The sequence below is a fragment of the Hyperolius riggenbachi genome, chromosome 12 (genome assembly GCF_040937935.1).
Source record: "Hyperolius riggenbachi isolate aHypRig1 chromosome 12, aHypRig1.pri, whole genome shotgun sequence".
Lineage (NCBI taxonomy): Eukaryota > Metazoa > Chordata > Amphibia > Anura > Hyperoliidae > Hyperolius > Hyperolius riggenbachi.
Genome location: NC_090657.1, coordinates 164,139,211 through 164,211,299, shown reverse-complemented (window position 1 = coordinate 164,211,299; position 72,089 = coordinate 164,139,211). Strand labels below are relative to the sequence as shown.

General features: G+C 46.4%; 1 protein-coding gene across 3 annotated transcripts; it reads left to right on the top strand.

Moving 5' to 3' along the window:
* Positions 1-15,613: 15,613 nt before the first annotated feature.
* Positions 15,614-54,024, top strand: LSM14B (LSM family member 14B). Of its 3 annotated transcripts, XM_068263618.1 has the most exons (9): positions 15,614-15,795; positions 23,287-23,450; positions 26,058-26,193; positions 30,629-30,748; positions 40,114-40,311; positions 42,462-42,533; positions 47,659-47,820; positions 50,096-50,252; positions 51,053-54,024. In XM_068263618.1, exons 1-9 carry the CDS (start codon positions 15,675-15,677, stop codon positions 51,216-51,218), a joined length of 1,296 nt encoding a protein of 431 aa, XP_068119719.1. In that variant the 5' UTR covers positions 15,614-15,674; the 3' UTR covers positions 51,219-54,024. The 3 variants fall into 3 exon arrangements, with proteins under 3 accessions (XP_068119719.1, XP_068119721.1, XP_068119720.1); XM_068263620.1 differs by lacking the exon at positions 30,629-30,748; XM_068263619.1 differs by lacking the exon at positions 42,462-42,533.
* The last annotated feature ends 18,065 nt before the right edge of the window (positions 54,025-72,089 follow it).

Genomic DNA, 72,089 nt, shown 5'->3' with positions numbered 1-72,089 from the left:
TAAACTCTATGCGAAGTGCAACAGACTTTGCTAGCGCAAAACTTTTGATCAGCTCTGCGGTACTAACCCAGTTGGTGCTTAAACTTATCACGCCTAAACTTATCACGCCTAAACTTATCACTCCTAAACTTATCACACCTAAACTTATCAATCCTAAACTTATCATGCCTAAACTGAGTTTAGGCATGATAAAGGGCTTTTCACCAGCGTGCTAACTGTTAGCACCGCTTTGTGAATCAGGCCCATAAAGTATGAAGCCCCCTCCTCCTGAACATACATTAATTACTGATGAGAACGGTCTATGGGAGTATCACGAGGGAGAAAGTTGTATTTAATCTTTGAAAGAAAGGTCACATGCCACCATAATTATAAAACCTTTGTTTTTATTAAAAAAAAAATAACTTTATTAAAAAATACGTGACGTAAGATATATGTGAACCCAAAACTTGGTTCACCTTAAAAGGAAATACAAATATGACAACACTATATATCCATAACCACACGCATTCATGGGATACATTAGCAGTCTAAATTATTTAGATTATTATCCATTATTCATTAGAGCTCTTACATAATTTTCATATCACAAGTATTCTCAAGGCGAGGCATAAGCTCAAACGCATTTCATGTAGGAGACTCCACTTCTTCAGGAAGTAATCGGCTCTTGAGTAGAATTACATATATAATAACCCATCAAAAGAACCCTAATTGTGATTGAGTATTCATCGAGGCATAAATCGATGTTATATCTTGAGAGAGTATCCCCAGGATAATAACAGCCACTTAAGCTGCACACATTCACCATTACATAGTCATAGAGGACCAAAATGTCAGTCTATATTTGGTCTTGGTGGACTGTATTAAAGTAAGGGAGGAGGGACAAAGGAAACCCTCCTACAACTCAGTGTATAATGGGCTATGGCAGATAGAGATGCCTCGAACATCCGATTTTCGGTTCGCTAACCTCGAACGCGAACTTCCACAAAAAGTTTGGTTCGCGCAAACTTTTCGAACCGCAATAGACTTCAATGGGGAGGCGAACTTTGAAAACTACAAACATTTATGCTGGCCACAAAAGTGATGGAAAAGATGTTTCAAGGGTTCTAACACCTGATTTTCTGCATGGCGGAGTGGGATACACGCCAAAAGTCCCTGGGGAAAATCCGGATTTGACGCACAGCAGTGTTTTAAGGGCAGAAATCACATTGCATGCTAAATTGGAGGCCTAAAGTGCTAAAACATCTTGCATGTGTATACATCACTCAGGTAGTGTAATTAGAGTACTGCTTCACACTGACAGACCAAGCTCACTGTGTAACGCACCGCAAACAGCTGTTTGTGTAGTGACGGCCATGCTGGACTGGTGCGCACCATGGCCAGAGTGCAGGCGATATCGGTTTTCAAGCCCATATGGTCGCCAGGCTGAAGTAGCTCAATGACAGAACAACAGTGACTGTCCAGCTGATCGAATTTGGTCTGTCCACAATGAAGCAACGACCTTATTATCTTGGGCGTGCCCCCCCCCCCCCCCCCCGAGACACTCATTTAGCGGGCGGTCATTGCTTCATTGTAATATGCAAGCCCATTCTCCACGGAAAGGTAATGATCACGAAGGGGAATAGACACATGTACATGCCTTTTGTTTTGTTGTTGCAGCTGCAGTGCAGCCAGAAAAATTAGGCAGGCATATACACGCACCAGAAAAATTATTATAGCTAGCAGTGGCTTTAAAAATTCAGGAATCCACCTGGAGTCCGGGACCCTGTTGGTGGTGGCGGAGAAGGCAGTCAAGCGGCCTGCAGGCAGAGATGCTGTGTGGGGAGCGACTTAGTCTTGGGGCAGGCAGTCACACGGCATGCAGGCAGAGATGCTGTGTGTGGGGACTGACTTAGTCTTTGGGCGTGCAGTAGCCCTCTGGGATCCATGCCTCATTAATTTTGATAAAGGTGAGGTACTGAACACTTTTGTGACCTAGATGACATCTCTTCTCAGTGACAATGCCTCCAGCTGCACTGAAGGTCCTTTCTGACAGGACGCTTGAGACAGGGCAAGACAGAAGTTGGATGGCAAATTCTGACAGCTCTGGCCACAGGTCAAGCCTGCACACCCAGTAGTCCAGGGGTTCATCGCTGCTCACAGTGTCTACATCCACACTTAAGGCTAGGTAGTCAGCTACCTGCCGGTCGAGGCGTTGGTGGAGGGTGGATCCGGAAGGGCTAAGGCGAGGCGTTGGACTAAAGAATATCCGCATGTCCAACATCACCATGAGATCGCTAGAGCGTTCTGTCCTTGCCTGCGTGGACATGAGAGGAGGAGGATTACTGGCAGTGGCACCTTTATTCCGTTGTGCTGTGACATCACCCTTAAGGAGAAACTCCAACCATGAATTGAACTTTTTCCCAATCAGTAGCTGATACCCCATTTTACATGAGAAAGACAATGATTTTCACAAACAGACCATCAGGGGGCGCTGTGTGACTGATTTTGTGCTGAAACCCCTCCCACAAGAGGCTCTGAATACCGCGGTACTGCTGGCAAACTGCCACAATGTAACAATGTTCAGAGACAGGAAATAGCTGTTATTAGCTGTCTGTAACAGACAGAGCAGCTAGAAACAGCTAAATAACCTGCCCACAGTAACAATGTCACCATGTAATAAATGTCAGAATGTGAATCTGGGAGAGGAAAGATTTTACAATGAGCAAACACTGACTAAATCATTTATACATAATTATGGTAAAAAATGAAGCACTTTTTTTACTACATTATTTTCACTGGAGTTCCTCTTTAAACGCACTGTAAAGCACAGTTGCCAGCTTATTCTGCAAGTGCTGCATCCTTTCTGCCTTCTGGTGTTTTAGGCACATCTCCGCCACTTTGTGCCTATACCGAGGGTCTAGTAGCGTGGCCTCCCAGTACAGTTCATTCCCCTTGAGTTTTTTTATACGGGGGTCCCTCAACAGGCTGGACAGCATGAAAGATGCCATCTGCACAAATTTGGATGCAGACGTACTATCCATCTCCTCTTGCTCTTCCTCAGTGATGTCAGGTAAGTTCTCCTCCCCCAGCCACGAACAATACCACGGGAAAGTTGAGCAGCACAAGCCCCCTGTGACACCTGTTGCGGTTCTTCTTCTGCCTCCTCCTCCAAAAAACACCTTCCTCATCATCGGACTCCTCCCCACATGACTCTTCCTCCTCCTCCTCCCCCCTCCTCTGTGCTGCCGCAGGTGTTGAGGAAACATCTGATTCTGAGAATTGATCCCACAACTCTTCCTCCTGTTCCTTTTTACGCGCCTCTACAGCTTGATCCACCACTCTACGCACGGCACGCTCCAGGAAGAAAGCATATGGGATCAAGTCGCTGATGGCTCCTTCGCTACAACTCACCAGGTTGTCTGCATGAGCCTGCAGGCATTTCGCATGCATGTCCAGTACTTCGGCCAAAACATCCCCATCTCCCTAGAGAGTGTCCTTCTACTGTAGTTGTAGAGATACTGGTTGACGGCTTTCTCCTGTTGTAGCAGGCAGTTAAACATAAGGAGGGTTGAATTCCAGGGAGTCAAGCATCTCACCGGCAAATTCTTTCTCAGCTGAATATCGACCAAGCATGCCATGGCCGTGTAAGACCGCCTGAAATGCCCACACAACTTCCTGGACTGCTTCAGGACGTCCTGTTGAGATTGCTGACGTTGTCACACACCACATTGCCGATCTCCAGTTGGTGGGGGGTCAGCCACTGATCCACCTGTTAAGAGCAGCCAGGAGAGCTGCTCCAGTGTGACTCTCCGCTTTGAGGCAAGACATGTCTAAGATGGCGTGACACCGTCGTACCTGGCATGCAGCATAGGCCCTGGGGAGCTGGGGCTGTGTAGCTGGAGAGGAGATTGCAGCACCAGTAGAGTTGCACTGCCACTCAGCCAAGGAGGAGGAGGATGACAGCGAACAGGATGTAGCAGGAGGAGTAGGAGGAGAAGGAGAGGAGGTGGCAGCAGGCCTGCCTGCAAGCTGTGGAGGTGTCACAACTAGGTCTGCTGCACAGTCACGTACTCCCTGCTTGCCAGTGGTCACCAGGTTGACCCAATGGACTGTGTAAGTTATGTACGTGCCATGACCATGCTTGGCAGACCAGGCATCCGTGGTCAGATGGACCCTTGACCCAACGCTGTGTGCCAGAGATGACACCACTTGCCTTTCAACTTCACTGTACAGTTTGGGTATCGCCTTTTTTGAGAAATAATTGCAGCCTGGTATCTTCCACTGCGGTGTTCCAATGGCCACAAATTTTCGGAAGGCCTCAGAGTCCACCAGCTGATATGGTAACAGCTGGCGAGCTAACAGTTCCGCCAAGCCAGCTGTCAGACGCCGGGCAAGAGGTTGACTGGCAGACATTGGCTTCTTCCGCTCAAAGATTTCCCTCACGGACACCTGGCTGCTGCTGTGGGCAGAGGAGCAGGAACCGCTCAAGGTGAGAGGCGAAGTGGAGGAGGGTGGCTGTGATTGTGAAGGTGCAAGGGAGAAAGCGGCTGAAGATGATGCACCTGAAAGAGGAAGAGGAGAAGGAGGGTGGCTTTGCTGTTGTGTACTGCTTTTCCTCAGGTGGTCTTGCCATTGCAGTTTGTGCCTTTTCTCCATGTGTCTTCATAAGGCATTGCTCTGATCTGAGGCAGACACACAAAAAAATGTCCACACCGCTGAGCCCAGGGGTGTGGGCACTATGGTGGGCATGTTGGCTGGCTGTCCATAGGTGGCGATACATGGCACCAGACACTCTGATGATGAGCTCCCCCTGCTTCTTTCAGCAACTCGTCTCCTCCTACTCCTCTCTGACTCCCCCTCTGAACTGTCCCCTTGGTCATCTTGTCTATTAGGATCCCACGTGGCATCCATGGCAGTATCATCATCATCATCATAATCATCCTCCCCAGCTTCGCTTGCATCAGACACCTCCAAAACTGCACCAACAGGAGGTACTTCATCATCCTCCTCCTCACACCTTACGTCCATAGTGTCACCTAACTCAGACATATGAGGTGGTGTAACTTGCTTAGCGCCTTCATCTTGTTGTAACAATAATGGCTGTGAATCAGTGAATTCCCCACCAAATAACTCCTGTGAAGTGTCAAATGCAGCGGATGTGGTGCTTGTAGTAGCGCTGGTGGCTGCGGAAGATGAGGTGTTCTGTGTTAAATAGACAACCACGTCCTGACAATCTTGGGAGTTGATGGGACGTGCCTTCTTCTGAGCACTGTACTTTGGTCTAGGCCAGCACAACCTCAAACAGACCTGCCGGGTGGCCTGCCTCTGCCTGTCGTTTTGTCCATATCGGGGGGGGGGGGGAGGGGGTGAAGTGAAAGGTATGCACTGACTTGACTAATAGAATGTGCAGTGAAAGGTATGCAGTGACTGGTATTACAATACAATGTGCAGCTGTCACACAGGTGCAGTTAAGTCAGCACGACCTCGAACAGACCTGCCGGGTGGCCTGCCTCTGGGTCTGCCTGTAGGTGCACTGAACAGGTAGGTATGCAGTGATAGGTATTACAAATGTGCAGCTGTCACACACACAGGTAGTCACTGAATGCGCTGGGCCTGGCAGTTGCACAGTAGGAATTACCAAGGGGCCAAGGGCCAGCTACGACTGACTGGCAGGTCTGTATATGCAACACAAGTGTCTGTGGGTCGCACACACACACACACACACACACAAAAAAATGGATCACAAGAACAACATTAGCTCTCAAAAGAGCTGTTGAGGGGTGCTTTTTAACAATAAGTATCAGCAAGGAGCAAGCTAACAAGCCTAACACAAGAGCCTAACTAAGCTATCCCTATGTCAGCATTTGCTCTCCCTTCTCTAATTACTGCAGCCACACAAGTGAGTGAAACGGCTGACGCTGCCTGCCTTTTATAAGGGGGGGGGGGGGGCTCCAGGAGGGAGTGTAGCCTGATTGGCTACCCTCTGTGTGCTGCCTGTGATGTAGAGGGTCAAAATTGACCCTAATTATGTAGTATAGGGGGCGGGTCGAACTCGCGTATAGTTTGCGGTTCACCACCAACCACCGAAGTTCGCGCAAATCGGTTCACATCGAACCAATCGGGCAATCTCGAATGGCAGAGAGATCACAGTGCTGATCCCCAGATGTTCAAAAGATAGGCTGTACAAGGTCTGTAGATGGTTTCTAATGGCACAGGTAGCAGTAGAGCAGAGAGTCCTATCCCAGTACAGTGTACTGCAATCTCTCTGCCATTGTTTAATATTCCGGTTTCTGTAATCCAGTTTTACCCCCATTTTTTTTTTATTTTTAAGTTACAACTTTGAGCTACTACACTTGTGCACAAGCAAGGTGTACTTACAAATTCCTTTCAGGCACTACTCTACATTACCAGAACCTTTCTTTTTTTTAATAAAGTGAAAATTAAACTAAAAAGAAACACGTAGGGCAAAAATGAGGACACATGGAAAAATGAGGACACAGGGATAACTGAGGACACACTGAGGACACACAAGGACAAAAAAAAAGAGGACACAGGGAAAAGTGAGGACACGGGACAAAAACAAGGACACGGGGACAAACGAGAACACAGGGGCACAAAGTAGTACATAAGAGACAAACAAGGACATGGGGACAAAAAAGGTGCACAGAGGAGGACACAAGGGAGAAAATAGATTACACAGAAGGACACAAAGGGGCATGGAGAAGGACACAAGGGGGGGGGGTCAATAGAGGACACAGGAGGAAACAAGGAAGACAGAGGCGGACATGAGGTATAAGGGGAACACAATAATTAGGGGGGGGGGGGGCACATACACGAGATGCCCCTGCACCATGGATTCACCAGGTTTGGTATACAGTGGCTGGATAGTGTAATGGTTAAGGACTCTGCCTCTGACACGGGAGACCAGGGTTCGAATCTCAGCTCTGCCTGTTCAGTAAGCCAGCACCAGGGCAGTTTCTAGGCTAAATTGCACCCAGGGCGAGGGTGTATAAATTGCGCCCCCGCCCCCCCCCCCCACCCCTGTGGACTCGGGAACCCTTACTCTTTAGGAACAGAAACACAGCCACAGGTCACAAGTAGATCTGTCTACTTTCTAGTGACCAGCTGCTCATCCAGGAGGATGAAAGAAAACACCCAGGTGAGGAGAGCCCGGAAAGCTGACTCCTCCATGGGCACCGTGTATGGCACTGCTGAGGGGTTATGGAAGCCCAGATGCTTTTATAGCAGCCTTCAGCTTGTCTACAGTTTTGGGTTTGGTGTATCTGATCGGCGTACGTAAAGTCTGGCCGATGTCGATTTGGGCGCAGGGTGAATGGCAGCTCAAATTCCTGGCGTCGTTGAAAACTATTCCCCCTTCTGAGTCATAGCAACTCGGGGGGCGAAGACATTCAGGGTTTCGGGATTGCTGGAATCCCATATTACCCTTGTGTGGGGTGCGCACTATAGCATTAGTGCTATAGTAGCGCCCAGCTTCAGCGACACCACCTGCTTCTCCTGATCTTACTCTTGACAACACCCCAGAGAGTCTCTATGGGATTTAGGTCAGGTGAGTTTGCTGGCCAATCAAACACAATGACTACGGTCATTAAACCAGGTACTGGTGATTTTGGCAGTGTGGGCAGGAGGTACTGGTGCTTTTGGCAGTGTGGGCAGGTGCCAAGTCCTGCTGAACAAAATGGAATCAGCACACATACACACACACACAGCAGATGACATGGCTCCCCAAATCATCACTGAGGGCTCTTTTCCACTATGAAATGCGATCGCGATCGCGTTTCAATTTCCACCATGCGATTGCGATTGAGCTACTATACTCATTATAGTCCAGCTCAATCGCATACAAAACGCGGCAGGACGACGATTGCGCTTTGACCAAAATCGCATCGCAATCGGATCGCACTATTGGAAATTGCTGCTGCAGTTTCCATTCGTTTAATGTACCTTGCTATTTGCGATCACAAGCAAATCGCAAATCGCAGGCTAGTGGAAAAAGGCCCTGACTGTGGGAACTTCACATTAAGACACCGAAGGCTTGATTCATTAATGTGCGCTGTTGTAGCAGCGCAAGTTAAATTGAACAGCGTGAGTCAAAATTCTGTGCCCGCGCTACAGGTGGTAGTGCTGTGTAGCGTTCGTTCCTAAGTTACGCACGCTCCTAAAGCTCCGGGCTTCTTTTCAACTACCACGAGATGTGAAGTAGTGTGACCATGCTAGTGCACTAGCGCAACCACTACTACATTCATTAACATAGTAGCGGCTGCGCTAGTGAAGTAACGCATCACGCTATTTCACATCTCGCGGTAGGAAAGGAATGCCTGGAGCTAGGAGCGCACACTACCGCACGTAGCATATGCGCTCAGATTTTTAACTTGTGCTGCTCAATTTAACTTGTGCTGCTTCAGCAGCGCACATTAATGAATCAAGCGCCATGACCCATATACAATTAAATTTTCTCCTTAGATTTCTTCGAGGTGATATTTTCAAACTTGTCAAAAAAATAAATAAAATAAATACTTTTTAACCACTTGACCACTGAGGGATTTTTCCCCTTTAGGACCAGAGCAATTTTCACCTGTCAGCGCTCCTCCCTTTCTTTCGCCAATAACTTAAAGGAAACCAGAGAGGAATAATTAAGTTATTTATACATACCTGGGGCTTCCCGCAGCTGCAGACACCCTAATCGCTCCCACGCCGAGGTCCTCAGCTTCCTCCGTTCGCTGGTGCGGGTCCCGTCCTTCTAGGGGGCGTGGCTAGCCACGCCAGTGAAGTGCGCTGTGAGGAATAATTAAAAGTTATTTATACATACCTAGGGCTTCTCGCAGCTGCAGAAACCCTAATCGCTCCCACGCTGAGGTCCTCAGCTTCCTCCGTTCGCCGGTGCGGGTCCCGTCCTTCCAGGGGGCGTGGCCAGCCTACGCCAGTGAAGTGCGCTGTTTGCGTATCTCTCCAGCAGCCGCTGGAGAGGTACGCAAGGAGCGCACTTCAGCTACGATCGACTGGTCAGTTGGGCTGAAGTGACGGGACCCGCACCGGCGAATGGAGGAAGCTGAGGACCGCAGCGTGGGAGCGATTAAGGTTTCTGCAGCTGCGGGAAGCCCCAGGTATGTATAAATAACTTTTAACTATTCCTCTCTGGTTCTCTTTAATCACAACTAATCACAATGACATGCTCTATACAGATATCTTGTTTTTTTCACCACCAATTAGGCTTTCTTCAGGAGATACATTCATGCTAAGAATTATTTTTTCCCTGGTGCTTCCATGGCAGCATACTATGGGTTCCGGCCCCGCCCCTTACCCCATTGGACACCATAAGGTTTTTGAATGCACTATGACCCACCATTCTTTTTCCTTTATCCTGGACACTATTTATTGCGATCCCTTTTTCTCTTAAAAATACCTCCAGGGTTTATCCCTTTCCCTGGGGAAGTCTCTTATAGGGGCTAAATGCTTCTCGTGAGATCCTGGTTAATAGTCCCGATGTGTTATGACTTGTTAAATACAGGTCTATTATGCTGCCTTCTTACCTCTGTCTTCATGCTTTCTGTCAGTCTTTTCATGGCGTGGTGTGCGGTGCTATTTAAGAACAAGTCTTGTCCATGCCATGCCTTTTATCTTTGTTTTTCCCCTCTCCATGCGGTACTATGTCGGCGTGGGTTAGGGAAGCGGCGGAGGGTAATCTTTTCCTCCGTTTGTGGCGTCTCTGCACGCAGCGGCGGGTCTGGAGTGGAAGTCTTACTCCCTGCTTGTCCGGCCGAGTTCTCGCATGGGCGCGAGAGACTAGGTGAATATTTATTCATTGGCCAAGGATCCGCCTCTCTTCCGCTCTCTCTTTAGCAGCGACCATCTTGGATGTGGGCAGCTCGTTCTGAGCATGCCCACACCATCTGGTAGCTATTTAAGCGGCGCTTTCGGGGCTGGAGGCTGCTTCTAGTGTAGCTCTTCAGCCCTGGAGTCTGAGAGCGCCGACAAGAACATTTATACTATAGGTGACATTTTATATATATATATATATATATATATATATATATATATATATATATATGTATATATATAAAATTTACATTAAAAAAAAATACATAAACAGTTGCCTTAGGGACTGAACTTTTTAGTAGTTATGTCAAGAGGGTATAATACTGTTATTTTTTAATTTGCTGGTTTATAAATAGTGATGGAGGCAAAACTGAAAACAAAATGCACCATTATTACATTATACAGTGGCTGGATAGTGTACTGGTTAAGGGCTCTGCCTTTGACATGGGAGACCAGGGTTTGAATCCTGGCTAGGTCAAGTACCTATTCAGTAAGGAGTTCAAGGCAAGACTCCCTAACACTGCAGGGTGGCCTTTTGAGCGCGTCCCTGTGGCTGCAGCTCTTGAGCGCTTTGAGTCTGACAGGAGAAAAGCGCTATACAAATGTTTGGATTATTATTATTATTATTATTATTTCCAAATAAAATATTGGCGTCATACATTGTACTAGGGAAAAATTTTAAACGTTGCAATAACCGGGACAAATGGGCAAATAAAATGTGTGAGTTTTATCTACAGTAGAACATTTTATTTTAACACTATAATGGCCGAAAACTGAGAAATAATTAATTTTTTCCATTTTTTTCTCTCATTATTCCAATTAAATTGTGTTGCAAAGATGTATACCTACATATATATATATATGTATAGGTATATATATATATACACACACATAAATGTTTGGGTACTATGGGGGAGTGTGGGAGGGAAATAGTTAATTTTAGATGTTAGTTAGGTATTTTTATTAAATAAAATGTGTTGTGATGTAGTTTTACTATTTGGCCACAAGATGTTCTCAGTCATAATTTCCGATTCGCGTACGAAAGGACGTGTATCGGAAATAATGCGTAGCAGTGTAACACCTGTAACACCCGGAAGATAAAATGACACAGGCATCTAATAGATGCCAGCGTTCACTGACTCGGGGACTTAGATTAATTAATTAGATTCATCTACGTGATTATACTGCACCTTGTACAGTAAGTACCAACAGCGAGCAAGAAAATACTTAAAATAATTTTGATAGTGCTTTCCCACCAACGTTTTGATACTTTTTCAGTTGCAAAGTGCTGAAGAGTTATTCTAAACAGAAGATGAAAAATTATCTCCTAAGTGAAAACTCAGGAGAAACTGTGAATTGCATATGGGCCCATGAGTCTTCAATATTGAACTGTTTCAGAATATTCTAATTTTCTGAGATACTGAGTTTGGGATTTCCATTACTTGGGCTCCCGAAGACTTCCAAAGCCTCCCGCAGCGGCACAGAGCAGTCTCCGACTGATCGGCCAAATACTGATAACGAGGGTGATAGCGCAGGAACGAGGGGACCGTGAGAGGAACAGCAAGGCTCTATAGGAACCAGAGCCTTCCCTCTCCATAGTTAAATTTATGTTTTTATTTTCAGTTGACATTGACTTCAACCTTTTATTCTAATTAATTTAGATTCCTCTGTATGTAGCTTAAAGGGTATCTAAAGTGACATGTGACATGATGAGAAAGACATGTATATATACAGTGCATAGCTCACAAATAAATATGCTGTGCTGCTTTTCTTCTTTCTCTGCCTGAAAGAGTTAATACTCAGCTATGTAAGTGACACTTTTTTCTGCAGTCTGGACTAAAGCCTCCTTAAAGGACTCATCTGGCATTTGTAATATATAACCCATTTACTTACCTGAGACCTTCTCTAGCCCCTCGCATCTAGCTGTCCCACGCCAACCACTCCGTTCACAGCTGCCGGCCTGCCCACAGTTCAACTGCTCATGGAAAAGAGTCCTTACTGATAAGGAATTATTTACAGCAGAGAACTGGGCTTCTGAGTGCAGGGGATGGATTAAAAGGTCAATAGTTCATATATTTTAACACTCAGAGATAACTTCTGTCCCCCTTTGTGCCTTTCTCTGTCCCCCTGTGCCACTATCTGTCCCTGTCCCCCTCCTGAAATCCCCTAGCCCAGTGTGTAAATGCAGTGCTCTCACCTCCCTGCCAGAGTCCAGCCCTGTGCCTGTGTGACCATCCTATCTGTCTTCTGCTTCCTCTAGTGCTGGCACCTCACTCTATTCATGTCGCATGTAATTGTGCTACATGTGGTAGGAAAAGCTGGTCACTAGGCCCGAGCAGACAGGCAGAAGCACAGCACTAGACTCAAGCAGAGAGGTTAGAGCACAGCTTCTGCTGCGATATACTCTGCATTTACACACTAACCTGGGGTAGTCCAGGAAGGGGGTGTGCACTGCAATGAAATGTGACAGGATCAGCAAGTTGTTTGTATCTGGGGGGCTACCTGTATTAAGCATTGACCTTATACACCACATGGTCCTTATTAATAATAATAATCCTTTTTTTGTATAGCGCTTTTCTCCTGTCGGACTCAAAGCGCTTGCGAGGCAGCCACTAGAGCGCACTCAGTAGGCAATAGCAGTGTTAGGGAGTCTCGCCCAAAGAACTCCTTACTGAATAGGTGCTGGCTTACTGAACAGGCAGAGCCGATGTTCGAACCCAGGTCTCCTGTGTCAGAGGCGAGCCCTTAACCATTACACTATCCAGCCACTGCCCTATATTGTTAGGTGTTTTGTTTTGCTTTTTTTTGGGGGGGGGGGGGGGGGAGGGGGAGAGAGGTTGCCACAGGACTTCTTGTCTGGAGTGACAAAAAACGCCCCTGCATACATGGATAGAAATAAAGCACAACTAAATTCTGCTCAGGTATACATTTAATTTCTATCTTGTGCAAAGTAAATTTAAGGGGTGGGCCGTGGCAACACAGGTGGGGGTGGTCCACGAGCTAATGTCTCCTTCAGACAGGCTTCACACCGCAACAGTTTTGCCAGAGGGGCGGGGGGGTTCAGAATGCTAGCTTTTACGTACGAGCGGGTGAGTTATTACACTTTTTAATTGCCTATTCTACATTTACTTAGCACAAGATACAAATGACATTTATGCTTGAGCACGCTTTAGGTGCACTTTAATGTGATTGTTTTATTCGACTGATTAAAAAGTGCTCCAAAGAACTGAAAAAGACAAGTAATTTCATTTGGAGCTATTCATTCTATAATCTGATCAAATGACTGCATTTAATCGGTTGCTTCTTAGAATTTGTTTTGGTCTCTGCTGTAGACAATTATATAGATTAAAGGTGGCCATACATCAGGCAATTGGTGACTGATCGACCATCCTATTTGATTATTATAATCAAATCGGATGAAAATCGGTACCAAGTGTATGCCTGGTCGACTATGCCACCAATTTCGGGCCATAATCAGTCACATGAATTGGTCCGACATGCTGCTAGATGTAGGGCCGAATTGCTATATCGGGCGATATTGGGACAAGCAACGAAACCCCCTGACATAGTGTAAAGTGCCCCCCAAGGCCCCCCCCCCCCATGCACTATACATTAACTGTCTGTGTCCGCTGCTGGCTTCAGGCGCAGTCCATACACTCAGGAGTAACAATGACGCATGTATGACGTCACACTCGCGCCCGCCTGTACGCCAGCAACCACAAGGTGCATGTGTATGGGCAAAGGACGGAGCCATCAGCAGACAAGTGGATGCGGCATCACAAATCCGATTCTGGATCGATTTCAACGTGAAATCAATCGGGATTTGGCCTGCAGTGTATGGGCAGCAGATAGATCTCTCTCTATTCAGATTTGATTAGAGAGATTTGTGTCTTGGTCGAATCTGCCTGTCATTGCTAGATCTGTGGCTACCTTAACTCCTTAGCAGGCACTTTATTTAGAGTCTTGCAAGTGCTCCAGGCCAATTTATTTCAGCACTTTTTTAATTTCTCATTTGTTACCTTTCCTTGTTACTAATTAGTACAGTGCTGCTGCAATGTGTACTTATGGCCACTTGTCACTAGGGGCCGTGTAAGACAATAACAGAGGACTTCTGCGTTAAATTTCAGAAATACCCGACCCCAATTGGGTTCATTATTCATGCCCGCACAATAGACTGGACCCAATCAGGCTCAGCTATTTCCGCCAGAGCCCATCGGAAAGCAGCTACTGCGCCTGCGTGAATCTCCCGACAAGCTTCCCCCTCCCGAAGTCAGTACCCCAAGGGGCACTTTTTTCACTATAGGTACTCTTTGCATACCCAAACTGTAAAAAAAAAAAAATGTTTTCAAGCACTTCACAACAATCCCTCAGGTGCATATAAAGCAGGCATGGGCAAACTTGGCCCTCCAGCTGTTAAGGAACTACAAGTCCCACAATGCATTGCAGGAGTCTGACAGCCACAGTCATGACTCTTAAAGGCAAATGCATTGTGGGACTTGTAGTTCTGTAAAGTGATGATAACAAAGGTAGAAGAGTTATACAAAGTATGCCAAATATTCCTGTTGTGTACAGTGTTTAAGTATACCCGAGGCGGAGTTGGCAGAGCAGTTGGGACACAGAGGCATGTTAGATTGAAATGACATACCTCTCTTCCCCCCGCCGCACTGCTCCCCAAAATTGCCGTCATGGAAATTGTTGGCAGCTGACCCAAAAGAAGGGGCATTATTTGCAGGACAGGGACACCCTCTTCAGCATGAAAAACACTGCTTCCTGCCTCTCCCTGCCCATTTACTGCTTCTCACCCACACCTCCTCTGTGATCCCCAGGATGCTGGGTATGTGCTGCACCAGCATCGCATCACTTACCTGCTCTCAGCAGATTAGCAATGGGATCACTAGCCACACATGAAATCCAGCTTCCTCTCTGACTACAGTGGCCCCTCATGTGAACCAGCTGCACGTAACAGGTCACATAAGGCACTGCTGTAGCCATGGTTACAGGACAGCCACTGGACAGATGGAGATCCCATTGCTGGAATGCTGAGAGCAGGTGAGTTTAGCGGCCCCGCACATCTAGGGAGGGGGACATTTGGGCAGCGAAGCCGCCCTTGTCATCACCCTGAAGCACATGATTCACTTTGCTTCATGGAAGAACCATCCCTGATATTTACTCCTGAAACCAACTGGGAATTATAGAGATGTCAATAATTCTGGCTTGCAAATTGTATGCAGCCAATTCCAAATTTCCTAGTTTCCATTAAATCAGAATGCATGCCAGAATTCTTCCCATAAATGATTAGTAGTAGAAGTGTGACTGCCAGGTGTACTCCAGAGCAATGTTGCCATAGTAGCAAGGAAGAGCGACTGTATCCTCCTATCGGTGTAAATCATTCTCATCCCTGGAAAGCAGCATATACAGTAACAGCCATTGGATGAGGACAGCGGGATCCCCCTTTATCCCGCATGACCCTCTGACACAAGCCAGCAGCACATAATGAATCCCACCTACAACATGGCCGCCGCCCCTCGCATGTCGTCACCCCGTAAGCAGCTGCGGCGCCCGTCACTAGTTGCCAGGCTATGGCTACACTTGACAGCCAATCAGCGCCTGTGACGTCACCCACAGGGGGAAACCAGCGCGAGCAATGCGCAATCAAGAAAACGCGAAGGCGTCCCGCCCTCCCGGCGTGCGTGTGGGCGGGGCTGTGCGGCTGCTGTATAAAGGCTGTCAGTGGGCGGCGCCCCGCCCTCCCGGCGTGCGTGTGGGCGGGACCTTGCTTCTGCTTTATAAGGGCGGTCGGTGGGCGGCGCCCCGCAGTCCGGGGGGTTCCTCAGGTGGAGAGTTCCAGGCAAGGTGGCATCATGAGCTCGGGAACGCCGTACATCGGGAGTAAGATCAGCTTGATCTCCAAGGCGCAGATCCGCTATGAGGGGATCCTCTACACCATCGACACCGAGAATTCCACTGTGGCCCTGGCCAAAGGTGCTGGCGGGGGGGACGGGACCTGCGGGGGGGTGGATGTGCGTCATTTCTGCAGCTCTCCCTGCAGAGGGGTGACGTCATGCTGGTGCCCGGTGGGGGGCGGGGCTCATTGAAAGCCCGAGTCCTTGTTGCTCCCCTCAGGCCTGCATTCATCGGTGCTGCCAGCCACAAGCCTGTTTCCATTTCCTATCTGCAGCCTGATTGGCCAACTCCTGAGCTGCTCCAGTGTTCCTGGCACTGAGCTCAGTAATTCTGCCCCTCTGGGTCCAATGGTAGGAGGTGCTGTGGTAAGTGGCAGGGGTTGCTGGGGCTTGTGGTGGGTGGCAGGGGTTGCTGGGGCTTGTGGTGGGTGGCAGGGGTTGCTGGGGCTTGTGGTGGGTGGTAGGGGCTTGTTGCTGGTGCTTGTAGAGGGTGGTAGGGGCTTGTTGCTGGGGCATGTGGTGGAGGCAGGGAATGCTGAGGCTTGCAGCAAGGGATGCTTGTGTTGTGTGGCAGGAGGTGCAGGGGCTTGTGATATATAGTAAGGGGTTTGTAGGTTAGCTGGGAATGCTGGGGCTTGTGGTGGGTGGTAGGGGATGCTGGAGATTGTAGAGGGTTGCAGTGGAAGCTGGGGCTTGTAGCAGTAGTTACTGGGTCTTGTGAGAGGTGCTGAGGTTGTATTGTTTACATTGTATTGTTATACCCCGTATGCTATATAAATTACTGTAGAGGGTTGCCGGGGGTGCTGGAGCCTGTAGAGGGTTGCCGGGGGTGCATGGAGCCTGCAGTGTTCCCCAACCCTGTCTTCAAGGCCCACCAACAGTGCATGTTTTGTGGAAATCCAGAGGTAAATCAGCTCTGCTGAGACACAAATTACTTCACCTGTGCATGTTTGAGGTTTTCTGCAAAACATGCACTGTTGGTGGGCCTTGAAGGCACGTTTGTGGATCTCTGCGGTAGATAGGTGCCGGAGCCTGGAGGGTTGCTGGGTGTGCATGGAGCCTAGAGAGCAGTGTCCCCAACCCTGTCCTCAAGGCTCACCAACAGTGCATGTTTTGTGGAAATCCAGAGGTAGATTAGCTCTGTTGAGACACTAATTACTTCACCTGTGCATGTTTGTGGTTTTCTGCAAAACATGTACTGTTGGTGGGCCTTGAAGGCAGGGTTGGGGAACTCTGCTGTAGAGGGTTGCAGGGGTTGCTGGGGGCTTGAAGAGTTGTAGGTGATGCTGGTGCTTACAGCAGGAGATTCTGGCACTTGTAGAGGGTTGCTGAGAATGTTGGGCTTGGGTGTGGATGTCAGGCCTTGTGGTGGGTTGCAAGGCGATACCACCAAAATAAAGCTAGAGATATCCAGGCACCAAACCACTCAGAATTGCAGAAACTCCATTAATACAAGTAAGAAAAGTGCAGTGGGCTCTTCATAATCACGGCAGATTTTTTTTTACCGCTGTATTACTGGCAGTGATAACTTCCGCATTTCTTACACATTCACCAAAAATTTTTTTCCTGCGGGAGCAATGCGTAAAAAAAGGGGAAACATGCAATAAATGTAGTAAACCTGTGGAAACCATGCGGAAAAAGGGGCATAAAAAATAGTCCAACAAATACAACGCTCAAGGCTGAAGACTCTATTTAATTTAGGGTACCACCAGTTTGCAAACTAACAGGATATAAGCCAGACGAAGGCTGCAAGACCAAAAGCTTGCTTATTTTTATTCATTTTTAGTTAGCCAATAAATGGTATCATCCTGATATAAAACTTCTTAATTTAGGGAAGTGATATATATCACCAAGTACTTGTAGGTGATATAAAATCGGTAGTTGAGTCAAATGTGCCCCTTTTTTTGATTTTCAAATTATTTTTTTTGTGGGAAACACGACTCTTGCTGACTTCTACTGCACTTTTTACGTATGCGGTAAAACATTGCATACAATTTTACGCATGCGGTGAATTAACATGCGTAAAATTTTGTGAATGTCAAGATGGTCTTATTTCAGTCAGGAATTTACCGCAAGTGCATTTCCGCATTCGTAAAATGATTGAGAATAGAGCCCATTGTGTACGGCGTGGTAGCTTTCTGGGCTATAGTGGCTTCTCTCTAAGCGGGTGTAGCCTGCAAAATAGCCTTATGTCTAGTACTGGCTGATCATGCAATTCTAAGTTGTTTGGTGCCCGGATCTCTCTGCTTTATTTTAGTGGGATCAGTGTTCTCGATGCCTGCACACACTCATCTGTTTCCTTTATAGCCTGACCAACTAGACTGTTTGCTGATCCTTAAGGTCGCTATACATCAGACGACTTGGTGGCCGATTGACCATTCAATTTGATTAATATTATCAAATTGCATCCAATTTGTGCAATTTTGCATCCAATTTGTCCAAAAACTGTGCCACCCAGTGCATGCCCACCCAACCAAGCGACCAATTTCGGGAAACACATGCTGCAAGATGTCGGGCTGAAAAGGGTTGGTAGAATGCACGGCGGGAACGGCGTGCAATTTCCCGGCGTTTGACAATTATCTGCCGCCTCGCCGCTGTGCTGCCCTATTGTAAATTTCTTCCCCGGTGCTCTGTTTGAAGTACACATTACCTGTCCACAGCCTTTGCTAGTCCCCGCTGCTCCGGGCGCATTCTCCTTTCCATACTCGCACGCACCACGTGGTTTGCTAGTAAGAGCATGTGTGTGACGTCGCACACACGTCCTTAATAGGAAACCATGTGGGGCGTGTATCAAGTAAAGGAATCCCGAAAGCCAGAAGGGGACAAGCGGAGGCCACCGACTGGTAATGTATACACTTTACACGGGGGACATTACATTGGGGGGGCACAGCGACACACAGGGCAGATTCCGAATCTATTTCATGGCCTGTGGTGTATGGGCAGCTTTCATATTTCTCATCAGATTCGATAAGAGATTTCTCTTGGTTGAATCTACCCATACAGTGCTAGATGTATGCGCACCTTTACTGTATTGGGTTGCAGGAGGTACTGGGACTTGTGGATGGAATGTGGGTGGGCTGCCGCGTTGTGGTGGATGTTAGGGGACATTAAGGCGTGTGATGTTGGGGCTTGTACTGGGGTACTGGGGAAAATCTGTCATTTTCCAGTCTTCTCAATCATTGGAATTTGGCGATCTGCCTGAATCAGTTTTCGTTGATCAGGTATGATGAAAAATATTGTACAATTGTAAGTGGATCTGTGGTTTTCAGGATTTTGATCAACAGAATTGATATTTGTTAGACGATGGATGCACGATGGGCGCTAGTTTAGTTTAAGGGACCCAGCAGGAATACTCATAATTCTCCAATCACAGTATCCTTTTGTGGCACAAAGCATTGATTGGCCGAATAGTGTGGGCATAGTTTACTACAACCTATAGCAAACCTAGCAGTCCGAGAGTGTGCTGTCGTCCCAATCACTTTAGCTTAACTTCCCCAGGGCTGTGGAGTAGGTACAAAAATCCACCTACTCCTCGACTTACTCACTAATAAGCATATTAAAATCTTGTTGATTGAAAGTATGTAACAGGAAATTCGTCTTTTAACTGCCAACGCTTAGGAATTTTAAGACAACAAGTGAGGATATGTAGACTGCCATATTTATTACCTTTAGTCAGACTAAAACTAGTCCTTGAAAAAGGTACAGACCGGAACAAAGAACATCCATCAGGCCCTAGGCAATGTAACTGTGGGTGCATGTAAGAATGATGTGCAGGTACTCTGCAGGGGAATGAATATTCCTCCTCTATTACACATTCTTCATGCACAATCTGAACCAGGTTTATGGGTGATAAACTGTGTTCGATGTCCACAACATTCTCAGTGGATTCCCTGCATCTCTGTGGGAAGTGCATATGTAGAGTACTACTGTGTAACAAAGGAAACCTGAGACAGATGAAATTAGTTTTATACATACTTGGGGATTCCTCCAGCCCCCTTCAGGCTAAACAGTCCCTTGCTGGCCTCATCTGCCACCTGGATCTTCTGCTATGAGTCCAGACACTTGAGCCAGTCTGGCGTAGTGCGCATGCACACACTCCGCTGCCGGGAGCGTACTACACCTGCGCAGCAATATTGCACAGGTGCAGAATGTTCCTGGCTGTAGGAGCGGCACGTGGCCGGGCTGTGCTGACTGGCTGAATTACTGGGACTCATAGCAGAAGATCCAGGTGGTGGACAGCGAGGGACTGATTGGCCTGAAGGGGGCTGGAAGAAGCCCCAGGTATGTATAAAACTTTTTCTTTTCATCCGTCTCAGGTACCCTTTAATTCGTAGTCACCAAACCAAATTTTAACATATCAAATTATTTGATTTCATGAGCAGAGTGCATACATTTGCATAAACCAGCATCAACGCAGAATTATTTCCATCTCATTGTGACACTGCTATACATCAGGCTTTATTCTTGCAGCATAGATGTTTAGTATGATTCTTGTGTACACATATATATACTGTACAGTCAGTCACAATCAGATATGGATATCTGACTTGAAAAATACGGGGACTGCTTTATTGAAGCAGCACAAGTAACTCATTTCGATTGGTTTATTTCATTTTTGTGGACTAAGCACAGCTAATACTATATATAAATTATTTGATTATTGTCTGAGAAATAGAACATTTTCACATTTTCTACTTTTAATTATAGATTAAAGTCATTAGGAAGTCGGTGCATTTTTTTCCGACTCCAGGCACCCAAAATTGCTCCGACTCCACAGCCCTGAATTTCCCTATGCGGTTTCCTGCTGGGTGTCCTAAAGTAGACTAGGACCCAACATTGTACAGATCAATTAGTGAAGAATCGCCCAGATCTTGCTTGCAGTGTGGCCAATAGTCGATTGATGTTTGATTAGTTTATGATTGGCAACCATGATCCACCAGTCTAGAGCAAGTTCATGGAAGACTGTGGTTCCAGCAGCATTTTGTATGCAGGTTTCCCTCCACACATTAGACTCCATGTCAATATTCTACTGGCTGGTGGTGAGATCAGGGACTGTAGTTCTGTGGTGTGGAATTTTGGTCTGCCTGGCTACATCATATAGAATAGGTATATGTAGTTTTTTCTTTATGCTTTTAGATGTTCTGGCTGCTGTCCCAGTACTAATTGTACTAGGATGTGGAAGCACTTTCACTGCAGCCAGGTGAATTCTGTGATTGTTTTTTGTGTAGAGAAGGTATGGCTTGTGGGAGCTAGGAGAAAGCTTTTCACCTAGGTGCAATGTTCTGTAATTAAAAAAACTCAATGATTGCTAGTAGAGCAAGGGAGGAAGGAAACAAGGTTGAATTAAAAATATCATTTTGGTATTTGCAGTAGAATGTGTGCTTGTGTCTCAAATTATGCATTCAGATTTCTCGGACTGCGTAGGCGTCATGTTTCCTATTTAAGAACATGGGGGGGGAGAAGGGTCAACCATAGCAGTCTCCTGCCAGAGCACTCACTGGTCAGATCTTCCTGTGTAAAATTCAACTTCAGGACCATGAAGTTGTATTGGGACTTAAGGTGGCCATACTTAAAGCAACTTGGTGGCCGATTGATCATCCAATTTGATTATCATAATCTAATTGGATGGAAGTCTATGCCGCCAAGTGCATGCCTGACAGTGACATATTTCAGGTTGGAAATTGGTTGGATTGTCGATAGTGCATGCTGCAAGATGTCCATCCAAAGTTGGATGCGTGATGTGAACGGAGTGCAATTTGCTGACTGATGAAACAATCTGCCGCCTCGCTGCTGTGCCCCCCTAATGCCTGCCATGCCAAAGTGTATACATTACCGGTCTGCGGCCTGCGCTTGTCCCCTGCTGCTCCGGGCACATACTCCTCTCCATACATGCACACATCACGTGGTTTCCTGGTAAGGGCATGTGTGTGACGTCACATGTGTGCCCTTACTTGAAAACCAAATGGGGCGCATGTATGTGGATGAGAATGCGCCCGGAGCAGCAGGGGGCAAGCGGAGGCTGCGGACAGGTAATGTATACACTTTGGCATGGCTGGCATTTTTAATGGCCAATCATTGACCCTACCACCTCCATGTAGTATGAGGGTCAACAGACTGGGAGTTTAAGGTAATTCTCATAATAATCCTAACATTTGTATAGTGCTTTTCTTCTGTTGGGCTCAAAGCACTCAAACTGCAGCCACTGGGATGCATTCAGAGGCCACCCTGTAGTTAGGAAGTTTTTCTTAAAGTGAATAGAAACTGCATTTAAAAAAATGAGACCGATACTTGCCCAAGGAGAGGAAGGCTCTGGGTCCCTTGAGCCTTCCCTCTCCTCTCCTGGTACGCTCGTTCCAGTGCTGGCTCGCCCGGTAGCAGTATTTGACTAAATTAGTCAAATACTGCTTTACCCGGCCGAAGGAGGCTTCAGAAGTATTCAGGGAGCCCGAGTGCTCCTGAAGGACGGCCCTGTACTGCGCAAGCACGCTCTCACACGCTCACGCCTGTGCAGTATGGAGCCGCACGTCTTTGGGAGGACTCCTGAAGACTTCCAAATATCCTTTCGGCGGGTGATTGAAACGGGGGGAGCCAGCACAGGATAGAGCACCAAGAGAGGAGACTGAAGGCTCTATACGACCCAGAGCCTTCTTTCTCCTTAGGTAAGTATTTGCTTCATTTTTTTTTTTAAATGCGGTTCCCATTCACTTTAAGGACTCTTTACTGAATAGGTATTGACCCTAGCCAGTATTCAATCCCTGGTCTCCCATGTCGAAGGCAGAGCCCTTGACAAAGGTGTGTTCCAGGTGTAAGTCTTTTGACCCTCATACTACATGAAGTTGGTAAACTTGGCAAATCACAATTGAAGGTGTGGACCAGGCTTTAGAGGTGGTGATCCTTAGAAGCTGGGCAGGGCTGCCTCCGGCAGAAGGTGAGGTTTGTTGTGGGAGGTGTTTGACAATTGAAGGCAGGCTTGATGCACTAGTCTTCCTGTGCTGGTTTGTAGATCTGGTCAGCTTGGACGTAGGCTTGATGCACTAGACTTTCTGTGTTGTAGATCTAGTCAGCTTGGAGGCATGCTTTGATGCACTAGTCTTGTGCTGTTATGTAGATCTGTTCAGCTTGGAGGCAGGCTTGATGCACAAGTCTTCCTGTGCTGTTGTGTAGATCTGGGCTGTGAGATGCTATATCTGGTCTTTAAGAAGATAAAGTACAACTGTGTTGCAATTGGGTCATTCCAAAATATCAGGAAATCAATTTAATTGAGCCAGTTTCAAGACACACAAAACTAGCATCCACTCTGAGTGATCTCGTTGACCATTCCTACTAGTAGCCAATCTCCTCCTTCGCGTCCACTGTAAACCTAAAATCTAGTTTATGGGATTAATGGAGGTTTGTGATACTTTGGTCGTAAATGGACTACAACTAGTGTCCATATGACAGGCTGACACATTCTCCATATTGTGCTAGAAGAGGAATCTTCTGCCTGTGGGCTTCAGTTTTCTTTCCAGAAGATATTTTGGGGCTAGTTGGGTATATAACAGCTTTTTGAGATTTTTGTTATCTTGTCTAGTGCGTTCGTTTGGAACTGAAGATCGTCCGACTGACCGCCCCGCACCTCCCCGTGAAGAGGTGTATGAGTACATCATCTTTAGAGGCAGCGACATCAAGGATATTACCGTGTGTGAACCCCCGAAGGCCCAGCATGCCTTGCCCCAGGATCCAGCCATTGTCCAGGTATGAGTTTTGCTCAGTATTTGTTAGTTCGAGAAATGTGAATGAGGAATCTGGATCCTGTAGATGTTGTTCATAGTGGCAGTGTTTAGCCCACGCCTCCTGCAGATGTCCTGTTCATAGTGGCAGTTTAGCACACTCCTGTGGTGTATGAGCAGGTAACGGACCTCAACGGATTAAATAAGATTTGTCTTGGTTGAATCTGCCCATCATTGCTAGATGTATGGCCACCTTGGGAATAGTTTTAGCCATTGGTAACATAGTCAGGTAATAGGTACTGGGAAATGGATAATCAGCTCATGGCTTTACTTGCAGGTGGTTTGGGTAGCAGATTTTGCTGCTTTGCAGCTTGTTATAAAATCTAACCAGAGCTAGCTTCCCTTTAAAGAGAACCCGAGGTGGGTTTGAAGAATATTATCTGCATACAGAGGCTAGATCTGCCTATACAGCCCAACCTCTGTTGCTATCCTAAACCCCCCTAAGGTCCCCCTGCACTCTGCAATCCCTCATAAATCACAGCCACGCTGCTGACAAACAGCTTGTCAGAGCTGGCTGTGTTTATCTCTATAGTGTCAGTCTGCTGCTCTCCCCGCCTCCTGCAGAACTCCAGTCCCCGCCTGCATCCCTTTCCTCCCTGCTGATTGGAGGGAAGGGACGGGGGCAGGGACCGGAGCTATGCAGGAGGCGGGGGAGCAGCTGAGACTGACACGACAGATGTAAACACAGCCTCACAGCACGGCTGTGATTTATGAGGGATTGCAGAGTGCAGGGGGACCTTAGGGGGGTTTGGGATAGCAACAGAGACTGGGCTGTATAGGCAGATCCAGCCGCTGTATGCAGATAACATTCTTTAAACACACCTCGGGTTCTCTTTAAGCCTGTGAAGCCAGATATAGTTGCTGTTTATGTAACTTGTCCCTGAATTCCCCACAGTCAGAAGATAATTATAGGCTTCAGCAAAAAGGCAGATAAAGCATTTAACAAAGCGGAGGTGGCTTGTAATATTCAGAGAAGATCTGCCTGCTGGGGTGGCATTCTGCAGGCATAGAAGGATGCGGAGGTCGATGGGGGGGGGGGGGTTGGACTGGACTGTGAATACTTGTGTTGTGTAACATTAGAGCTATGACTGTCTGTAATGCAGTAATGGTGTTAGGCCAGGAAGGACCAGTGATGGTTATCAGCTGCAGGTCTGTTGAGCCGCCTATGGTGGCACTCACAGCACTGCACTGAAATTAGCAGTTTTGACTGGTACTGCTTAAAAGGAAGGAAATATGGCAGCCTCCATATAAGTCTTGCTTCAGCCATACATCTAGCTATTCAGCAGCTAATTGACCAATCAATTTGATAATTATCGAATGCAAATTGGATCTGCCACAATCCTGACCGATGATTTTACCGGTTTTGGGCTTAAATTGGTTGAATGTATTGATTTCAGGTAGACACTGTCTATCAAGAGTGTAGCGGTTACAGCATGCAATATTGGGATGATCCACGAACGTGATGGAACCCCAAGCTGCTGTCCCATTGTATGTAAATGTGCTGCCCGTGTCTTAAAATACTTTACCTGTCTGCTGTCGCCAGCCCCCACGTGGCTATTGGCATATGGCACGATCTCGTCTGCTATACGCTGGCAGCCAATGTTGAAGATGTGGGCAGCATGGCAGGTGATTAGTTTAACGCATGGAGGGCACATTTACTTTTGGGTGCAGCATCACAAAGCAAATTACGAAGAATGTATGCTGAAATCTGTTGAGACTCGACCTGTGTATGGGCAGTCAACAGATCTTTCTGATCTGATCAGAGAGATCTCTCTTGGCCCGTTCTGCCCAACACTAGATGTTTGGGCATGTTTAGGCTGTTTGTGGGCTCTGCTGTACTGCAGACTTACAGATCATCCATGTACAGCATGTTAGTGAGGCTTGCTTCAATTACCTGGCTGGCATGCCAATGTAATACCGCTTGGCATTGGGCCAATTAAATGTGTATACTTGTTGGTTTGTGTTGGTCCACTTCCAGGGTGCAGACAATTTGTATGCCAGTGGGAATGTTCTGCACCTTGTCAACCTCCTCTGTTCAGCCATTTCTGAGGGCTGGTGGAGAATGCTGGATTAAATTGGTGTGACAATATCCTTTTAATGTATTTTAAGACAGGTCATTTTGCCCAACCATAATTGCACAGACCTTCTTGTAGAAAATCAGTAATTCATGTTGTCTGATTATAGCTTTCCAGAATGGGCTGCAGTTGGCTAACGTTAGAGGCCCTGTAGTGACTTATATTAGTTGCAGAAATTAAGGATGCCCACTTTTAGTCATTTTCCTGGTTTCGGCATCAGAAATGCTTCCTATATCTACCAGGTATATTTTGTACTGACTTCGGAATGCTCAGTAAACATTCCACAGAGCTGCACCTGGCAGGGCTGAAGATGTCAGTGCTTATACATTTCAGAATGTAAATCAGTGAGGAAAGATTTTGCATGGACTAAATTTATAAATATTTTTAGGAGCAATTTTTTCATTTTCACTACAGTTCCTCTTTAATACTAGTGAGAAATAAGTTTGTAGTAAGCAGGGTGTGAGATTAATTGGAATGTAACACTTTGTTCTCCTCAGTCGTCTCTGGGCTCCTCCTCCTCTTCATCGTACCAGTCGTCCGTGCCTTATAGCCCCTTCCGAGGCATGCCATCGTACGGCCAGCTCGCTGCCTCCTCCCTCCTCAACCAGCAGTACGCTGCATCCCTGGGATTAGGTAAGTGCGCTCTAGTTTTCAGATTCAGAACCATGCTCTTTACGGTTTCCCAGAGCAACCCCACCTCCACATGACATGTCAGGATTTAGCTTTCAGGGTTGAATCTCTAGCAGCACCCACCTTTCATAAAACTGCCAACCAAATTGAGGTCTCTTTGACATGGCCAGCTGACAGCATTGCATTTACAATCTGTCATTAAATCCCATTGGAAAGCTGCAACCTATCAGCATGTACAGTGGTGGTGCCTGTCCCCTTGCATGTACTTCAGAGCTGGTGCCTTCTGCCCTCTATAGGTGACCTCCAGAATTTTCTGCTGCAGTGTCGGCGGCTTAGTTAAGCGGCGCTGCTTACATAGTATTATACCGTGGAATTGGTTTCAAGGCAGGTCAGTGGTTGGAGTTCAGCAGTGTTCAGAGGACTTATAGTGTAACTGAACTCTTGCACAGCACAGAAGGAAAACTGAGAAATGCACCCTGTACGTAGAGTTTAGCCTAATTCCCTCATCTGTGAATAATCAAAACTGTTTGATCTCAGCTGACTGCCTTGGCAGAGCAGCTGATTAGTAAATGCAGAATAACCCCACATCTGCTTCCATGAAAGCAGGAAGTAGACACTGGTGATTAATGACAGGATTTGTCAGCTGTAATAAAGACATGTCAGTCTTTAAAGGTTATGCTGTTGCTTATCTTTAAAGTGTGCCAGAAACAGGGATAGAAGAAATGTATACATACCTGCGGCTTTCCTGCCAGATCACTCCCTAGCTGCCGCCCCTGGATCCTGGGTAATTGGTCCTGCCAGTCAGTGCTTACTGCACATGCCCGGCCGCATGTGCGTTCCCGTTGTGCTCTCCACCCACACAGTACGCTCAGATGGGGGAGGGTGTGGGAGTGATCTGGTCGGAGGGGGTGGAGGAAGCCCCAGGTATGTATACATTATTATCCCCGGGCACTGGTACACTTTAAGAGCAGAGGATGTTCTCAGTTCAGGTCCACTTTAAAGGACAATTGAAGTGAGTGATATGGAGGCTGATCTGCTGCATGCTTGTTCAGGGGCTATGGCTATACGCATTAGAGGCAGAAGATCAGCAGAACAGCCAGGTAACTGGTATTGCTAAAAAGGAAATATGGCAGCCTACAAATCCCTCTCCAGTTGTCCTAAAGCAGACCTGTAAGTTTAATGGAGTTAAAGGTTAGATTCTTACCTCGGTAGAGGGAAGCCTCTGGGTCCTCCAGTCTGTGTGAAGAAGCATGTCCACACTATGGAGGATGTCCCACAGGGCTTTCCTTGACTGAGGTATTTCAATTGGAACTTAATTGGAACACAATTAAAGTGGAACTTCAGTGTTTTACTTACATCAGTTAATGACTTGCATTAAAATATTACATGTCAGTTTATTTGCCTTAATAACGTTTACAATTTTGGCCCTGTCCACTTTTTTTCCTGACATGACATTTTTTTTACATAGTTTTAATTTTCCTCAAAGGTGAGGCAAAAACTCACTCCAGCATACAGCACCACCTTGTGGTCAGCTGGAGAAATAACCTGCTAACACTGAATTTTATTTTAACAATGTGTGTTCAAAGCCATACCCATTTATGATTTGACTTTTAGTGAATTGTGTATTTAGATCGTAAGAAAAGATGGTATTTAATCAATCCCCAGTAGGATCCAAACGTATTGATTTTGAAACAAATTATCAGATCATGTACTGTAAACACAGCCAGGTCAATCAACCTGTTTAAGGAAACCATAGTGATTGTTCAGGATCCATTGACCCCACCAGCTTCTGTTTTTACAAGCTGAATATGATCAAAAATGTTAGTTCACTAAAAACTGTACTGTTAATGGCTCCTTTTGGGGTTTTTTCCGCTCAGGCTGGTGTTTATCTAGATGGAACGATCTGACCAACGTATTGTGCACTGATTGGAAGCGGTCTCTGCTGACTGTTCAGAACCTGTCCATGCCTGTGAATATTTTTCCTGTCCATGTTGTATGGAGTATATATGCAGCTGACCAACTGATTTGTGCAGAAATTCTCCAAAGAACTAAGCTGCTTTTGTAAAAGCCGTTGTACACATGTGCGGTGCTTCTCTGGTAGCTTGCTGATCAGGAAATTGAGCATGTTGGCGAATTGCCTAAAAGATTGCCTGCAGATTGGCTCATGTTCATTGCCTTAAAGTGAACCCGGGGTGAGCGGGATATGGGGGCTGCCATATTAATTTCCTGTTCCTGGCTGTCCTGCTGATCTCATTGGTTGCAGTAGTGTCTGCATCATAAACCTGGAACAAGCGTGTAGCTAATCCAGACAGTTTAGTCAGATATATGATCTGTATAGCAACAAAAATAGAGCAGTAGGCACACTAATGGACGAGGGAGCAGCCTAGGTCAAAGCTCAGGGCCAGTCCACAAGCCCTAACATGAAGTCAATGAAAAACACTAGGACCTGGCGCTCAGCAGCTGCAATAATTCAGTTCTCAATGGCGAATAATCAGTAGCTATATCAATGATAAAAACAGTACCTGCAGATGAAGTGTACACCGTAAAAGTACTTCCTGCTAGTAACTGGAGTCATCTGCAGGGTAGTAGTCTCTGCTGGTAGAAGTGCTGCACTCTATGCAAGAGTATCACGTGGACGCTGAATCCCCCTGCCGGAAGTGATGTCACACCTTCTGCGTTCCACCTGTTGGCTCAGTTCCTGGATACGGAGGCATAGAGGGGACCAACAATAGTGCAGACTGTGCATAGCATTGAAAAGGCCCCACAACAGTTGCACTTACTGGCAAATGCTTGATTTATTGCGTATCATTAATTCCCAATCCAGATTTCGGCCAGCAGCTTTCATCAGGGGATCCCTGCTGGCCAAAATCCTGATCGGGAACTTAATTGTGATGCGCAAATAAATCACGCATTTGCTAGTAAGTGCAACTGTTGTGGGGTCTTCAACACTAGGCGCAGTCTACACTATTGTTGGTTCCCCTCTATGCCTCCGTATCCAGGAACTGAGCCAACAGCATCCTGGAAGCCACTTGGAATGCAGAGGGTGTGACATCACTTCGGGCAGGTGGCTTCAGCATCCACAGGCGAGTGATACTGCAGCACTTTTACCAGCGAGGACTCTTCTACTAACCTGCAGATGACTCCAGTTACTAGCGGGAAGTACTTTTATGGTGTACATGTTGTCTGCAGGTACTGTTTTTTATCATTGATATAGTGGCTGATTATTCGCCATTGAGGAGATCTGAATTATTGCAGCTGCTGAGTGCCAGGTCCTCCACATCTGATCTGCATGCTTGTTCAGGGTCTATGGCTAAAGGTATTAGAGGCGGAATAGAAAGGCAATTTGCGTTGAAAAGAATTATGGCAGCCTCAATATCCCTCATTTCAGATGTACTTTAAGTTGTCCAGTGCATAGTTTCTCAACGTGTGGTACGCGTAGCCCAGGGGGTACTTCTGAGGGTTCCAGGGGGTACTCGGGCTTGATATACTTAACCAAGAATAACAAATTTAGAGTTTTTTAGAAAATTATCATTCTTATTTACACAAAGCCAAGTTAGTATTTTAGCTAATTATAAGCAATAGTAAAAGCTTGGAAATGGTTTAAAACCAATTATAATGTACTACGATTAAATATACATTTGTCAAGGGGTACTTGTGATAATGTTTACCATGCTAGGGGGTACTTCGTGAGTACAGGGTTTTAAAAGGGGTACATGCCAATAAAATGTTAAACACTGGTCCAGTGTACCTAGATCTCCCACAGTACAAGTCTTGCAAAGTTCTGATTCCCACTTGTGCTGCCAGAGTTGGTTTTGTTACTTGTTGAATATTTGAAAACTGTAGCAGTTTTAGAGGGATTTGGACTTTTACTGGAGTCTAGGCATTTCATCTGCTCATCGGCACAAGGCCTGAGAACTGCCTGAGTTTAGAAGTGTTTTAGCTAATGGACCTGTTTGGCTCTTATATGCTTTTTTGCTTTTATATTGTAAGGCTGTACATGAGTCTGTGGCAGCACATTGCTGTATAGAAACCTTCTTCAGTGTTAGAAGGAAAATTAGCGCTTTCTATAATGACAAATATTCTCCCCATTCCTGCAGTGCAGGTTTATGGAATGGTTGTCATGTTGGTAAATTGAGCTGCTTAGGCCAGTTTCTCAAATCTGTCCTTGTGACCCCCCCCCCTCAGCAGTGCATGTTTTGCAGGCAGCCTCACCTCTGCACGGGTGGGGTAACTAGTGTCCCAGCTAGGTGGATTCTATGTTGCTGAGATGCTAATTACCCCACCTGTGCATAGGTGAGGGTGCCTGCAATGCATGCACCATTGAGGGGTTACAAGAACAGGTTTGAGGAACTCTGGCCTAGGCATTTTCCTGACATGTTTGCCGGTTTAGTCCCAGTTCTCTCTATAACCTCTTCATTGTGTTGCCATGTCTGTGCAGACAAGCTGGAAAGTCCATCGGCCTCAGCCGCGGAGTCCAGCTCCTGCTCCTCCCCCTCTCCGCAGCCTGCAGCGCCGGATCCCGACTTGCTGGCGGAGCCCCCGCACCTGTCTTCTAAGGGTAACACAGCTGATGACTTACTGCATGCTGTTGATGTAACCCCTCCTTCCAGCCCTGTGCATGCGTAGACTAGTCATGTCTGTCCTTGTCACTTCCTGTGTCCATGTCTCTGGCTAACCAGTGCAGCTGTACCATACTGGACTGTCATGGCAGCTTTGCCTGATCATCCTGTACACCTCATCCTCTGTGCAGTGGTCTCAACATTAAAGGGAATCTATAGTGAGAGGAATATGGAGGCTGCCATCTTCATTCTCCAATAAACACTGCTGGTTGCCAGACTTCTGTGCTGATGTGCCACCTGTAATACTGCAAGTCACTGCCCCGGAATGATTATGCAGATCAGATACTGTGGCTCTGTCTGCATGCTTGTTACAGGTGTGATTACAACACAAAGCCAAAAGCTCAGTATGACAGCCATCCTACCAGCATTGTTAATACATTATGAAAATGGCAGCCTCCGTATACCTCTGACGTCAGGTTCTCTTTAAACTGGAGTCTGACATGAGGTATAAAGTCCAAACTGCCTCAGCGAAGGGTGATCTGTAATTTACAGGATATCGGTATCACTGTATAAATTGTTGCCCGTTGGTATGTAACTGCCCTACCAGAAATATTGCCTAGGCTGTCATGTTGCCTTCTCCCCAGTTCACTTTGGGGTATGCGTGTTCCTGCTGAGGGGGAAAATTTGTGATTTGCCATGCCAGCAGTAAAGATGCTGAAATCTCTTGCGATTTATATTATGAGATTTTACACTGGGCATTGCCTGCATCAGAAATATGAAGAAAAGTATACCGATAAAGTGGATCCGAGATGAAAAACTGACAAGTAACTTGTCTATATATGTTCTCTAAAGCTTAGCTAGTTTACACAGCAAATCTAGCTGCAAACAGCTTCAACAGTTTTTTTTATTCCTGTGATACGACAGCGGCCATGTTTTGTTTGTCACATTACACACAGCCAGGCTGCAACTAATCTCCAGCCCTCAGCTCACTCACCTCTCCTAGTCCCTCCTCCCCTTTGCCTCTGAAATCTCTGGCTAGTAACCTTCTCCTCCTGCCCAGACTGAGCTCCCATAAGCCCTTGCTACATGGAGTGCCAAGGCCCTTTGAGCTGTGGGCGAGGCTTGTTTAGTTTATAGGGAATGAGTAATAAAACAAAAAAGTATTTGGCTTGAGGAATGCCCTATAAACTATATGTAAGGAACACAATTATGCAATGAGTAAAAGTTTCTCTGATCCACTTAAATTCCTCACCAAGCTGTTAGCATTAAAAGAACTTAATCTTATAAGTGTCTGAAACTCCAGAAAGTGTTTTGTTTGGTAAGTTTGCAGTTGCTTTTTAATCTGCCCAGGGCAGTTTCTGGGCATAGGCTACCTGTGCAGGGGTTTAGGCTGTAGACTGCGCTGTCAGTAGGGGGTACGTCAGGTCAGTGCTCTGATTCCTAGGGCTAGGCACTGAAGTTTAGATGTGTTTCCTCAGAGTGCAAGATCCTATTTAATCATGTTTAGCCTCTGGCAGCTGCTGTCATGTGACAAAGGAGGTGGAGGGCATGAATCTGGAAAGAACCAACAATCCAATACACGTCCAGCCCAAACTGCACGGGAAGGTAGACTATAGGGACACGAGAGACTAAGGGCCTGTTTCCACTACACGCAAATTGGATGCAGAAAAACTGACTCCAATGAGAGCCTATGGGCCTGATTACACTAAACGCAATTTTTCTGATGCACATTTTCCCATAGGCATTCATTGATGTCAGTTTTTCTGCATCCATTCTGCGTGTGAATTTACCCGATGTGACCATCCAGCCCAATCTGCTCCCGTTGGCGTACGGTGAGCAGACGGGCAACAGACTGGTTGCTGGATCGTCAGAGGAAGGCTAATGCGACAGAGCGTGCCAATCCTGTCTAATCTGCTCCGGTTAGCATACGCAGGAAGTACGGTGAGCCGATTGACAATAAGGATTGATCGCGCAGCTGCTGACAATATGTAATGGGACAATCACTCACCAATCCTGTATTACTAGGCCACTGTTGCCATGCAGGTCTCATGCACTAGAGACTTCTGGAGGCAAATTCATTGTGTGCGTAGTAAATGGTTAAGATTGGTTGGAGGTGCCCATACATGTACAATCCCGATTGTATATACATTCTGTAATCTAAAAATATAGATTTTGCGTGGGAAATCGGGTACATTCACTGCAGTCTCTCCAGTCCATGGGCATTCACGATCTCGCCCTGTCCTGGCTTTCATCCTACCTCTCCAACCAATCCTTCACGACCGCCTTCAATGAGTCCTCGTCCACCCCCAACCACCTCTAGGTAGGAGTCCCCCAAGGTTCGGTCCTTGGCCCCCTACTGTTCACCCTATACACATCCTCCATTGGCAAGGTTCTCGTCCATGGGTTTTAACTAGCTGTATGCAGATGACACCCAGATCTACCTCCCCACCCCTGACTGACCCCTGACACTACCATTCGCCCTACTTCTCAAGCCCGCTGTCTGGGTGTCACCCTGGACTCCGCACTTTCCTTCACTCCCCACATCCAAAACCTCACAAAGTCCTGCAACTTCCACCTTTGTAACATCTGTAAGATTAACCCTTTCCTGACATCTGCCACCACCAAACTCCTCATCCATGCCCTCATAATTTCCAGCCTTGACTACTGCAATGCCCTGCTGTCTGGTCTCCCTATGACCCGAACATCCCAACTGCAGTCCATCATGAATGCGGCTGCCAGAATTATCCACTCCTCCCATCGCTCCACCAGGGTGGCTCCCCTCCGTGAATTCCTCCACTGGCTTCCTATTCAGTCCAGAATCAGATTCAAGATGCTGCCTGACATACAAATCTGTCCACAAAACCTGTCAACCTACATTTCCGATCTTACTCAGAGGTACACACCTAGCCGCTCACTCCGCTCTTCCAATGAACCTCGCCGAACCGCACCCCGCATTACCCAGTCCCATGCACGCCTCCAGGACTTCTCACGAGCTGCTTCAACACTATGGAACTCCCTACCTCCACCCATTAGGGCAGCCCCCTCCTTCAACATCTTCAAGAAAGCCCTCAAAACTCACCATTTGCTGCTGGCCTACTACCCCTCACAAGTGCTCTAAACCCACAACTGAACTCTGGTCCCCTACCTTCCGTGTCCTTACCTCTCCCTCTAGATTGTAAGCCTTTGGGCAGGGTCCTCATTTTGTGTCCTACCTGATCAGGCACCTCAATTACTGTGAACCCATGCTATGCATCTGAGTGACCCAAACTTGCCTAATTTCCATGCTCCCCTCCAGTGACTAAGCATTACCCGGTACTCATACTGTGCTGTGTGATCTGGTCTTTCTTGTATTCAGGTATTGTCATTTTGCTGCATGTCGCCCCTAAATATTGTCTGTAACCTAAACTAATGCCCAGCGCTGCGTAATATGTTGCCGCTTTATAAATAAATCTAATCTGCGTCCAATCTGTGTGTAGTGCAAACAGGCCCTAAATGTTAAATGAAGGAATACATGGCAGGATGCAACATGGGTAAACATTTAGGGGGGGGGGGGGGAGGACTATATAGAATAGGTGAATGATTGCAGCTTATGCACATTGCCCAGGAGCCCTAGACGGACATTACACTGGGCATGTTGCTAAAAGGACAGTGATTGGCTGCGGTCAGTGACATTGTCTTGGAGAACGTAAATAGTCACTAATGGCCATAAGGCTGCAGATTTAGTTAGGTTTGCTCACAGAAATCCACCTACATTTTGGCTAAGTTAAAATTAAATGGTCCTCTAAATTCCTGTGATCCAGACACTGCAAATAATACTTTATGATCTCAGACACTGCTTCCTTCCATGGCTTCTAAATGGGTAGATCAGCTGAATGCTTTATAGCCTCATCTAATGGGTTGGATACCTCCGATATGAAAGAATCTCACGTTTGCCTTTCCTGACGTGCCCAGGATGCTCCTACGTAAGTGGACTAGCCTAACCCACAAGTCAAAGGTGGAGGGAATTGTACCACACAGATGTGAAGAGGGAGTTGTGCATCCTGGGGTTTTCTAGGCACTGCAGTCATTTTTCAACAGGCATAAATGTAGCTGGCTACAGATTATATTTAAGTAGAATTTTTTTTTTAAGTCGGGGAGGCCACATCAATGTGCAAACTCTGAAAACTGACCATACACTTTAGGATCAGATGTCACCAGGTAATTACTGTACGATCAGGAAATCCTATCCTGGATGTGGAGTCCTTGGATTAAGTCCAGTATGGGTAGGCGCCGGTTTACAGAATTCTTTAGTTTAGAGTAAGATGAATAAAGCTATGGTTAAGACTTTTCAATGTTTAGTATTGGAATGTCAATAGTTTAAAAGGGAAGTGCACATAAAACAAATCTTAAAGTGGAACTGTAGATAGGATTAAAATAGTTTCACTTGGGGCTTCTGCAAGCCCCCAGGATCCATTCTCCCGTCGCCAGCTGTTTTCGGTTTCGCCGCCTGGTCACTGCGACTGCGCGGCTCTGGCAACGCGTATCCTTTCTTCGTGTTCCATTGTGCAATAGCGCAATTGCAGACTTGTGCGCTTGGCAGGGCTGTGCTGGCTTCGACTTAGCAGTAGAGGAACGGAGGCTCTTGGAGGACCAAGGCGGGACAGGATGGCTGCTGGGGACTTGCAAAAGCCCCAGGTAAGTGAAACGGTTTATTTTAATCCTCTACAGTTCCACTTTAAGGTCCTAATTCTGCATAGACTTTTGCATCCTTAGGCTTCACGTACAAGATTAGTTGTGCAAGCTGTCTTCCAGTCATTTGCAGGTGTGATTGCTTTCTGTGGGTTTTCTGTTCTTGTCTGAACAGTAGGGGGGGCACTCGCAGGAAGACAGCAGAGGGAATGGATCAGATCTACAAGTCATGAGTAAAGCTGTCGCACAAGGATGCAGAGATCTGGTGTACTATAGGGATGGTAAATGACCTGCTAATAGAAGTCATGCAGATTTTATGCTAACTGTATGCATTTAGCTTAAATTCAGCATTGCTTTGTCTACACTGCGTACATCTGCTCTGCATCCTGGTGTCAGTTTATTCACATGACTTGTAGTGGTCTAATCCATTCTCTGTACTTCCTGATAATGTAACTTCCACTCCAGCTCCCTAGACAAACATGACCAGTACAGATATGCCAGTGCATCTTCTATTTAGGGGTGGAACCCGGGGGGGGGGGGGGGGGATGGTGGAGATTTCAGGAAAGCATGGGCAATGGAGTTATGCCAAATAGAGGTTGCTTTGGTGAAGTTTGTTCCCAGGAAATGGGGTCTTCATGCGCAAAGGTAGATTTTGTGCATATTGGCATTAAGCTTGGGGGCAAATGATGTCTGGGTTTGCAGTGAGCTTGGGTGCGCCAGGCAGTGTTTTGGTTTGCAGTGAGCTTAGGTGCCCGAGACGCCTGTTTGGGTTTGCAGTGTGCTTGGCTGGATTTTTGTCACAGCGGTAGAGCAAACCATTCCCGGCTGGCAGCTTGTGTGATGGCAATAGCTTGTTGTAACCTCATCCCCCTCCTATAGTGCTTCTGCAAGTGAGAAGTGACACAACCCTGTAGGTGAAAATGGACGTGACTCTGTTCTGCTTGTCTATTGGTCTGCAGCCACCTGCTCCAGGGAATTAGAGGACTTGGTATGAACAGAGCCTGCTTATACCTAGCCGGCTGCATTCTGTGCTGATTGGGGCATGGCTTTAACATTGTAAACTGTGGAGATCAGAGTTTCAGTAGAGGGATAGCTGTAGTCACACATTACAGGCTGCAATGACTGGTGTGAGCTTGTGATTGACACTAATACATGCACCACTGCATTACTGAGCAGTCCCACAAGTTATCTTGAGTACATGAAAGATTTAATATGTAGCTTTAATTCCACATTGATCCTAAGTGGCTGGATAGTGTACTGGTTTAGGGCTCTGCCTTTGACATGGGAGACAAGGGTCAAATCCTGGCTAGGGTTAGTATCTATTCAGTAAGAAGTCCTTGGGCAAGACTTACTGCAGGGTGGCCTCTTGAACGCGCCCTTAGTGGCTGCAGCTCTGAAGAGCTTTAAGTCCAACAGGCGAAAAGCTCCATACAAATGTTAGGATTATTAGTGAGTAATCTATAAGGCATCACACTCACAGTATGTTAGTAATAACTGCGGTGTCAGTGCAGGCCACTAGGGGCTCCCATTCTTTCTTATAAAAACCCTTTACAGCAATGCATGAATGATAAATAGCACTATATTAAGCAAGCTATTTACACCTTATGCTAGGTACACACCGTACATTTTTCTGGCAGAATTACCTGCCAGATTATTTCCAACATGTCGATCTGAATTTCTATTGACTTATTGGTTTTCCGATCCTATATTTGGTTTTTCAATCCATTTTTGTTCAGTTCTATTAAAATCGATCAGAAAACTATTGTAAAATCCAAAAATAGATCGAAATTCAGATCAAACATGTTGGAAATAGATCTGGCAGGTAAATCTTCCAGAAAATTGTATGGTGTGTACCTAGCATTACTAATAAACCTTGCGTTCCCCCTGCTGTATATTTAGAGATCGTCCTGCAGTGTGCGGGAGATGAGGTATGCAGGTGTTAACGCAACTACTGCCTGCATTTTTATTTATATAGTGCCAACATCTCGAGTGCTGTGTGAAACAAATATTGGGGGACATATACAAGAGACGCTCAAGACACTGTACAGTTATGTCATCCAGTAATACAAGTACAAATACATAGTTAAAGAGAATCTGTATTGTTAAAATCGCACAAAAGTAAACATACCAGTGTGTTAGGGGACATCTCCTATTACCCTCTGTCACAATTTCACCGCTCCCCGCCGCATTAAAAGTAGTCAAACAGTTTTAAAAAGTTTGTTTATAAACAAACAAAATGGCCACCAAAACAGGAAGTAGGTTGATGTACAGCATGTCCACACATAGAAAATACATCCATACACAAGCAGGCTGTATACAGCCTTACTTCTGAATCTCAAGAGATCACTTGTGTGTGTTTACCTTCTGTCCCCAGCTTCTCTCATGCACTGAACATTACAGGCTTCCTGCAGACAGCTCTGCCTATGTCATTAATTCCTCAGTATGTGACAGACCAGCTCCTTTCACAGCCTCCAGAGGAGGATTTTTATCCAGCTCTCTTCTATCACTGATAAGATAGCAGAGAAGCTGCTGGCTTATGTAAATAAAACACACACTGGAGTGTGCATAGAGGAACAGTTCAACACTGAAGAACTTGGCAGCCTTCCAGACACAGGCCGACAAGTCTGACAGGGGAAAGATACATTGCTTTATTACAGAGATGGTTATAGTAGAAAGAGCTGCAGTGAGCCAGAACAGATTAGAATAGGTTTAGGAACTTGTAGGATGGTAGAAAAAACGTTGTAATTTTTGTTAGTCACTTTAATGTGTGGATTGAGATCACTAAAATTGGTACATGTTCATATGGTAAAATACAGCAAATTAATATAGGATATCTCTGCCCTTGCAAGCTTACAATCTAGAGCAGGGGTTCCCATTGGGTGGATCACAAAGGACTTCATGGTAGATTCCGACTGCACTAGATTTTCCATTCTGTTTTTACAATTGTGCTCCTAAAGTTGTACATAAATAGATCATTTTGACTTATTTTTAAAGTCGCTCACATGCCAAAAAAGTGTGGGCCCCTCTGATCTAGAGGATAGTTGGGTAGAAACAATAGGAAAGGAAACGCATGGGTTAGCAGATGAGGCAGTGAGCCTCCAGTGCTACCTATAGCAAATTATCGGCTTGTCTGATCAGGTGTGTTTTGAGGGCTCTTTCACATCAGAGCTTGCGTTGGAGAACGCTCAAAGCATACGTTTTGTTGTATGCGTTTTAATGAGTTTTGATATGCGTTGCACTGCAGTGAGTGTGCGTTTTTAATCCGTTTTCAATGCGTTACAGGACATAGGAAAACGCAGATAATTTTTTTCTTTTAGTTTTCAACTTTCTACATTGTTCCTCTGTTGCATTCTGGGACTGATTGCCTGCGTTAACGGATTAAAAACGCGCATAGTGTGCGTTTTACATTGACTAACATTGTAACGCATAAAGCTAGCGTTGGCCAAAAAACTGCACCTGGGTGCAGTGGAACGCAACGCACAAAAAGGCTGCGTTATATGTGAAAGCTAAAATGAAAGTCTATGGACTTTCATTTCACCTTGGGTAACGCAAACTTTATCCTTTGCGTTGAAACGCAGAAAATCTGCCCTAATGTGAAAGAGCCCTGAGAGAATGTTTCCAGGCTCTGAGTCTGACTGACAGACTGCGGGGGAGGGTTCAAAAGGAGAGGCGATGCTCTTGAGAAGTCCTGGATGCGAGAGTGAGATGAAGTGACAAAGCTTCAGAGAAATGAGTGAAGGTTCCGAATGGGATAGTAGCTGGAGATTAAAGTGAACCAGAGATGAAGGGATATAAGAAATGTATGAAACCCTGGTGCTTCTCCAGCCCCTTCAGGCTATCTCCCTCACCGTTCTCTTCAGTTTCCTGTATCCCTCTGCTACGGCTCCCGGAAATCCGGCCAGTTGGCGTACTGCGCATGTGCCTACTGGCCAAATTACCGCGAGCCGTAGCGGAGGGTCCAAGAGACTGGAGAGAACAGTGAGGGAGCGATCAGCCTGCAACAGGCAGAAGGAAGCCCAAGATTTGTTTAAATTTGTATCCCTTCATATTGGGTATCCTTCAATGAGGAAAGGTATGGAGGTGATGGCTTGTGCAGAGCATTCTATGCTGCGTTCCATGTCCTTGTCCTTCTGCCTTCAGAGTGGAAATTCCAGCTTAGCGGGCGGAAGTGTAAAATGGAACGCAGTATAGAATGCATTAGAAGGGAGGCAGTTGCTAGGTGAGTTAGCCCTGCTTATCTCACTTCCTGCACACTGCAGGACAATCTTGCTCAGCCTGAACATTGAAACGTCCCGCCGCATATAGAGCTGCCACGTTTGTCTTGATGAAACGCGTAGTCTTCCAATTTCCTGCATTGCATGCTGGAATGCATCTTTTGTAACAAGGGAAACGGGAAGAACTTGAGTGAGGGGAAAGGTGGGACCTGTGTGCAGCAATGCAGATTCAGCACAGCAGAAGGTATGTTGATATCACCCACTGCTGAAACAAAGTGATGTGAATCGTGTCCTTTCATAAGTAATCAAATACTGAATAGAATGTAATGCAAATAAAGCACTTTGCATTTCCTTGGTGCGTCTGTGTTGCATGATTGAGGTTATAGATCTGTTACTTTTGAATTTGCATTTCCTTGGTGCATTCATGTTGCATGATGGGTTAGGCCTGTTAATCCGTTTCTAAACAGCCTGACTTTTTTCAGGGTCCGGATTCCCATCTGTCCCTCAGCGGAAGAGCCCGATGGTGGAGCAAGCCGTCCAGACTGGACCAGTGGAGAACACCGTTCAGAAGAAGATGCAGCCCCCCAAGGGTCCCCCTGTGATCCAGCGAGGGAATAGGCCAGGCCCAGCTCAGCCTCCTGCGCCCGCCCCGGTCTCAGTCTTGCCTACACAGACAAGTGGTAATGAGGAGCTGTTCTACAACATACACATTGCTAGACTGATCAGTGGTTCAGGCTTTGGGCTAAAGGGAACTGGGCTCAGTTTCATCTACTTGTACTCTGGATGGTTTACCTTAAAGCTAAACTCCAGAACTGTAGACCACAAATTCATGCCAGACTTCACAGGAAGGGAAGGTGAGGGAGATGCTAGAAGTTCCCAGGCCAGAAATTCATGCCAGACCTCACTGCAAGGGAAGGTGAGGGAGATGCTACAAGTTGCCAGTTGATGCTAATCTTTCAAGCAGTTTGGATATGGGCCAATCGCATGTAGCTGCTGTATTTGGTCGGTTTCCAAGATGGTGACAGCTCAATTTCATCGGAGGCAGCTACAAGATGATTTAGTAGATATCAGATCTGCAACCCAGTGGATTCAATTCCCCTATGATGTGAATATTCTGTCTAGCTAAGAGACTCAGAAACCACGCAACACTCAAATTGGTGGAAATGCATCTCATAAAGTTTATATTGCATGTGATGGGTGCGATACAGGTACAGATATCAATGAGCTACAGTAAACGCAAGATGTACAGAGCAATCCAATCATATAAACACATAAAGCTTAGTAAACAATGCCAACAATGTATACATTAATACATAACATTAATGCAGCTTCCCAATATATCCTAAAATACAACCCACATCACCCAGAACCATTACATGATCTTATCTTACCCATTCAAGAGAAACGGCTCTAACAGCAGACCACAGAAGACAGAGTAGAAGCAGCATGCTGAAAGACCATATACCCATTGACTCCACCCCCTCACCATACATCACTTCCCTTGAGAAAGCTTAGTGTCATTGGCTGAAAGAATGCTTTTCAGCAGATTTAAACTTCATCTCTGCCTAAGGTCAGTTAGCAGGAAGTGAAGTCTTCCTGCTCTATGTGCTCTAAGAATGGTGCAATGCCTGCTCCACAAAAGCAAGCAGTGAAACAGTCCATATCTTACAGTGACAATTGTCAACTCAAGAAAAACTTAAACCTAGTAAAAAAAAAAGTTAGCTGCTTACCTGGAGGGAACGATCTAGATCACTTTGAATCAGAATAAATTTTGTTTGACCAGATAAGTTTGCACTTTTGAGGAATATGACTTGGCAGTTGCGCAACACACAAGTCAGTGTAGGTAAATGGAAGTCAAGGACTATACAGTATATGTTAGTGCTAGCAAACTGTGTGAGAAGTGTTCATTTTGTTCTATGCTGCAGTGCTTTCCAGTGCTAGCAGCTCTAGTGTGGTTCTGGATTAAGCATGGCTACTGCCAGTGGGAAGAAGCGGTTAGTCTAACTGTCCTGCTTCTCCTTATTCCCTCTTCATGCACATATCCAAATCACCTGCTGGTGTTTGGTCTCCTCAGAAGTACTTGTATCAGAGTACCTCCTGAAGATGAACTTTTTAGCACTGTGCATACACCTGTCCACGTGTGTGTTCTGTATGGATCCGCTTGTCTTAGGAAGAACTGACACCGAAGCACTTGCGTGGCCTTCTGAGGAGACCCAAAAGGCTTCTTTGGCGTAAAAGTCAAATGGTGGAGGTGAAATGAGGCGATGCAGGGGAAAAGGAAGGCTCTAAGGGATCCAGAACCTTTCCTCCTCTTAGGTGAGTATCTAACTTTTTTTACTAGGTTACAAATGTCCTAAACATTTGCATAAAGCCAGATTTTACAGATTTTTTTTTTTTTTTAGTCTCATGTTTGCCATCTCTAATAAGGCAACTGTCTGATCTGCTGGTGAGAGGGCCTTTCAGAGGGCTGATGTGGTGGCATCACATTTTATTAACTTCAGATGGGGGGGGGGGGGGGGGGGGGGAAGGAAGATGTACAAGACTAGGCTTGAGCTTCCTGGCTCTGTCATAAACAGCAATCTCGGCTGACGGGCAGCTTTAGTAATTCTGCACCCTGTAACCCAAATTCACAGCTATCCTGGGGTAGAACCCTTTTATCACATTTATACCTGGAGTTGAGCTTTGAGTGGCAATCCAGAGATGGTGTCTTGCCTCTCCTGTACCTCTGACTCGTATTTGGGCTGGCCGATTGGTGTGGCCATCTGCAGCAGCTTACAGTATGTCAGTTGTGTGCAGCACTTGTATTTAAGTCTCTTGCTCTTCATTTCAGTCCCAGCTCCTCCTGCACAGGTGCAGAGTGTAGTGAATGATGAGAACAGGAGGCCCCCCAGAAGGAGATCAGGTAACTTGAAAGGCAGCGGTGGGATGCTGTGACAGTAGTGGGAGGGTCACAGAGTGGGGGTGTCAAGAAAATGACAGATCTACAAATAGACAAGACTGCTGTTCTTTCTAAGAAATGTTCATCTCCGTGTGGTCGGCAGTGAGATACTAACCAACCTTTCTATAGAATAGATTGTTTGTGGTGTGTTAATATTTTTTCCTTCTCACTTGTAATTGTGTATTTCATGCTAAATTCCTTCCTACAGCGTGAGCAGTTTCTACACCAGCACCAGGTAGTGATGCTCAAGAGATGCAGATGGCTCTAGCTTGTAAGCAAATTGCACTCAATTTGTATGTTCCTTGCAACTCTGCCAAGCCAGACTGGCATGAAGTGATTTAACTGGACCGACTCCACCCTGTGTACAAATCTACATGCAAGCTAGACTTTGCATCTCCTTGACTGATTAAGTCTTGTTTCTTATCCAAGTATTGAAGGACGGTGAGTTACTAAGTTCATGCAAACTGGAATGGGAGCAGATGCAGTAGCTGCTGAATTTGATTGGTCCATTTCCTGTCTACATAAATTCATATAGACCTAAAAGCAAAGGCGCCAACATGGCGGGATATCACAATATATTAAATGAAACACACAAGAACGATGTACCACGTGTAAGGTAGAGTATAGCCTGTAGTTGAGGGCAGCTGCTGGAATAAGCGCTGTGGCCAACACAAAGTCCCACCAAGCGAATCTGCCTCCAAGCTCCATGCCGTCCTGCAGAGAGGTCACGGGTCACAACTTGTTTCAGGAGACACCCCTTCATCAGTTCACACCCTTCAGCCTGTTTAACCACTTAAGCCTATCTGGATGAGTATTCTTGTCCAGGTAGGCACCGCTAAAGGCTAACTGGATGAGTATTCTTGCCCAGTATTTTTAGCGGCAGTCTGCGCACATGCACGGGGCTGTGGACCCTGGCAGTTTTCTGTTTCTGCGTTTGGGGAAGGGAAATGAATGGACATGACCTCAATCAGCAGCATGTCCATACAAATGAAAGTGGAAAAACGAAACACTTAACTCGAAAAAAGTTGAATTGCATTAAATTAGTTTATTTATATGGAGCTGCATAAACTCCAATGACCTGGCTGGGGGGTTTGCCATCTTGTGGTGAAAAAGGAGACAGCATTACACTTTCTATAAACAAAAATAAAAACTAAGTATAAAAACAGGTGAACCAAAAGTTAAAATTAATGAAACTTCGTCCAACTGACGTCTAACTTCTCATTTATCTGTGTCCAACCTAGAAATCCAACAAGTTTCCCGGGAGCATAACCTTCTAAAACTCTCATTGGGTGACTAGTGATCTAAATTTAATCCAGACAAATTACTCAGTACTTGTCTTATAAATTTACATAAAACTAGGTTAACATTTGTATCAACTTGAAATTATTGGGTTCTCATGGACATCACCAACTAACACTTCATTAGTATTCAGCACTAATTTCTATTGAAAATTTTAATACAGGTTATTTGCAACTTTCAAGTTCATACATTTTAAAGAGGTCTGGGTGTTAAATAGAATTTAGCGGGAGATTCACTGGAGATTAACCTTAAACAATGAACTGCATGAACAGAACAATGGATTCATAAAATCTTAAGTAAAGCTACAGCAATAAGTTCTGATAATATGAACTGATGCAGCGATTGACCCAAACTAGCATTGCTATCCTCCCTTCTCTGTATTGTGCGCTGCACCCACTTGTGGCAGTCTCATGCAGCAGAAACAGTCAATGGGCAGCTTGGGTATTGACACAACAAATGTTACCACTGGAGTAATTGCATTCTTAGTAGTTGCTTAAGTTACATTGCATACACACATCCAATTTTGATTGAATTTTACCATCTCCATGTAGTATGAGGGCCAACAAGTTTCAAATACTATGAACAGATGTGTAGGTAAGCTCTTACTACGTGGAGGTGGTAAGATTGTCCAGTCATTGGCCAATCGAAATTTGGTGTGTATCGGGCTTTAGATGGTGAGAAAGCTCTTTGGGTCCATTGCGGGGCTATTATTTAGCAAGGATCTGAATATACATTCTAACACTTGTGTAGACTTAACACGTTCTGTTTGGGCATCTTAACTTTGTAAGGTACTGAGCTGAATGTTGGCCTGGTCGTCCAGAATAGTTGCAGCCTCTACAACTACCGTGTTTCCCCGAAAATAAGACACTGTTTTTATATTTTTTGCTCCAAAAAGTGTACTAGGGCTTATTTTCAGGGGATGTCTTATATTGGCACTGCATGATATGTCCCATGCTGGCCACCTCTTATTGCTGCTCATTGTAATGTCACAGTGCCAATCAGGCACCTGTCATGTCATCCCTGCACACAGATGATAAACCTGCTGTGTGCAAGGATGACATGACAAGTGCCTGATCGGCACTGCACGATGTGTCCCCTTCTGTTCTCAGTGTAGCTGCTCCAGCCCTTTAGCCTGTGTCTCTGCTCCTCTGCATTATGTCCCCCTCCCTTCCGACCCCTGTGGCCGCTCTGTCCCGCCTCCTTGTCTGGGTCTCTGCTCCCCTGCATCATGTCCCCCTCCCTTCCGACCCCTGTGGCTGCTGTCCCGCCCCCTTGTCGGTGTCCCCCGCTCCCCGTGCACGCTAAATGTAATGGCAGCCAGCGTGTCATACTGTAGCCATGCTGCCCGGAGATCTCTGGCGTCCTGTCTTCTTCCCTCTAGTAACCGGCGCCTGTGTAGATGACGTCATGTACACAAGCGCCGGTTACTAGAGGGAGAAGTGAGGACGCCAGCGATCTCCGGGCAGCATGGCTACAGTAAGACACGCTGGCTGCCATTACATTTAGCGTGCACAGGGAGTGGGGGCCACCGACAAGGGGGCGGGACAGAGCAGCCACAGGGGTCAGAAGGGAGGGGTGGACACAATGCATGGGGAGCAGAGACCCAGACAAGGAAGCAGGACAGAGCGGCCACCCGGGTCGGAGGGGGGGGGGGGGGGCACTTAAAACAGGGAAACGGAGAGACAGTCTGGGGGGTGGGATATGATGTTTTCTGCGGCTGGGGATGTGTGGCTTTGGGGCTAGGCCTTATATAATCGGAGGATGCCTTATATTCAGAGAAGTCATGAAATTGCAGCTAGGCCTTATAATCAGAGGATGTTTTACTTTAGGGGAAAGACGGTACGTGTGTGCATTGATACTGGGAAAATTTATCACAACTGGTGCAAAAAGCAGGGCAAAAGTAGTTCCTTGGCCAGTTATAATCCTTGTTTTAACTTCTGACTTCCTGGGGAGTCGCTCCACTCTTGTCTGCTTTCTCTGCTCCTGTCCTGCTGGATCAGGTCAGCTTAAAGGCTGCAAAGCTTGTAAGTGCCCCACTGATACAATAGTACCCATGTGCTGGGAGATGGTTAGGACTGGTAACTGACAGGGCAGCAGCTGTGGCTAGGGATGGTCCGCAGTGAGGACTGGTAACTGATAGGGCAGCAGCTGTGGCTAGGGATGGTCCGCAGTGAGGACTGGTAACTGATAGGGCAGCAGCTGTGGCTAGGGATGGTCCACAGTGAGGACTGGTAACAGGGCAGCAGCTGTGGCTAGGGGATGGTCCATACTGCTGACTATTGTAAGTTCTGATGCTTGGAAAGGACCAGTGACATAAAACAGCTGCTTCATTTGATTAGTCCATTTCCAAGCCACAGGAGTAGCATTACTAGTAGTCCAAGGTATTTGCAAGAAACAGACACAGAGCCCAATATAGTGTAGTAAGCACTCGTAAATGTAGGTGTGTAGGAAGAGTAAGTGCAATATAGTCGCCTCATAGGCAACCACTGTAAATGGTGGGGAGATTAAACCTGTCCCCACTCAGGAATAGGTCACTCTCCGTAGATCAAGAAAAAGGGGTAACACCCCTCTACCAAGGGGTGGACTTGTACAACGTGGTACAGATACAGAGGTGCCAAAAGGATAAAGGGGTTTAAAACTGAGGTAGTGATGGACTCATCACCTCCAAGCAGACAAAAGATAATGCCGTTCTGTTTTCAATAAAGCAATTTACACACTCCAGGAAAAATACATTTTGTGAGTGACAGCTTCCTCAGGCAATAAGTGGAGTACAGGTAGTACCCGACTTACGAACAACCTGTGGATACGAAAGGCATGGCTTATGTGAGAAAGTCAAAAAAAAAATTCAAATTGGACTTGTAGTTTTTGAGAATTTTAAAAAAAGAAAAATGATTTTAAACTTGTGTAAGCAAATACAGAGAGCAGAGGTGACAGAGGGGTACACTGGAGGCACGGGGCACACGAGGTATAAGGGACAGATGAGTGTTCCAACTTGAGAACAGATTCAGGTTAAGAATGAACCTACAGTACCTATCGTTCCTTAACCGGGGACTACCTGTACATACGATGCAGGTCTGGTACTGAGCCAAAAGCTTTTCCGGAGTGTGTAAATTGCTTTATTGAAAACAAAACGGCATGATCTTGTCTGGAGGAGGCAAGTCCACTACTACCTTCTTAGAGTGAAACTTTTTAGACCTTTATCCCTTTGGAGCATTACTAGCAGGTCTGTGACCATCCTGAGTTGGAGTAAGCCAAAATTTTCTAAATCAGATTAAAGCCTTTGATAAGTAATTTTGTACAAATTGGTAATAACGGTCTTGCCCAACCGAGTGGCCTTTAATATAGGCAAGTTTATTTGGCCAATTTCTAAGAATTCTGTGTGAAGGCCACCCCAGGCTGAAGATGTACTTGAAGTGTGCCTGAGGGTCTTCCTCCAGCCCCCATGTACTCTATGGGCTCCCTTGCTGTCCTCCCGGGGGGTCCAATGTCCTGCAATCTTCCTCAGTAATAGGCTTTAGTCTTGTCAGTTGGGCTGCATTGTGCATGCACTGCCTATCCTACTATGGGTAACAGGTGTGTGTGTGATGGGGGCATGGCTGGGTCATGCATGCATAGTGCACCCCAACTGGACCCTATTACCTGGGAACATACACTCCCGGGTGCATGTACATGGGGGCTGGAAGGAACCCCGGGGGAGTATAAATTATACCCTTTTTTTGCTGATTTCCTTTAGTTGACATAATAGGAAGGGACACAGAAGTTTTTGACTTGCAGCTGTATCTTCACACAGGTAACCGGCGGACAAGGAACCGATCTCGGGGTCAGAACCGTCCAGCCACCGTCAAAGAGAACACTATCAAATTTGATGGAGACTTTGATTTCGAGAGCGCGAACGCTCAATTCAACAGAGAAGAGCTGGACAAAGAATTCAAAGATAAGCTAAATTTAAGAGGTAATTTCATTCACACATGAGCTCTGAGGAAGCGGGTCATAGCCCTGCGAAACGGCTGTTAGACCACCCTGTATTACCTTTGCATGTTCCCCTGTATGTGACCTGCGTAACCAATAAACTTTGGAAGCATCTGCCTTGGTGCAACTGCAAGGGTTCCTTGTGTCACAACCCAGGAGTTGTTGAACAGGGTACAGCTATAGTTAAGAGGGAGCTATCGGCAATTTAGTGGTGCAGCTCTCTAATTCTGTATGTGGCTGTGATAGATAGGGACACAAGAAGGGAGGGAGTGCACCCAGTGCATGTAAAGTGTCTGGGGGCTGGCTGCCCATAAACAGATATCACCTGCATGTGTTGGGTATCCCATACAGGTGCACCAGCTTGTAGACTTCTGTCCAACTAGGCCAGGGACGTCTTGTGGTGTCCCGGTTTCCTTTTCAGCATGTGACCTGGACTCCATGCCTTGTCACTGGCATAGTGGTCGCAAGCCTAAGAACTGGTGCTCCCGTTTATGATCACACACGCTTCCTGGCAATACCAGAGGTGTGTTGGCAATATGGGTCTAGTGATGACTCACACATCTTCTGGACGTACTTGGTGATACAATCTTACTGGACACTATCAACGCAACTAGAGCTCTGATCCACTCACATTGGAAGTCACACCATCTAGTAAGGCTTGGCTCAGACTGTAGGGTCTATAAAAGCTATGGAAGGATTGAGCAATACAAAATATGGGTGATTTGGGTGGAGTTCACTTACTCGGATGAGTGTAACTTGAGTAGAAGCTATGATCTAGGGATATGTACTGTATCGTTTTTTTATGGGGTTTCTCCTTGACTGATAATTTTTGACTTGTGCATAAATGTTATCTAAAGTTTATACAAATACTGATGGTGGAATGTGAACCCTTGTATTGGTATGTTATTGTGTTAACTTTTCAACAGCATTATAAACCTTTTAATTATGGAAAAAAAAATGGACATATATGTAACCTGGAATTGCACCTTATTGGTAGTCTCTGCTGCTCCTTGTCTGCCTTGTTGCCCATACCCAGGCTTGCAAAGTACCCCCTCCCCTACCCACCCATACCTACATATGGTAGGAATGCTCTCATCTCATCATAGCCTCTTAACCAGCTGGGCGGTATGGACGAGCTCAGCTCGTCCATCACCGCCGGAGGCTGCCGCTCAGGCCCTGCTGGGCCGATTTGCATGAAATAAAGAGCAGCACACGCAGCCGGCACTTTGCCAGCCGCGTGTGCTGCCTGATCGCCGCCGCTCTGCGGCGATCCGCCGCGAGCAGCGGCGAAAGAGGGTCCCCCCAGCCGCCTGAGCCCAGCGTAGCCGGAACAAAGTTCCGGCCAGCGCTAAGGGCTGGATCGGAGGCGGCAGACGTCAGGACGTCGGTTGACGTCCATGACGTCACTCCGCTCGTCGCTATGGCGACGATGTAAGCAAAACAAGGAAGGCCGCTCATTGCGGCCTTCCTTGTTTATTCTGGGCGCCGGAGGCGATCGGAAGAACGCCTCCGGAGCGCCCTCTAGTGGGCTTTCATGCAGCCAACTTTCAGTTGGCTGCATGAAATAGTTTTTTTTTTTTATTTAAAAAAAACCCTCCCGCAGCCACCCTGGCGATTTAATCAGAACGCCAGGGTGGTTAAAGAAGTGTACCTGAGGCAATGTGAATGTGCAGTACAAAGTTAACCAGGCTGTTTTTCTAGGCATAGAAGTGACTGCTTCTCTTTCAGGCAGCAAAACAAGAAATTGTCTTGCTGGTACCTTGTCGGGAATATAGTAGGCATTACTGATAAGAAAATTTACAGCCATAAAAACTTTCCTGGCAGAATATAACTTGAGGGCAGGGCGATATAAAATACATGAACTATTGACCATTTTCCTAACTCTGGGACACTTATTAGACTGCCACTGGGCAAAGGCAACAAACCTCAATCTAGTTTGTAAATGTTCAAATTTAAAATAAAAACGTGGGATATCTAAAGTGCCATTGTTAGGAGTAGGAGGATAAATACAATTGTTAATCGCATCAGTTTACTTTACCCTCAGGTTCACTTTAGGTGGGACTGTTGACCATTTCCAGAACCACAAGGAGGGTGGGGTGTGTTTTTATCTAATTGGCATTATTGTAGCCTTCTAGGTTCATGGTGTCTGAATCCCTCCCAAATGCAATTCCACCATGGTGGGATAGGCAAAGTTCCTCTTCTTTCCATGTCTATCTCTGTTACTAGAGGCTTTCAGGGTTATCTATTTCCTCTTCCAGATGACAAGCCAGAGAAGGAAGGGGAAGAGAAGGCGGACTCTGGGGTGGAGACGCAAAATAGTGATGGAAACCCTGAAGAGGACCCCCTGGGACCCAACATTTACTATGACCGATCAAAGTCCTTCTTTGACAACATCTCATCGGAGATGAAATCCAGGTGAGGCTGAAAGTCCCTCCCCTGCCCCGCTAGAGGCCGTAAGTCCCTGCCTCGCCACTCTGCATCATGGTAAAGTCAGGGAGAGATAAAAAATGGGTGAGGTGATTAGTGTCTCAGTAGAGCTGTTTACCTATCTCTGGAATTCAAAAAAAACCTGCACTTTTGGTGGACCTTGAGGACTTAGTTGGGGAATACTGACCTAGAACATCACCCACATTACATACAGGAAATGACATCAGCTAGTATGTTGCCCAAATTAAATGACAACTGAAGAGGTATATGGAGGCTGCCATTTTTTTTTACTTTTTTTGAGCAGTAGTACCAGTTGCCTGGCAGCCCTGCTGATCTATTTGGCTGCAGTAGTGTGAGTCAGACCAAAACCAAACATGCAGCTAATATTGTCATAAACTCCTGATCTACTGCATGCTTGTCCAGGGTCTATGGCTAAAAGTATTAGAGGCAGAGGATCAGCAGGACAGCCAGACAACTGTAACTGGTATTGCTTAAAAGGATATAAGGATGGCAGCCTCCACGTCAGTTTCGTTAGTTGTCTTTTAAATCACTCATTGTAAAGGGGTTGGGAGGGGTGTGGCATACAGAAGGGGAAAAGCTGGGTGGAGTGGCTTGGGACAGAAGGTGGGGCTGAATGTTGTTCAGGAAGCCAGCCAATCACTAGGACTAGACGGAGCCTTTTTAGTCGCAGCAGTTAGTGCTGCTAAGCTGGCATGGTTGTGTGGGGTAAATCTTGCAAAGTTTACCTCCATGTAGATTTGCTTTAATTGCAACATTTTTTTTTCCAGACGCACCACATGGGCAGAAGAGAAAAAGCTGAACACTGAAACGTTTGGGGTTTCTGGAAGATTCCGTCGCGGCCGCAGCTTTCGGGGAGGCTTCCGAGGAGGAAGAGGTGGTGCTGTTCCCCGAAGAACCCAGACAACGCAGAGGGCTGGCACCGGGCGAGTGTGACAGACCTCTGCTGCATTTATGGACAGAACGGGGATCACAAGTCCCTAGACCATAATGGCTTCTCAACCCTTTCTCCAGGCCTCAGTGTGTGTGATTTGTGGATATGCACTCTGCACAAGTGGACCTGTCACTGCCCGGCAAGAATCGGTACCTTCTCACGAACTTTCCTGACCATCCACAAACCGCACACCTCTGCTGAGGTCTGAGAGGCATCAATCCTGCTCAAGACTCACTTGTCTTCCATAATTTTTCATCCCTGATGATGCATTGTAGCTGTTCTGTAACCCTGTGCCAGGCAGGAGAGCCTGCCAATGCTTTCTTCCATGTAACACTGTATCCGCCACAGGCTAGGCTAGGCACAGATAGGAGGCACCACTGGTGCCCGAGCCGCAGGGGAATGCTATGTGGCACTTTAGTTGAGGTGAGCAGTTATGTTTTTGTTCCCCATAAAAGAATCTTTTGCCTGTGTGCTTTTTTTTTTTTTTTTTTTTTTTTTTTTGGGAGCTCTTCAAATGTTTAAATGGCTAGGACTGAGGCAAGTGTGACTATGTATAATGTAAAACTCTCCACTCAATATCAGGTCTGATTCTAAAGATGTTACTATCGGCACTATTGCTGGCATTAAAGAACTGAAGTGAGAGTGATATGGAGGCTGCCATATTTATTCCCTGTTAAACAATACCAGTTGCCTGGCTGCCCTGCTGATGTATTTGGCTACAGTAGTGTCTGAACCACACCAAAAACAAGCATGCAGCGAATATCCGCTCAGACAATGTCAGATATGCCTGATCTGTTGTATGCTTGTTCAGGGCCCATGGCTAAAATTAGTCAGGATCAGCAGGATAGCCAGGTAACTGGTATTGCTTAAGGGGAAATATGGCAGCCTCCATATCCCTCTACTACAGCACTATCTTAAAGAAAAACTGAATCTATGGAACTCTTGTAGCGGTCATTGACGTGAAAGTCCTCTAACTGGAATGGATGTACTGTGGTGGCTGGCATGTTTGTCGCTGTCATTACGCAGTTACTATTGGGGTCCCTGTCATACTGTTACTATGAGTTACACATGCCACTCCCAAGCCCTCTGCTTAAAGCAAGGGGGTTTCTTTTATGCAGATACTTGCCTTTGGGACTGAAGGTCTTAAAGCTTTCCTAGTCTTCTGTTGGTGGCTTTGTTCCAGTGATGTGCCTGTTCAGTATTGCCCCTCCAGATCACTGAATGCTGATTTGACCAGTTGGTTGATAAACTTAAAGGAAACCAGAGCTGATAGAAATTAAGTTTGATACGCCTTCCTCCCTCTTCAGTACCGGGTCTCGTAAATTCAGCCAGTCTGACGCAAGGGAAGTGTGCCCTTTATGTATCTCCAGCAGCTGCCAGAGATATGTAGAGGGCACACTTGGGCAGATTGGCCACAACTGGCTGAAGTTACTGGACCTGGTACTGGAGCAGGGAAGACTGAGGATGGTGGTGAGAGCGTTCTGTGCGGATGGGGCTGCAAGAAGCCCCAGGTATGTATAAAACTTTCATATCCTTTCAGTTCTGTTGCACTTTTTAAACGGGTTGACGGCCCTGGAACCAAGCCACTGGTGGAGGACCGGGAAGGCTCTGATATCCAGAGCCTTCCCTCCTGTTGAGAGGAGTATCTGCCTTTTTTTTTTTAGAAGAAAACTCATGCTTCAGTATCCCTTTAAACATGCAGAGTGCCACTTTAACCTGCATATATTTTCAGTTTTTGGCAAACTGCAGTCCCCTTCATAGAAGGGAAAGTTTTTAATGCCTTTGGTCTGTGCTCAGTTGAGCTGCTTGCTCACCATTTGAAACACTAGTCTTTTTTTTTTTTTTTCGATGGGGAAACTGTAAATTGTACCAAAGCGTTATGGGTAATGGGCAATTTCTTTACCCCTTCACTGTTTTATTTTTTTGTAAAGCACTTAGTAGAGGTTGCAGTGTAGCTAAGGTGTGTCCTGTATGCAATGATGGAGCTCCTACAGTTCTACTGCCATAAAATATGGAGCCGTTGCGCACAGTACAGGCAGACCAGTCACTGGTACTCCAAAGGAACTGTCCACGAAAAGGAATGCAAGATGGCGCTGGTGGAGCCATCACAGGTATGGTGCAGGCTCTAGTCAATGCACTATATTGGATTGGTTGTTTTGGACTCACAGGATGGAGTCTAACATGGTACACCCATGTACAGTGCAGGCTTGTCATTAACTAGACTTGCTCCTTATGGCTTAACGGTGGCATCACGGCAGCCAACATGAGGCATTTGTGTACCATGCAGGCTTGTCAAAGATGGCACCACAGCAGCCAATGTAGAGCAGTCACTATTGCTATTTAGCCAAGTCTTGCTACCGCAAATTGTCCAGTTGTGACTTACAAAATGGTGCTGCAGCAGCCAATGTAGGGCCATTGCAAGCACAGTGTGGGTGTGACAGTTGTGTTCTTACAGGATTGGCTGTTTCTGAAGTGATCATGTGACTCTTCCACATAAACTCATGTAATACTCTGTGGCTGTCCTGGGCTAGAGCATGCCTTGTAAGTGGTTCTCTAGCGTAAAAAGGCCACAAGATGGCGTCTTGCATGAGATGGGTTGAAGATTTTTGGTTTTGGTTTTTGTTCCCTTGCATTTATGCACTTCCCCAGTATTGTCAAGTGTTTCTGCAAATGACAACTTTTAAGTTATACATGAAAAGCTTAAGTTAAAAAGTGTCTTTATTTTTGTAGAATCCTGGTGCTGACAACCAGTAGCCCATGGGGATGTGATTTCAATTGTATATCTACCAATAAATCTACAAACGTTTAGTGGCTGATCCATTTTTTATATATACAATGGTAAACCTTGCATTTCTCATTGGTAACACACACTTATCAGCCCTAAAACATGACCACCCCCTCTAATGTACCCCTGTCTGACCCACAGAGGTAGGTGTTCTGTGGTATTGGTTTCTGAGACTTAAAGGACAACTTTAGTGAGAAGTATGTGGAGGCTGCCTTATTTCCTTTTAAACAATACCTGTTGTCTGGCTAGCCTTCTCTTCATCTGCCTCTAATACTTTTAGCCATAGACCCTGAACAAGCATGCAGCAGATCAGATGTTTCTGACCTTGTCAAATCTGACAAGATTAGCTGCATGCTTGTTTCTGGTGTAATTCACTTACTACTGTAGCCAAATGGGTCAGCAGGTCTGCCAGGTAACTGGTATTGTTTAAAAGGAAATATGGCAGTCTCCATATTCCTCTCTCTGTTGTCCTTTAAATGGAATCTATAAGAAAAAAAAAGCCCATGGTGGGTACTGGGAATCCTCTGGAACCTAATGAGGCTTCAGCTTCCTCGATCCTGTGCTGACAGCCCCCGAAATCAGATGACGAGCTTGTTAGCATTAGCAGTAGTGGCTGCAGCACGCGGTAATATTTACCATCTATACTCAGTAGTCTCTTTCCAATGGACTCCAGTGGAAGTAGCGGATCCCAATTGGACTTGGCTTTTTTGGCCGAGCTAATCGTAAAGAAGTCTGTGCAGGAGCATAGGAGGATGGTAAATATACATGTCTTGACCAGGGGCTGCCAGCACTGGATCACAGAGGCTTAGAAAAATGGGGAAAGCCTCATTAGAAGCCAGAGGCTTCCCCCTCCTAAGGTAAGTACCTCCCAGGGGAAAATAAATTGTTACAGGTTTACCATAAGCAGCAAATCCTGTCAGTTGAGAGGTGAGGAATTTTCTTTCTTGTGGCCAGTTAGTGGTCTATCCTTGGACAACCTGTGGTAGGTAAAGTAACCACTTCATACAGGGACCCTTCTCACAGAACCTGCTGCTCTTGGAGATGTGCAGAATTATCAGCTACTTGAAGTATGAGGGTCAACAGATATTGAATACTATGAGCTGATTGCATAGGTAAACCCTCATACTACAAGGAGGTAGTAAAATTGGTCAATGGGCCAGTCATGAGGTTATGATGCATACAAATCTGGTCACAGTATCTCCTGACCCTCCTACATGGAGGTGGTCAGTGATTTGCCAATCATAGTGTGTTCCAAGCTTTTAAGGGTGCACACACAATTTTGATTAGCTCGCATACTAAATTGGTGGAGTAGTTAAATTTGCCAACCTTACACATCTGTTCATAGTCAAAATCTGCCTTTATACTCCATGGAGGTAAAATTGGTCAAACAGATTTTGCATACTACAAAGCGGTTTTAGGTTGGCATTCATATGAAATGGCAGTGGTAAAATTAGCCAACCAAAATTGTGTGCAGCCTTGAGCTTCAAGGGTCCAATTACTGTCCATTTTTACCACCTTGTTGTATGAGGGTCAACAGATATTGAATACTACACAACAGTTCCCCCAACCCTGTCCTCAGGGCCCACCAACAGTACATGGTTTGCAGAAAACCACAAACCTGCACAGGTGAGGTAATTAGTGTCTCAGCAGAGCTGATTAACCACCTCTCTGGATTTCCACAAAACATGCACGGTTGGTGAGTCTTGAGGATAGGGTTGGGGAACACTGCATATACAACAAACTTGCCTGAAGAGTTGAATGTAAGGTTCCCATGCTCGGAAAAGCTGCAGGAGATCGTTCCAAGAGTAAAGCAACAGTCATGAGACGTTGATTGTCACAGCTTGTCCACCATGTATTTTCATTGGCATTGATATCCTACGTTCAGAGTTCCAAGGGGAAGGTGATGATATGAGAAGTTATGAATTCAGAGTTGGAGCTCTTTACGCATTTTCATTCTCAAGGACATCCCCCTACTTCCACAATTGCAACTATTTTTTTTTATCCCCAATTGGAACAAAGAAGCCATTAATCCCCTGGACAACTATTGGGAGCATATATAAAATGTAGGCACTGGCAGATGGCAGACACATGTTTGCAGCTGTTCTATAGATGTGTGCAGCATCTGTTTGACACTGTTCTTTTCTATCTTTACACTGTAAATGCTTCCACTGCAGAGCACCTCGCATTAGTTAATTGTAAGATGCTATCAGCCAACAGGCTGGCATTGAGGTGATTAATCTGGATCTGGTCACATCCGCCAGGGAGATTCACTAGAGTACACAGGCTGGAGACTTTCAGGTGAAAGGCTATTAGTAGCTGGAAGTGTTGAGCTCAGACAGCCAGGGCTGGAGTTTAGCTGTAAATGTAAGTTTTGAGTTGCATTAAATAAAAAGATGGGGCATACTGGAAATCTTAACCTTCTGAGGACCATAAGCTTATACAACTAAGCCAGCATATTGCAGCTTTAACTGTGCTGCATAGCGATACAACCTGGCAGCCAAATGAGTCTGCCTGCCTTTTCTTCCCACCAGCACAGCTTGTGGCTGGATGGTGTAATGGTTAAGGGCTCTGCCTCTGACACAGGAGACCAGGGTTCGAATCTCGGCTCTGCCTGTTCAGTAAGCCAGCACCTATTCAGTAGGAGACCTTTGGCAAGTCTTCCTAACACTGCTACTGCCTATAGAGCGTGCCCTAGTGGCTGCTGCTCTGGCGCTTTGAGTCCGCCAGGAGAAAAGCGCGATATAAATGTTACTTGTCTTTATGTTGGTGGCTCTAAACAAAAACACAGAAAAGGGGAAAAATGTTTTTATTCAAAATAAAACTTATCACTGTTGCAGAGGCCCAATCGGGGTGATCCTCTCACATAGGCATCAGCCTATGAGAGGGGAAAGTGCTGAGCTGCTCCAGGGGATAACAAAGTGACAGGGCTGTCCCCAGTACAGCACTGTACAACAAAAACAAACATCAGTTTGCTTTTGTTCCAGTCTGCCAGCAACAATCGCAGCTGGCAGACTTGACTGAGCAGAGCTCTCCCTCAAGCCGGGTCACTGCTAATATCTTCCGTCTGAACTTGACACCAATCGGTGTTAGGCAGTCCTGGGGGAGCCACCTTCCCAACGCCTTTCAGCGTCTCGAATGAGCACTTTGCAGGCAATTGCGATTTCCAGCAATTAAGGTAGCGTTTTGTAAAGTGTCAATAATTTCATAGCGTTAGCGATTATCAATTTGGTGGATTCAAATACACTGTGCTTCTGGGTAGTTTAACTTCCTTGCCGGTTATCCAGAGCTGAGCTCGGGATAACACGCGCAGGAGGATTGCTCTGGCCCTGCTGGGCTGATTTTCGCAATTTGTATTTTCCTACACGCAACTAGCACTCTGCTAGCTGCGTGTAGTACGCGATCGCCGCCCATTCACTGCTACCCGCCAAGCCGTCGTCCCCGTCCAATCGGTGCCAGGCAGTGCTGAGGGGTGGATCATTCCCTCTGATGTCGTCCCGCCCTGTTGCCATGGCGATGGGGGAAGCCTTGCGGGAAATCCCATTCTGAATGAGATTTCGTGCTTGTGCAGATCACCTGAGGCAATTGGAGTGGCTGGGGGGATGCCGCTGCTCAGCGGCTATCATGTAGCTAGCGCTAGGCTAGCTACAGGATTTTTAAAAGTGCTGCGCTGCCCCCTTGCTGCAATAATTGGAATGGCAAGGGGGTAAAATCCCAATGCAGAGCTTACATTTACAATTTATGCATGCTTTGCCAGTGTTATACTTTGCATTGAAGTAAAAGCCCTCACAATGTGCTGTATTTCCTGGGATTGTGATTTGCTAAATCGTAATTGCTCTAGTGGGCTCCTCTCCATACACTTTCATTAGCAAAGTGGTTTTAAAATCACCGGCGAGTCTCAAAATTCCAAAATTGCAAAAAAGTGTTCTAGTGTGCCCAGGATGTCTCCCTTTTTTTTTTTTTTTTTTTTTTTTTTTTTTTTTGTTGAATGCAATACCAAGTGGTTTTAACCACCTTACGACCGCCTAACGCTGTTTGGCATCAAGTCCTGGGGGAGTGTATTGCTGAGGATTGTGCATGCTTGAGGAGCGGAGCTCCATAAACCGTCTACCGGAGGCGATCGTTGCTGGCAGAGTGTTGGCAAAACTGACATTTACATTATACAGCGCTGCGTTCTCATGCAGTGCTGTATGGGTACAGCTCTGTCACTGAGCTGTTCCCTCAGCTGGCTCAAGATTGCCTCTCATAGGCTGCCTATGAGAGCTGATCACACTGATTGGCTCTCTGGAGGAGAGAGGGATGGTGGGTAGGGAAAATTAAAAATACATTTTATAAAAAAAACTAAATTTAAAAAAAAAAGTTGCAGCAGCAATCAGATGCCACCAACAAAAAGCTCTGTTGGTGGCAAGAAAGGGGGCAAAATTAATTTAAAGGGAACCTAAACTGAGATGGATATGGATTTTTCCTATTTAAAATAATACCAGCTGCCTGACTCTCCTGCTAATCCTGTGTTTCTAATACTTTTGGCCAAACCCCCTTTAACAAGCATGCAGATCAGCTGCTCTGACTGAAGTCAGACTGGATTAGCTGCATGCTTGTTTCATGTGTGAGATCCAGATACTACTGCAGCAAATTGATCAGCAGGAGAGTCAGGCAGCTGGTATTGTTTAAAAGGAAACATCCATATCCCTCTCAGTTTAGGTTCACTTTAAAGATAATCTTAAGTCAAAAAAAAAAGAGATGAACTCACCTGGGGCTTCCCTCAGCCCCCTGCAGCCGATCGGTGCCCTCGCAGCTCCGCTCCGATGCCTCTGGACCCGCCGGCGACGACTTCCGGTTTCGCTGTCACCGGCTGACAGGCATGGGAATGCGAGTGATCGCGTTCCCAGCCTGTATATCACCCCCTGTGCTGCTATTGCGGCTCCTGAAGTTTAAACGCCATGTACACACTTCCAAACTAAGCGGCCAACAAACTAATTTACATGTCGTCTGACAGACTGGGCGTTGTCCAACTCTCTGTGACTTATTAGTTGGGCGAACGACTGCTGCTCATTTTGTACACGCGTATGGACCTGACAGACATCTGAACAACAGTTGGTTCAACTGATCCGCCAAGCGGATTGGGCGACCCAGCTGTTATTAGTTGCTCGACGTCCTGTACAAATGACCAACTGAATGTTGTTCAAATGACAAGTCGGGCGACAAGTTGGTCAGAAAATGAGGACGTGTGTATGTACCTTTAGGCTAAGAACACACACAACAGAAACGCTAGCGTTGCGGAAACCACAGCACTTTTACCGCTATTGCAAGTCGATGGGCTTTAAATATAATTTGAAAAAAGTATATGCGTTTTGTATGCATTTTGAAACGCGTTTTTAAAAATGCTGGTTTTGTTGTTTTCAAAAACGCACATAATGAAAGTGAATGGGAATGCAATAGTCTACGTTTTTCATGCGTTTTTATATGCGTTTAATAAAAAAAAATTGTGGTGTATTTCCACTTCCTGTTGTCTTCCTAGTGATTTGCATAACACGCATATGCATTTTGTATAAGCGAACCACACAAGCATCAAAACACTTGAAAAAACGCATATGCACCAAAAACGCACACACAAAAAACGCACATGGCAGAAAACGCGCCCTTTCACACACAGCCATGTGTGCACCTAGCCTGCGACTGGCCACAATAAAAAGCCACTTCTCATAAATAATTAATCACCTAATTGATAAAACATAGCCTTTCAGCACATTTACAAGTTGTTTCTCATGAACTTAATTTAAATATTTAAGGGAGAGGAACCGAGAGCCCAATATGGTGTAGTATGTATTGATCAAGGGAGGAAATATGACAAGTAAGTAATATACTCACAAACGAGGGTTACCGCTCAGGTAACCACTGTATAGGCAGGTGGGGAGATTAGACCTGTCCCCACTCAGGATTAAGATGTCGCTTTCTGAAGGAAGAAAAGAGGGTTTGTCACCCTTCCACCGAGGGTGGTTATCTTGATTGTAAGATGTACAGAGGCGCCAATAGGATAAAAGGTATTTAAAAAGTTTAAAAAATTCGGGTGGCGGCGGTGGACCAGCCACTCAAAAATGGACTTTGATACGTCAGTTAGGAACAAATAATTTATTCACATACTCCAATGAACAGTATCGCAACGCGTTTCACGGGCACAATCCCGCTTCATCAGGCATTCAACAGTAGGAGTAATACACTTAAGCAGGTCCAGTGTACGCTTGGCACCTCTGAGTGCCAAGCGTACACTGGACCTGCTTAAGTGTATTACTCCTACTGTTGAATGCCTGATGAAGCGGGATTGTGCCCGTGAAACGCGTTGCGATACTGTTCATTGGAGTATATGAATAAATTATTTGTTCCTAACTGACGTATCAAAGTCCATTTTTGAGTGGCTGGTCCACCGCCGCCACCCGAATTTTTTAAACTTTTTAAATACCTTTTATCCTATTGGCGCCTCTGTACATCTTACAATTAATTTCAATATTACTTTTCTTATATTTTTGCTTAAAACTGTAACATAGATAAGGTGAAAAAGCTTTGTGAATCATGCCCAATGCCACAGATGTTGTAACGTTTGAGGGAACGTGCAATTGTAATGCTGACTGCAGGAATGTTTACAGAACTGTTGCCTGTAAAATGAATGTTCATTTCTCTACCATAAGCCGTCTCCAAAGGCGTTTCAGAGAATTTGGCAGTATATCCAACCGGCCTCACAACTGCTGACCACGTGTAACCACACCAGCCCAGGACTTTCACTTCCAGCATGTTCGCCTCCATAATCGTCTGAGACCAGCCACCCAGACCACTGCAGCAACAATCTCACAACCGCAGACCACGTGTAACCACACCAGCCCAGGACCTCCACATCCAGCATGTTCACCTCCATGATCGTCTGAGACCAGCCACCCGGACTGCTACAGCAACAATCTCACAACCGCAGACCACGTGTAACCACACCAGCCCAGGACCTTCACATCCAGCATGTTCACCTCCATGATCATCTGACACCAGCCACTCGGACCACTGCAGCAACAATCCTCTCGCAACCGCAGACCACGTGTAACCAGACAATCCCAGGACCTTCACATCCAGCATGTTCACCTCCATGATGGTCTGAGACCAGCCACCCAGAACGCTGCAGCAACAATCGTCTCACAACCGCAGACCATGTAACCAGACAAGCCCAGGACCTCCACATCCAGCATGTTCACCTCCATGATGGTCTGAGACCAGCCACCCGGACTGCTACAGCAACAATCGTCTCACAACCGCAGACCACGTGTAAACACACCAGCCCAGAACCTCCACATCCATGATCATCTAAGACCAGCCACCCGGACCGCTGCAGCAACAATCCTCTCACAACCGCAGACCATGTAACCAGACAAGCCCAGGACCTCCACATCCAGCATGTTCACCTCCATGATGGTCTGAGACCAGCCACCCAGACTGCTACAGCAACAATCATCTCACAACTGCAGACCACGTGTAAACACACCAGCCCAGGACCTCCACATCCAGCATGTTCACCTCTATGATCATCTGAGACCAGCCACCTGGACCGCTGCTGAAACAATCCCCTCACAACTGCTGACCACGTGTAACCACACCAGCCCAGAACTTCCACTTCCAGCATGTTGACCTCCATAATCGTCTGAGACCAGCCACCCAGATCACTGCAGCAACAATCCTCTCACAACTGCAGACCAAGTGTAATCACACCAGCCCAGGACCTCCACATCCAGCATGTTCACCTCCATGATCATCTGACACCAGCCACTCGGACCACTGCAGCAACAATCCTCTCGCAACCGCAGACCACGTGTAACCAGACAAGCCCAGGACCTCCACATCCAGCATGTTCACCTCCATGATCGTCTGAGGCCAGCCACCTGGACCGCTGCTGCAACAATCATCTCACAACCACAGACCATGTGTACCACCAGCCCAGGACCTCTACATTCAGCATGTTCACCTCCATGATCATCTGACACCAGCCACTCGGACCACTGCAGCAACAATCCTCTCGCAACCGCAGACCACGTGTAACCAGACAAGCCCAGGACCTCCACATCCAGCATGTTCACCTCCATGATCGTCTGAGGCCAGCCACCTGGACCGCTGCTGCAACAATCATCTCACAACCACAGACCATGTGTAACCACACCAGCCCAGGACCTCCACATTCAGCATGTTCACTTCCATGATGGTCTGAGACCAGCCACCCAGAACGCTGCAGAAACAATCGTCTCACAACCGCAGACCACGTGTAAACACACCAGCCCAGAACCTCCACATCCATGATCATCTGAGACCAGCCACCCGGACCGCTGCAGCAACAATCCTCTCACAACCGCAGACCATGTAACCAGACAAGCCCAGGACCCCCACATCCAGCATGTTCACCTTCATGATGGTCTGAGACCAGCCACCCGGACTGCTACAGCAACAATCATCTCACAACTGCAGACCACGTGTAACCACACCAGCCCAGGACCTCCACATCCATGATCATCTGAGACCAGCCACCCGGACCGCTGCAGCAACAATCGGTTTCCATAACCAAAGAGTTTCTACGCTAACTTAACTTTCACAAACCATCTCAGTGAAGCTCATCTGCATGCTCGTTGTCCTCATCGGGGCTAGAGATGTAGCGAACGGTTCGCCGGCGAACGGTTCCAGGCGAACTTAGGGGGTTCTCGTTCGCCTGCACCAGGCGAACTTTTGCGGAAGTTCGATTCGCCCCATAATGCACTATGAGGGTCAACTTTGACCCTCTGCATCACAGTCAGCAGGCACACTGCATCTTAAGTACCTTTACTGTTCAGTGAACCCAGCTCACTGCATCTAAATACCTGTTGTGTTGAGTGAGAACCCACCTCACTGCATCTTAAGTACCTTTACTGTTCAGTGAACCCACCTCACTGCATCTAACTACCTGTTGTGTTGAGTGAGAACCCACCTCACTGCATCTTAAGTACCTTTAGTGTTGAGTGAACCCAGCTCACTGCATCTAACTTTCCAGTACCTGTTGTGTTTACTTAACCCACCTCATCACTGCATATACCTAGCTGTGTGTTGAGTGAACCCAGCTCACTGCATCTAACTACCTGTTGTGTTGAGTGAACCCACCTGGCCACCTCACTGCATCTAACTACCTGTTGTGTTGAGTGAGAACCCACCTCACTGCATCTTAAGCAGTGATGCTCATCTAGATCCCGGATATCTGAGCATTTTTTACGCTATCCGGGTCAGACTCCGGATCCCGGATAGCTATAGATATCCGGATAGCTATCTGCGGATAGTTTGACGCATGACCCGGATATCTGCGGATATCCGCGGATATCCGGATCCGAAATACTGTAACTAAGGTGATGACGTCCTGGAGCCAATCAGAGGGCTCCCAGCAGACGCCCTAGCAACCAATCACAGAGGGGAACCCTGGCCAGCCCCACCTGACCTCATTGAGCCAATCAGAGGCCTCCTAGCCTAAGCCCTGGCACCCAATCACAGAAAGGAACACTGGCCAGCCCCCCTTGTATAATAAGGAGGGCTGCCATGATGAGACAGATCGTTATGGCTTGCTGAATGCTTCCTGAGAGACATGCTGCAGTGCTGGTGGCCTAGCAAGGGCTGCCTGTACACAGTTATAAACCTAAAGCTGTTCATTGATTAACCCCTTCACTACTCTATAGTAATTGTTAATTAGCTTGACTGATGTCTCATAGTGTGACAGTTAGAGTGTGTGCTGTACAGCTGCAGTGCTGCTGCTGCCAAGGGCTGTACACAGTGATAAGCTCAGTGATTAACCCCTTCACTATCACTCCACTGTTGTTAATTCATTAATGTGTTAGTGTGCACCAGTTAGTGTCTTCTCCTCTGCTGTCTGTCACTCTGCACTTGTCACGTGACACTTGGCAAGTGCTACGTATAACGTCCGTCATGCTCCTGGCTGGCACACGTTACACCTGCTGCTGCTGCATTGCCCTGCTCCTGCTGCCTGTGCAGCTACCACTGCCAGGACAGGGTGCCACAGGCCACTGATACCACCTATATTTAACCCAAAACAAAATTGCAGCATCAATTTTTGGAAGTGTCTTGACTGAAAACTGTCATGTACAGTTGTGCAGTTGGACTTTGGACACAATGTGGGCTGCACGACCGCTGTCTGGAATCTAGGCCTAATGTTAATTGACAGTCATTTTTTTGGGGGGGGGGGGGGGGATTCGAAGTCCCCACATCATCAATTAGTGTTTCCCTTTGCAAAATAATGGTGATACATGCCTCATTTACCCTCAAAACCCCTTTTAAAGCTATTGAAAGGGCACTTCCGGTTTTTCTATCCAGATATCCGAGTAGGCCAGATATCCGCGGATAATGCGACCGAATATCCGCGTTCACGCGGATATCTAAAAGGCCAGATTCGGATATCCGAGCTGGATCAGGATATCTAGGTATCCGGTTTGGGGTCAATTCGGATTTTAAAAAGTACTATCCAAGCATCACTAATCTTAAGTACCTTTACTGTTCAGTGAACCCAGCTCACTGCATCTTACTACCTGTTGTGTTGAGTGAGAACCCACCTCACTGCATCTTAAGTACCTTTAGTGTTGAGTGAACCCAGCTCACTGCATCTAAATACCTGTTGTTTTGAGTGAGAACCCACCTCACTGCATCTTAAGTACCTTTAGTGTTGAGTGAACCCAGCTCACTGCATCTAACTACCTGTTGTGTTAAGTGAACCCACCTCACTGCATATACCTAGCATCCCTCCGAGATTGACAAAATGGACAAACCAGGTAGAGGAAGAGGTAGAGGCAGACCCAGAAGAAGGCCACCAGGCATCGGCAGGTCTGTGTGAGGTGGTGTTGCTGTGATTTCGTGCGGACCTGGCCCAAAATACAGTGCTCAGAAGAAGGCACGTGCCATCACTTCCCAAAATCGTGAGGAGGTGCTTGAGTATTTAACACAGAACACCTCATCTCCCGCAGCCACCAGCGCTACAACAAGCACCACATCCGCTGCATTTGACACTTCGCAGGAGTTATTTGGTGGTGGTGGTGAAATCACTGATTCCCAGCCACTACTGCAACAACAACAAGAAGGCGCAGGTACACCACCTCATACGTCTGAGTTAGGTGGCGATAGTATGGAGGAGGGGGATGATGAACCACCTGAAGTTGGTGCAGTTGAGGAGGTGTCTGAGGAAAGCGAAGCTGGCCAGGAGGATTATGATGACGATTATACGGATACCACATATGTTCCCGGTAGAGGAGATGACCAGGGGGACAGTTCAGAGGAGGAGTCAGAGAGGAGTAGGAGGAGACGACTCCATGATAGAAGCAGAGGGAGCTCGTCCTCAGAAACAACTGGGGGCAGTGTCCGGCGCTATGTATCGCCAGCTATGGCCAGCCAGCCAACATGCCCTTCAACGTCAGCTGCTGATGCCACCGTAGCGCCATCACCCCAGGGGGGCTCAGCGGTTTGGAAATTTTTTCACGTGTGTGTCTCAGATCGGAGCAAAGCCATCTGTTGTCTCTGCCAGCAAAAATTGAGCCGTGGAAAGGCCAACTCTCACGTAGGGACAAGTGCCTTACGAAGGCACCTGGAGAGAAGGCACAAACAGCTATGGCAAGAACACCTGAGGAAAAGCAGCACCCCTCAAAAGACAAGCCACCCTCCTTCTCCTCTTCCTCCTTCAGGTGTATCGTCTTCATCCACTTTCTCCCTTGCACCTTCACAGCCACCCTCCTCCACACCGGCTCTTCCCTTGAGTGGTTCCTTCTCCTCTGCCCACAGCAGTACCCAGCTGTCCGTGAAGTAAGTATTTGAGCGTAAGAAGCAAATGTCTGCCAGTCACCCTCTTGCCCGGCGTCTGACAGCTGGCGTGGCAGAACTATTAGCTTGCCAGCTATTACCATACAAGCTGGTGGAGTCGGAGGCTTTCCGTAAGTTTGTGGCCATTGGTACACCGCAGTGGAAGATACCAGGCCGCAATTATTTTTCACAAAAGGCCATACCCAAACTGTACCGTGCAGTTGAGAGGCAAGTGGTGTCATCCCTGGCACACAGCGTTGGGTCAAGGGTCCACCTGACCACGGATGCCTGGTCTGCCAAGCACGGGCAGGGCCACTACATTACATACACAGCCCATTGGGTCAACCTGGTGACCGATGGCAGCAAGCAGGGAGTACGTGGCTGCGCAGCGGACCGACTTATCACACCTCCACGGCTTGCAGGCAGACCTCCAGCCATTTTTCTGGTGCGTGTACATGCCTGCCTAATTTTTCTGGCTGCACTGCGGGCGGAGGAACAAAAAAACAAAAGGCATGTACATGTGCCCATCCCCCTTCGTGATCATTACCTTGCCGCGGTGAAGGGGCTTGCGTATCACAATGAAGCAATGACCGCCGGCTATTTGAGTGTCTCGGGTGGTGGTGGGACACAAAAGATAATAAGGTCGTTGCTTCATTGTGGTCAGACCAAATTTGATCAGCTGGACAGTCACTGTTGCTCTATCATTGAGCTACCACAGCCCGGCGACCATATGGGCTTGAAAAACGCCACGGCCTACACTCTGGCCACGGTGCGCACCAGTCCAGCACGGCCGTCACTACGCAAACAGCTGTTTGCGGTGCGTTACACAGTGAGTTTGGTGTGTCAGTGTGAAGCAGAACTCTAATTACACTCCCTGATTGATGTATACCCATGCAAGATGTTTGAAAGCACGTTAGGCCTGCAATTTAGCATTCAATGTGATTTCTGCCCTTAAAACACTGCTTTGCGTCAAATCCAGATTTTTCCCCGGGACTTTGGCCATGTATCCTACTCCGAGGCGAAACAATGTGCGGGTGAGGGGTATTCCTAAAGCCACCAAAACCCAAGATGTGGTACCTACGTTAATCTGTATCTTCAACATGTTTCTGGGTAACCCCAACGACTCTCCTATCGAAATAGACCGAGCACACCGCACGTTGGGCCCAGTAAGCACCGATCCGGAAAGACCGCGTGATGTGGTATGTAGAATTCACTATTACAAAATTAAAGATTCTATCATGCTCGCGGCCAGAGCCAAAGGGCACGTTGACCTGGATGGCGCGAACATCACTATACTGGCGGACTTGTCTCGCCTCACCCTACAGATGCGTAGAGCCGGTAGACCTATCCTGGATGCCCTGCGAGAGAGGCACATCCCCTATAGATGGAACTACCCTTTTCAGCTCCAGGTGAAACATGAGGGCAAATCTGCATCGTTATCTTCACCGGAGGACTTAAGCGCTTTCTGCGATGCACTAGGCCTGCCCACGCTACATATTAAGGACTGGCCATTGGATGCTCCAGACAACAAGAATTCGCTTCCACAAAGACCCCGCTGGCAGACCGCAGGCAGAAACAACAGGAGGAGAACGCATCCTGACCAGCGCCAAGATGAGCACACCGGGTGAGATTGTTCTTATACTGCCATGCTCTCCATCATTTTTCACTTTCCTCTTTTCCTCTTGCTGACACTAGGCCTTTTAGGCCGCTACTGCAGATGTTTGATAGGCCTACGGTTCCCCTGGAAACCTGCGGCCTGCTAGGGCCCGCATACCCATTTTCTGCCCAGACTGCTCTGTGAATGGCATGTTCTAAACCCTCAAACTCCCACCCGTAGGCCTTGGAGTGACCCCGTTCCCCCTCCTCACATACCCTCGGACAAAACCTCTCCCCCAAAGGCCGAGCCCCCACAACGGACACTTATGTTCCTAGGTTATTAAGCCACCCATTCCCGGGGACTCTCCACCGGCCCTCAACATGGATCTAAACTCGTTCTATATTTGCCGGACCCATCGCCTCCAGCAGAAGAGGATTTCCGCATCAGACACTTGTTCACTCGGCAGTCTGTACGGGTCACTCCTGTAGATTCCTGGCCTAATCTTTCATCACTACCTGCCATGAGAACTCAACTCCAACTTAATTTAGACTCGGGGGGCGAGGCCGCGACAAGCGGCGTTAGCTATGGGCCTCCCCGCTCCACAGCACAGAAGCCCTTGTCACACAGGGCTTTATAGTTCTTTGATTGTGCACACGTTTCACTCTGCATTTTATGCAGGGTCTGTGAACTGTTATATGATTTTATGTTATGTTTATGTTATATGTGCTAACTTGTTATATATAACATGTTTATGTTATATGTGCTAATGCTAATGTTTGACCTTACCAATGTTGCACCCACTTCTGATGGTATACGGAATTTCCAAATCTGCCGACTTTCTACAACCTGCTGTATTAATAACCGCCACAGGGTTTCATGCTTTTCTCTTTATAGGTGCCTGCCAGCCTAATGCTGCCCTTGGATGCACGTAGGAGGGGAGGGGAGGGGGAGGGGGGGGGGGGGTGTAAATGCGCTTCCTTTAATGTTAAGGGTTTCAACAACCCAAACAAAAGGTCTCAGATACTACACAGCATGCACAAAACTAAGGTTGGGGTGTTGATGCTACAGGAGACACACTTCCAAACTCACAATCACCCCATGGTAAAGGATAGATATTACACCACCTGGTTCCACAGCACCTTCCCAGATTCAAAGTCAAAGGGTGTCTCAATTGCCCTGCACAAATCCCTCCCCTTCTCTGAGGTGGAAACCGCAACTGATCCTTTGGGCAGATACCTGTTTGTCAGGTTAAAAATCCTGAACAAGCAATATACGATCGCCTCCTTTTACCTACCAAACTGCAATCAAGGGAAATGGTTTCTGAACCACCTCTCAAAACTCCAGGCCTTTGCCAGGGGGAAGATAATTCTGGGGGCGGACTTAAATTTCTGTCTCGCACCGGAGGTGGACTCTTCCTCGGGTCGGTCCAGCATCCCCATGTGTGTCAGATCCAAAATTTAGTCAAAACTAAACGATCTTAGATTAGTAGACGTCTGGAGGGTATTTCATCCCAAAGATAAGGATTTCTCCTTTTTCTCCGCACCCCATAACACCTCTAGCAGAATAGACGTTATCTTTACATCCCAAAGTTTACTGGATCTGGTCGTTTCCACAGACATAGGCATAAAGCTATGGTCGGACCACGCCCCGGTTTACTGCTCACTAGGTATGCTGGACGAGACATGGGGGCCATATCAATGGAAACTCAATAATCATTTACTAAGAGATCCTACATGCTCTCAAGACATCAGAAACTCAATTAAGGAATTTGTTGCAAACCATGCCTCTGACGAGACCTCTCCAGTATTCAAATTGGAAGCATTAAAATGTACGATTAGGGGCCTCCTGATATCTCATGGCTCCCGGCTAAAAAGGGAAAAGGGCCACAAGATCTCAACCCTGATTAAAGAGATTGCTCTCCTGGAGGACAAACTCAAAAAAGAAGGTGATAGAGTTAAACTTATTAATATGCAACTCTCCACCTCTAGACAAAAGCTACTCTCTATCTTAGATGAAAAGTCCCTGGCCCAAAGAGAAAGGTTTCAAGGAGTCATATATGAGAAATCCAATAAATGTGGCACCCTCCTGGCCAAATACTTACATCCCCACCTCCTGTCTACATTCATCCCTTCAATAGCAACGACCCAGAACAAAAGGGTCCACAAGTCAACTGATATAGCCAGAGAATTTAGAGCCTTCTATAAAGATCTATACAACCTGCCTGGTAAATTTAAAGACTTAGACCACGATTCCCTCACAGCTAAAATTCGTTCGTACATAAATAGAACAGGACTACCCGCTTTGGACCCAAAAGTAATCACAGAACTGGAGAAGGGAGTGGAGGAATCTGAGGTCCTTTCATGTATCTCTACTCTCTCAAACCTGGTAAGAGCCCTGGCCCAGATGGCTACTCTGGAACCTTTTACAAGAATTTTGCCAGTGACCTGGCCCCCAGGGCCGGATTTGGACTTCCCAGTGCCCTAGGCCCGGTACCACCAACCCCCCCCCCCCCCCCCCACACACACACACACACTCAGGGTGCATACACACATCAGACCATAGTCTTTGGAAAATGAAGGATCACAGACCAATTTTACCCCCTTCCATGTAGTATGAGGGCCATACCTACAAAGTCTATTCTATTGAGCTGAACTCCCCATCAGATAGAAATCTTTGCAAGATGCTGCACACAAAGATGCTGTACACATGCAACAGATCAGTATCTGCAAAAGATCTGTTCCTGCAAAAGATCCGTTTCTGCAAAATGCATTCATAGTCTATGATATCTGCAGATCCTCATACACACCTTGTTTAACAAACATTCATCTGCAGATCAGATCCACCAGGATGGGTTTTCAGATCTGCAGATGATTGTCTGATCTGCAGATGAATGTCAGTTAAACAAGGTGTGTATGATGATCTGCAGATCTCATAGACTATGAATGCAATTTGCAGGAACGGATCTGTGGCAGGAACAGATCTTTTGCAGATACTGATCTTTTGTGTCTGTACAGCATCTGTGTGTGCAGAATCTTGCAAAGATTTTTTTTCTGATGGGGAGTTCAGCTCCATAGAAAAGACTGTGAAGGTACGGCTCTCATACTACATGAAGGGTGGTAAGATTGGACTGTGATCTTTCTTGTTCCAAAGACTATAGTCTGATATGTGTATGAGCCTCACTTGTTTGCAGGATACCTATGAATGTTTTCTCTCTGAAAAATGATGAATGATTGTTTTTCCTGTTAGAGCAGTGAGTCCCTAATGCCTGGTACGCACCAGATAGATGGGTTGAATCGATTTTCCGATCACTTATACAAAGTCGATTAGAAAAATGATCAGAAATCAGATTAGACCTGTCAGAAATAATCAATTTGAACCCATCTATCTGATGGCAAATTGCATGGTGTGTACCAGGCATGAAGTAGCAGAGCGGCATTCATCTCCCTCTCTGCTCTTCTGTAATCACAGATCTGTTGCATTTATTTTATAGTATTTATTGTACTTATTCTTTCACAGGTGTTTTTTTTACTGTTTGCCAACACGGTACAAATATATATTTTTTTAATTTTTAGTGTATGTTATTACTTTTGGTATACAAAACAGAATGTAACAATACAAAAGTATACAACAGTACATTTGTAATTATAATTATAGAGAAGTTGTCTATCTCATACTAGACTACTGCTGCCTTTAAAATGAGCCAGCAAGGGGTTAAGATTTAGCTTAGAAGGGGCTGCCATAAATCTCTCTAAGGAAAAAAAACCCTTATCTGTTTAAGATTTACAATCCAGGGGGAGAGAGGAGAAGGAATGGCTCAAGTCATTAACAGAATCTGACCAGCAATACATTGTTTAGCCCAGCTTGAGTTGTAAAGTGGAAATAATTCTGTTAAAAATGTTTACTTTTACTGGATCAGAAATTGTCTACATTGTGATCCATGTTTCTCTCACCCCTGGCAATAAACTGAAGCGTGTATGTTCAGTAGATAGCACTGTCTCATCGCACACCACGAAGTAAGGAAAATACACGGAGCTCTGGAATTCTGACTGTGCGTGTGCAGCAAAGCCTGGGCGCTTTGGAGCAGGAGAAATGATTTATTTTGACATGCAGCCTCTTATCTCTCTCAGGTCCTGCCGCCCTTTTATCCTTATGATTTTTTTCCGCCCTAGGCCGTGACCTTTGTGGCCTTTGCAGAAATCCGGCCCTGCTGGCCCCCCTAATGACAGATGCTTTTAACTCTATTTCAGCAGATCGCCCATTTCCCTCACAGGCCCTTCAGGCCCACATAGTGGTCATTTCTAAAAGTGGGAAAGACCCCAATGCCTGCAGTAGCTACCGCCCTATCTCCTTAATCAATATAGATATTAAGATCTTCTCCAAGATCATTGCTGAAAGGCCCAAAGAGCATCTAACCACGCTCATTCACCCAGACCAGGCCGGGTTCACACCAACTCGTGAGGCCAGAGATAATATACTCAAAACTATCTCCCTCATAAACAGAGCACAATCTAAACAAATTCCAATGTGCATTCTAGCGGTAGATGCGGAGAAGGCGTTCGACAGGATCCATTGGCATTTTCTTGAAGAGACCCTGGCCCAGATAGGCCTCGGCCCAAATCTCCTTAATAAAATCATGAGCCTTTATGGCAATCCCTC

Excerpts from the sequence above, each read along its gene's own strand:
- LSM14B (XM_068263618.1), top strand. The coding sequence starts at position 15,675 with ATGAGCTCGGGAACGCCGTACATCGGGAGTAAGATCAGCTTGATCTCC. Across the intron at positions 26,194-30,628 it reads CGCTGCATCCCTGGGATTAG|ACAAGCTGGAAAGTCCATCG; the intron begins GTAAGTGCGCTC and ends ATGTCTGTGCAG. Across the intron at positions 30,749-40,113 it reads CCCGCACCTGTCTTCTAAGG|GGTCCGGATTCCCATCTGTC; the intron begins GTAACACAGCTG and ends GACTTTTTTCAG.